Source organism: Marmota monax, unplaced genomic scaffold (genome assembly GCF_021218885.2).
Source record: "Marmota monax isolate L192 unplaced genomic scaffold, Marmota_monax_Labrador192_F-V1.1 WCK01_AAM20220418_F8-fsc00376, whole genome shotgun sequence".
Taxonomy (NCBI): Eukaryota; Metazoa; Chordata; class Mammalia; order Rodentia; family Sciuridae; genus Marmota; species Marmota monax.
The window spans coordinates 328,391-400,479 of NW_026692651.1; the positions used below are offsets into that span (position 1 = coordinate 328,391).

A 72,089-nucleotide genomic window follows, 5' to 3' on the forward strand; every position below is an offset into this window, starting at 1 on the left:
TTTACCAGAAGTTGTTGAGAACTTTAGCCATGACTGAGACATCCCTACCTACTACACCCTGTGTGGCATTGGTTTCTCCACCCTCCCTGGAGGGAACTAGTCCTGCTTTGCTTATGGAAACAGTAAAAACCTTCTGTGATTCAGTTGCTCAGCATGAAGATATTCATACTCCTTAGGACCCACACTCACCACCCACTTTTGCCTCCTGGCCTATAACTTGATCCAAATCTAAGCAGCCCCCAGAGGTGAGGTACAGAGTGTGACCCCCAAGGAGGTACCCCACACTCTGAAGGAACTTCTTGGGTTTTCTAATTTATACAAGTAGGGGTCTGGGGAACATGTGTGGGAATGTATTATAAGAGTATGAGATAATGGTGGGAGGAACATAAACTTTGGTCAGGCTGACTCTATTGATATTGGCCCATTAAGCAGAGATTCTAGATTTAATATAATAGCTTGCATTGTTTAAAAGGGTACTATTAGTTTGTTTGGATAATCAGCTGATGTATGGGTCCAAAGATGGCCTACTATAAATGATCTGTAAGTGACTGACATCCTTGTATTGGTATCAGATCAATATTGGCATTGGAATCACCATTTTAGGTCGGGAGCCATTTTATCTAGAGGTTCCAAATTTCTGATTCTGAGGTAATGCTGCTTAACTTTCCATAAGAACATGTACCTATGTTGTGATGGACAAAAGGTGAGAGTTAAGCAGTCCAAGTGGAGAAATAAAGAATGTCCACATGCTTCTGCCATAGTCAATGCTTTATTTACTCAAATCACTCAATAAAATTTTACTCTATAGGTTCTTAATCAAAAAAACTACAACCCTTAATGCTAAGCACACCAATAGACATAATCAATTCAGAACAAACAGTTCTAGATTAATTCTAAGCACTGCATACACACTTAATCATGACAGGATCATGACAGATATTCCCTCTGCATGCTAAGCTCAGATGTCAGATCAAAAGTATCCAGCCTTAGGTTTTAAGTCCAGCAGATGCACACTCACTCAGACCATGGTGATCAGGTCAGGAACCAAGGCAGGCTTCTCTTGGGATGGAGCTGATAGTCGGTGGAGAAAATGAAGGAGAGGGTCATAGGGGAGAAGTTGTAGATCTCACTAGGTTCAAGATGTGGCAGCAGAGTCTGAGAGTGGCAAGGAAAATGCAGAGGGTCAGCAAATGGTCAAAAGTGTTGGGATGTCTGTCCAGGTCCTCATCACGCTCTCAGAGTGAGGGCATCAGCTGACTGAATATCTGTTCATTTGCTCCATTATTTATACCAAATTTTAGGGCTTCTGACTCCCCTTTAATACCACTGGGGCCTCTCAGTGACATCACTTACCCTGGGTTAGAACATCTGGTCGGTGGTCAGACCCTGAACTTTTCATCTTTCCCTCTTATTAACTGAGGACAGCCTGCCAGAGGCTTCACTCTGAGTTTGTCAGGGTGGGGGAAGTGACTTCTTGGTGGCTGAGGGCCAGACTGCAGGGCTCCATAAGTGTACCTGGTGAGACTGCAGGTTTCAAACTGGAGTTTTTAAAATGGAGTTGCTTAGACTCAGACCTGAGGCCATCCTCACAGCCTGCTAAAGGATCAACCCCACTCCATCTTAGGAGACAACTCCTACATAGCTTATGAAATTCTTATTCTGGGCTGTAAAGCTGCTCTGTGAATGCCAAAAGGCTGCTGCTCTCCTCAGAGGAACAACCTTGTTGGTGTGCTAGTGACAATAAATCTCTTGTGTGAGATTCTGGTGAGTGGCATGTTCTTTAGACTTTGTGTCAACTCTGCAAATATCCTTTCACCTTGTTTTTTTCTATTGATGAGGGAATTCAGAGTCTCAAAGAGATTGGAATGCTGGAGTGGATCTGTCATGTGCCACCTTCTCCTCCATACCTGGGCAGTCCAGAACATATGTGCTTCACCAAAAATATAAGAAGCACATTTATGAGGGGAGTACTAGCATCCCTGAAGGGCTCTGTCATTGCTCTTCTCTTCATGCCAGACCTTACTGTGGGAGCTGGGGTCAATCAATGGAAGACTTCAATGTGATGGGCATGATTTAATCTCATGTAGAAAGAGGCCAAGTGGCCTCCTTCGTGACAAAGTGCCCCTTTGGTGACAAAGATGGGGTGGTAATAGTTATCATAATGGGCAGCAAACGGTAAGAAATGAACACAATGGCCTGATACTTGTAGATCTCTGGTGTTGTATAATTAATCATGGTGTTTCTAGAAGCCAAATAAATGGGAAACCCACCAAATTCTTACTTGACTTATATTAACAGAAAATTTTCAGGGCAAATTGTACAAAAGTCTGCCCCAAATCATAACACCATAGAATCACAGCCCCTCAATCACTTCCCAATTTTGAGACAATTTACAGATCCAGAACCGATTGAATGAAGGTGAGGCCAGGTCCCCCTGAGGGAGGACCTGGGTACAATATCAAAAATCTTTATTATTAATCTTTCTTCCATCCTTCCCCAAAGGAACCTAAGGCCTTTTACCAGGGTAACTGTACATTGGGGAAAAGGCAATGATCAGACTTTTGTGGACAACTAGACACAGGCTCTGAACTGATATTAATTCTGGGAGGTCCAAAATGTCATTATACCCTTCCAGTAAATATAGGGGCTTATGGAGGTCAGGTGATCAGTGAAGTTTTGGCCAAGGTCCAACTCACAGTGGGTCCAGTGGGCCCCCCAATATATCCTGTAGTTATTTCTAAGTCTCAAAACATATCATCAGGATAGATAGACTTAACACTTTGCGAATCTCACACATTGGTTCTCTAATCTGTGGAGTGAGGGCTATTATGATGGGAAAGTCTAAAGGTAAGCCTCTGGAATTGCCTATACCTGGGAAAATAGTGAATCAACAGCAGTAGTGCATCCCTGGAGGGATTGTAGAGATTTATGCCAACATCAAGGACTTGAAGGATGCAAGGGTGGTGATTCCCATGACAGCCCCATTTAACTCTTCTATCTGATCTGAGCAGAAGACAGATGGTTCTTGGAGAATGGAAGTTTATTATCATAAGATTATTCAGGTGGTGACTCCTGGTACTTGGTTTGTGGCTATTGATTTGGCAAATGGTTTTTTTTCCCATCCTGGTGCATAAGTACCACCTGAAACAATTTGCTGTCAGCTGACAAGGCCAGCAGTGTACATTCATTGTCCTTCCTCAGAGGTACAAAAACTTTTCAGGTCTGTGTCACAGCTTAGTTTGTAGAGATCTTGATCATCTGTCTCTTCCACAAGGTATTACACTTGTCCATTATATCAATGACACTAACTCCAGTCTTTTTCAAAATTTTCCAAGATATTGTAAGAATGGGAACACTCCCAATTACATTCTATGAATCCAGTATAACCCTGATACCAAAACCAGACAAACACATCAAGGAAAGAAAACTATAGAACAATGTCCCTGATGAACACAGATGCAACATTCCTTAACATTTTTTTAGCAAATCACATTTAAAAATGCATTAAGAAGGTAATACAGCAGGATCTCCTGGATTTTATCCCAGGGATGCATGGTTGGTTTAACAAATGTAAATTAGTAAATGCAATAAACAACATAAATACAATAAACAGATTTAAGAACAGGAATCACATGAGCATCTCAATACATGTGGAATAATATCTTTGATAAAATTCAGCACACCTTCATGTTAAAAATATTGGATAAAATAGGGATTAAAAATAACTTATTTCAACATTATAAAGGGTGTATATGAATAACTCAAAGCCAACTTCATACTAAATGGAGGAAAAACTGAAAACATTTTCTCTAAAATCAGGAACAAAACATGGATATATACTCTCACCACAGGCAAGAAAAAGAAAATTAATTGGATACAGATAGGAAAAGAACTAGTCAAACTATCTCTATTTGGTGATAACATGATTCTAAATTTATAAGACTCCCAAAATTCCACCAGAAGTTTTCTAGAGCTGATAAATAACTTTAGAAAAATACTAAGATAAAAGTTCAAAATCAATAGCCTTCCTACATTCCAATCATAAATCTGCTGAGAAAAAAATCAATAAAACTATCCTATTCACAACAACCTCAAAAAAATTTAAAAAAATGACAATCTAACCAAGAGAATGTAATTCTCTACAATGAAAACTATAGAACACTGAAGAAAAAAATTAAAGAAACAAGTTGAAGAAATTTAGAAGATGGAAAGACCTCCCAGTTCTTGGATAGGAAGACTTAATATTGTCAAAAGTATCACATAACCCAGAGAACTGTACATATTCAGTGTGATCCCAATCAAAATGCCAATGATGTTGTTCACAGAACTAGGAAAAACACAATCCTAAAATTGATTTGAAAAATAACAGACCAAGAATAGGCAAAACAATCCCAGGGAAGAAGAGCAAAGCTGGAGGCATCACAATAACATGTCTCAAATCATACTCCATATAAATATGTCAAAATATTCTCTACTGTCATGTACAACTAGAAAGAACAAATCTAAAAAAATATGTATCAACTACTCAGGACTAAATTTAACCTAAGAGGTGAACAATCTGTGCACTTAAGACTACAAACTATTGATGAGTAAAATTAAGAAAGAAAAAAAAATAAATGGACTCAGGCCTCTGGACAAGGTAGGATTAGCTGGGGTAGGCACTGATGGCAATGGCCCATTCAGGCTGGAGTTGCAGCTCCCCTGGTCTGTCTGGGGCCATTAAGCCAGGCAGAGAAAAGATGTGGAAAGAGCAAAGGACAGTGGAGGAGATCAGATCCTAGAAGAAGTGAAACATATTAGATTGGACTTTCCTGCCTTCATACCCACTGTGAGGATTCCCAGTGTAAGGGGAATCTCTGAGCAACTGTGAGAAGAGAGAAATGTCCCCTCAAGGTTTGTGACTGAGGGTGTGGGTTATATTCAACATGAATAAATCAAATAAAAAGCAAAGGAGAGTAAAATGATATTGACTAGCCATAAACTTCAGGTCAGTTGGTGGAACTCTTGTAGCTACAGTTGAGAGAAATCAGGGTACTACTGACAAGAATAAAAGTTAGTCCACTATCATATGCACAAACTTGTCTATCAAATATTGGCATAAGTGCATCCCAAGAACAACACAGAATTTTTTGCAAAGAAATTTACAAAATGACAGAAAAAAATATATTCTTATAAAGGCAACAGGAGGACAAAATGCCAAATGTCTTGTAGGTGACAAGGAGGTAGATAAGAATTTATTTGTGCAAATGACATACATTCATAATTTTTAACAACTGTTGGAGACAAAAACATTTACCAGTATGTACAATTTTCATTGAACCATTTTGACTTCATTAACCTCAGCTTTTTGTCCTGATCACAATTATGTTCTCCTTTTCAATGATTTTTCCCATTTCATATTAAAAGTATATTGTGTGTGATGAGCATGTGTGTCCAGTGGCAAAATGATTAAAATAGGGTTGCAGACCTTTGGAAGCACATTATGATGTTCATCATGTAATAAAGTGTCCCTTAGCATTCCTCATTGGTTGATCAATAGCACTAAGTGATCATTGTTAATGGGGGGGGGGAAGAAATTTAGAAAGTAATTAATTCCCATATCTTACAATCCAAGCAATCTTTTGCATTTTTTACATGCAATCAATTTACCATACTTAAATTTCCTTATTTTAATCAGTATAAAGAGAAGAACCAAAGGGGAAACCCCCAGCTTCCCAACATACAGAGAAAAGTACTTGCAGCAGTCTTTCTTCAAATCATTGGCATTAAAAATATGCTAACTTCTCCTCATACTCCTTTTCATGACCCTCCTGCTAACAGAGATTTGTTTTACTTATGAATCATCTTATGGTTTTTCAGAGGGAATTTTCAATAAACCTTTTCACCCTTAAAGGAGAATGTAGTTCTGAACACTCTAAAATTATTGAAATCAAACTACAGAACATAAAGCTTATTCCTTATTTAAAAAAAAGTAGGTTCATAAAGTAATCATATTTTGTAGATCTATAGGATGTGACGCTGTATGAAACCTAGGATGTGATTCATATATGTATTTTATCATCACCATAATCTGAAGTTTCCTATGGGAATGATCCATGAAAAAAGTAAGTCAAATTTAGAGAATAATTTTTCAAAAGGTAATTAAACAACAGAATCAAAGAAAGATATCAATTAAGTTATATAATTCAAACTACTTTACTAGAGAATTTGATAAGTTCTTTTGGAGAAACTAAAATAGTACACTGTTTAGTAGGAAAAAAATAGAAACAAAAATGTCTCTATAATTCTAGGTGAGCTTCCATATCCTGAAAACATATTTATTTTTCTATCTTGTATTTGACACAAATGTCTAGGGCTGGTCAGAAAGGACCCCCTACAGGGCCTGAAAGTCAGTACAGAAGTGAAAAGCTGCAAGGTTTTTAATATGGATTTGTCTCTTCACCCATCACCTTCTGAATTTGTTATATGTATTTACATGCTTACATATTATATTATTGTATTTTTCTGTCATGGTAATCAAAATACTAAAAAATATTAATATTTTTCTTCTTTCCAAAACTTCACCATCTGAAATAGCAGTGGCCATATTTGTATCATAAACAATGCTTTTTGAGTGATTACAGCTGTACAGAGACTTTACCTTGCAAGTGCATGGGCCCCTGGGCTTGCATGGCCTTCGAACAACATACACTGTGTGTGCTGCAGCAGTGGAAAAGGGGCTGAGTCTGCTTGGGAGCTATTCCTTTGTAAATTAGTAGCATAAAGGAAGTCAGTCCAGGGGAATGGTCAGTCAGTAAAGCCACCAGGCTTTAACTATTGTTCAGGAAGTAATGCACTTGATCCTAAAAGGGTATAAAGTTGAAGATACAAAGTCCCAAATCAAAAAATTTACACCAGTGATTTGGCTGATGAATACCTACTGACTTAGTGAAAGGTAGTACAACAAGCTGATTTCTAACACTACACAAGAGTGGAAAAAAATTGAGATTGGAAAGCAGTTTCCAGAGAATTTTTTGCATTTGACTGTTCTTTAAAGCCCAGTACATAGTAATGGGTGAATTTAAATCATTATGTCACAGTAGAAAAGGGGCTCTCTCAACAATTCCTAGGGTAGATTGTGAACAAGGAGTGAGATTCAGGTTTGTGACATAGAGGGATGTGGGATGGAGCTAGACCCAGATTGCAGGTAGAGGGAGTAGGACCCCTTGAACATCACCCACACTATGAAATTAACAGCAGCCTACCTGTGTTTGGCCACCCCCCCTGACCATGGGAGACACAAACATTTCCAGGGTAGCTAAGGCAGGTTCAGCATGAGGTCACATCTCTAAGTGTGAGTGTGGTTAACCTGTCAAGTTGCTGAGGAGGACCCAGATTTGCAGAGGGCAGAGGAAATGACAATGTAGGTGATGTGAGAATGAACTTGTCTGAGCTACTGCAGAAGTGCTACAACTATGAGCAAAACCTTTCTTTTAAGATATACAGGCAGTATCTTTTTGTACACTTGTGATGCCATTGAAAAGAAAGGAATAAAATAAAGTGTCAAGAAGAGGAAAGCAAATTATTGTATAGACAAAGGAATCTTCGACTTTGTGCTGCTGAACACAGAGTAAAATCATTTATGTAAAATGATATTGACTAGTCATAAACTTCAGGTCAGTTTATCAAACTCTTGTAGCTACAGTTGAGAGAAATCAGTGCCGTCACATACTGCTGACAAGAGCAACAGTTAGTCCAATATCATATGCACAAACTTGTCCATCAAATATTGGCAAAAGTGAATCCCAAGATCAACTGACCTAGATGCTGCCTGAACTGTGTACCTTCCATGTATTATGTGTGAAAATGTCTGACATTTTATATGTGGTCATAGTCTGTTGGTTGATCATTCTTTCACACTTCTGAAATTGGGAAAAATGTTATGTATGGACTTTGTCCTGAAGATCAAACTTCTTTTTTAAAAATCAAGAATAGGCTAACTTTAAATGAGAGACATTAGAAGCCACTGGAAAACACCCCTTTTACTAAGATTATTAATGAAAATAGAACCATACAAGGCAAAACCTATGACATTCATGAAGCACTACTAAGGCAGATGGTGTTGCACTAAATGCCTCCATCAAAGAAGCAGAAAGTCTAAGTGGAGACCCTTACCACAACAATATAAAAAGACACCCACATGTATAAAAAGCAGTTGGAAAAGAAATGATAAAACATTGAATCAGAAATAAGAAATCAACACTAAATACCAATAAAAAATCAATGATACAAAAGGCTGTTTGTGAAAATAGAAACAAAAGTAACAAATCTTTAGTTATACTAACATTTAAAATGCTCCAAATGAATAAAATATCAGAAAATTAAAAGGAGACCTTTTCACTAATGCTACAGAAATGCTAAGGCCTACTAGCAACTCTTATCAACAAACACATATCAACATATTGGAAAATCTACAAGAAAGCATTAAATTTGGGACAAATATAACATACCAGAACTGAATTATGAGAAAATATAAGACCTGCACATCAATATAACCAATAAACTTGAATCAGGAAGATCAGTTTTCGGTAAAGAAAACTCCAGCAGCTCATGGATTCACTACTGTTCTATCAAACATTTAAAGAGAAGTTTCACCATGTCTTCTGAAAACATTCCAGGGAACTGAAATGAACTTGAACTCCTCAAGTAACGTTCCACAAAACCTTTATTTTCCTACATCCAGACAACTACACAACAATTCAGTCTCAGGAATAAGCAGGTAAACGACGCTGTGAGGAGAGTAATGCAAAGACAGTTGTTCTCAGGGAAATGATAAAGCTGCCTTTAAGCATCATCCTAATTTCTCTGAGTGAAATTCAAGATTCGGTCAAATGTTCTTCATATCTGGGTGACACAAGTTAAATTGCCTACTCTAATGTCACTGTGTTTGACTCTGAGATTTTTTATTATTTGATTTTTTTCATTTACCTATTATTCCATGAATCCTTTATGCAATGTGTAATTTAATCAATGTATCTTTTAATGAGTAAATATAATTTAATATATTTGTTGAAATCATTTGTGGAGGCATGCATTAAAGATTCAAAAAATACAATGCAGTACCTGTATCAAGTACTATCACAGAGGAAAATTTTAGCAATCAAATCTGAAAAAAACTTACACTCCCATAATGTGCTATTATTCAGAGAAATGTCAAGCAAATTTCTAAGCACTGTGGTACATAACTGTATCTATCAATTTAACTACTTTGAATATATGCAATAATTAAATCCTAAAGAAGTTATAACCAATCTATTTGGCACATGAGAAGAGTAATTCCTTGTCCATGAATAAACAGGGCCATGTTTACCACACCCTGTGTCCCGACAGTCAAATCCACCAACCAGGAAGAGCACCCAATGCTCCCTTGGCAGTGGCAGCTGACAGTCTTTTATTATGTCCATGAGTGATTCAGTATGGGGGACAAAGTCTGGAGCATGAGTTGCAGGTCAGCCCTGATGGTTTACCTCCCACACATCTTACTTCTGTGACATCTATGCTAATGTGCCCGGCCTCAAAATTATGACATGGTGGATCATTATTTTTTGACCTAAATTTCTGACTTGGGTAAACTCCTAAATTTCCCTCAGTTTACTGTACTTCTTAAAGTACATCTGTCTATACTTGTTCCCTAAAACTTTATGGCAGTGTATGCGCTCTCTGATTATTATTATTATTATTATTATTATTATTATTATTATTATTATCATCATCATCATCATCATCACCATCATTATCATCATTATTATTTTCATTCTTCTTTTTTTTAACCAAAGATTGAACTTAAGTTCTCATCCCCAGTCCCTTTTTTGTGTGTTTTACTTAGACCGGAGACTTGCTAAGTGGCTTCAGGCTTTTCTTCATTGCTAATTCTGTCTTGATACCTCTGATCATCCTGCCTTAGCCTCCTTAGGCATTGTGATTGCAGGCTTTCACCACCACACCTGTCTTGTAGCAGTCTTTCATCACCTCCCACAAGATATTTCTCTCCAAGTATTCTAGTGCCCTCACTGGCATATACTTTGATAATTAGCAATAATAACTGACATATTCTTAAGAACAAGTTTATCTAGAATTACTTATATAATACAATGAGAAAAAATATTTATTTAATATCACATTCAAGATTTTAAATTACAAATTCTGAAAAACAATTTTTTTCACCATTACACTAATATGAAAATATGGAGAAAAATATAAATGTACTTATTACCTAAGAAAATACAAAATAATAAACATATATGATTAATTGATGAATACACTTATTAAAGTTTTTAGGCAAGGGAATTCTTATGGTAGGAGCAGATGAGCACCCCAACATTGACTGCATCAGGAAGCTTTGAATTGCTTAAGAGGATCCAACAATCCCCACACTGTGTCCCATGGCTTCTGGTTCTGACTACTCCAATGTTCCCTGCTAGAACAGAAAGACATTCAATGAACCTCAGATAAAGTCTGTACACTCCACCTTTACATGAATTTCCTCTACAACTATAGCTTACTGAATCCTAGTGAGTAGTATTGGACATTTTACATAGATGAGAGGGCTAGTTAAATTAATTTTAAATTTAATGTAAAAAGTTGAAAAGAAATTAAATTATACACAACAGTTCTTTTTTTGTATAGATGGTAATTATTTTATTTGTCCAAATTAATTAGTTTTACATGGTAGCAAAAGGCATTTTGACTCATTGTACATAATTGGAACACAACTTCTCATCCTCTGGCTGTACATGAGGCAGAGTCATGTGTGGTGCAATCACACGTGTATATAGAATAATAATGTCCTCATTCCACTGTCTTCCCACCCCACAATCTCCTACCCTAACTCCCCTCTGTCCAATTTAAAGTTTCTCCATTCTTCCCTAGACCTCCCACCATTACAGATCAGCATCTGTGTATCAGAGAAAACATTGGGCCTTTGGTTTTTATGAATTGGCTTATTTCCATCAGCATGATTTTCTGCACCTTCATCCATTTACCTGCAAATGCTGTAATTTCATTTTTCTTTAATGCTGAGTAATATTCCAATTATATATATCACATTTATTTATACATTCTGTTGAAGGGCACCTAGGTTGGTTCCATAGTTTAGCTATTGTGAATTGAGCTGCCATAAATATTGATGTGGCTGTGTCACAATTGTTTGCCTACATTATCCTTAGGATACAAACCAAAGAGTGGGATAGCTGGGTCAAGTGGTGGTTTGTAGGAGTTCTGCATTTGAGATTGGGTCTCTGATTAACTTCATTTTTTTTAATATTTATTTTTTAGTTTTCAGCGGACACAACATCTTTGTTTGTATGTGGTGCTAAGGATCGAACCCAGGCCTCACGCATGCCAGGCAAGCACGCTACCGCTTGAGCCACATCCCCAGCCCCCTCTGATTAACTTCATGACTGTGGCATGCTTGGTGGATAGGAATTTTCTGTGCAAAGGTGCAGAATGCCTGGCTGCTGGAAAATTTCCATGTTAAAGACAAAGGATGCCTGGCCACTCTAGTAATGCTCTTCACCAGGGTTTCCATCTTGATCTTAGGCACATAGCTCCTGGGAATAGAAGAATTTGCTGGCTAGATAACTACAATGTTTCATCAAGCTCCTGTGCTCCTGGAGCTGCCCACCTAATAGTAACTTCAGACAATGGACTTTCTGGAGAGCTGCACAAAGCTCCTGACATCACAAATTGTAACTGTGAAATGTAACTGCAGAATAAGCGACCTCAGTGATACTCCAAACAATAATGTGGTTATGGTACTAAGGACCTAATGTAACCTATTAATATAGATAAATGTGGCAGCTTACACAAAGAACCACTCTGTCATTCTAAATTTTCTGCAGAATCTCGATAGTGATTTCCAGAGTGTTTGCACCAATTTGCAGTCCCACCTGCAATGTATGAGTGTACCTTTTCACCCACCTCCTCGACAATGCTTATTTGTATTCTTGATAATTTCCATTCTGATAGGAGTTTTAATTTACATTTCTCTAATTGCTACAGATGTTGAACATTTTTCACATATTTGTTGATCAATTGTATTTCCTCTTCTGTGCAGTGTCTGTTCAGTTATTTAGCCCATTTGTTGATTGGATTATTTGTTTTTTTATCTTCTCATTTTTTTGAGTTAAGTTTTTTGAGTTCTTTATATATCCTGGAGATTAACGCTGTACCTGAGTTGCATGTTGTAAAGATTTTCTCTCATTATGTAAGATGTTTCTTCATGTTATTGTTTGTTTCTTTTCTGAGAAAAAGCTTTTTAGTTTGACTCCATTCCAAAAGTCGGCCCAAATTTTTATCATGTCAGCTTAGGCCTGGACTTCCTTAACAAGACTCCTAAAGCTCAAGAAGGAAAATCAAGAATCAACAAGTGGCATGGATTCAAACTAAGAAGCAAACACCTGTTCTATTGAAAGGTGTCCCTCTTGATGAAAGATGTTGGATATTTAACACCTGTTTTAATATGTTTTATATCATAATATCTGGTAGCAATAGATAAAAAAGGAAACATTGGTATAAGAATATGTGATATCTCACATCTTGTGTCAAATAACACAAAACCCTGCAGGTGCATGAGAATGGTATAAAATTTCTGCAGAATTTAGCAAAAACATTTTCTTTGTGTATTAGTCATGAACAAAGAAATAGATTTTTATAGTAATATAAATTATGTGAAAGATATGTATTGGAAAGAGAGCTCTTCTGAAATATTAACTCTACCCTTTAAGGAAACAATATTTAAGAGTACTTGTTAGATCCTTTATTGTGATTGTGTTTTTTCAGTGCTTTATAGAATCAAAACTTCAGAAGACAAAAGACTTAGAACAACACATAGTTAGAAATTTGATATGAGTTTAGCAACCACCAAGAAAATGTAGTAACTTATTCTAGAGTGTGTTTCACGGTAATGTTTATGAATATTATGCCAGAACATTCAAACTTCTCTAAGTTTTATAAAGACTCTAGAATATTTATATTAATACCAGAGATATATTGCATTATAATAAAGCAGTTGTTTATATTAGTAGAGTTAAAATCTAAATTGGATCAGAGATTTGAAGGGATTGTTTAATAAACCAGGGCCAAGGAAGGTATAATTGTAATAGATACCAGCACCTAAAGAGATACTAAGCATTTCACACAGAGACATCAGGAAAGTGGCTGAGAGCATCTAAGGAATTTTTTTTTTCTTTTTGCAGTACTGGGGATTGAACTGAGGATCATTCAACCACTGAGGCATATCCCCAGCCCTATTTTGTATTTTAGTTAGGGACAGGGCTTCACTGAGTTTCTAAGTGCCTTGCTGTTGCTGAGACTGGCTTTGAACTCACAATTCTCCTGCCTCAGCCTCAGGAGCTGTTGGGATGATATGCATGCGCCACAGTGCCTGCTGTTTTTCATTTTTGTTCAGGTATTTTTGTCACAGCAATGCAAAGCTCACGGAAACAGGTTCTAAACATAATCATAGAGAGTGTAGAGTGTTTACCAGAGAAGTCAAATACGACAAAATATAAGGTAACAAAACAAATCAGTCAAATTATACTAGAGAATAAAAAATATGTCCACAAATAGATATGTTGATTAAAATATTTCTGGCATATGCAAATAATGGTTTTCTTTCATCTTTCAGAAATGATCAAATGATACATGCTATAAGGTGGACTAATTTCAATGATGTTACGCTCACTTCAGCCAGAATACACATCATATACTGAGTGACTTTATTTATATGAAATTTCACAAATATGTAAATTCAAAGATACAAAATACATTTAGTTTCCAGTGACTGCAAGTAGGGATTATCTGGACAATGTATGTAATGGGTTAGGTGGTCATTTTGAAGTAAAAATTATTTTGGAAAAGATGTAGCTGGAAATTGTACAATTATGCAGTGTGGTAACTCACACTGACATGAGAACGATAAACTGTTAAAAAGGTTAATTTTAAATCATGTGGATTTCATCTTAATGATAAGAAACTTCTGCTGCTGAACTGGAGGTAGTTTTAGATGTTTCCCTCTTAAAGGTTGGTGAATGAGTTAGAGCTGCCCACCACACTTAATGTTAACTAATCCATACAAACACCTACTGCTAACTCACACTGAGGTGAAGGAGGGCAGAGACAAAAACACACCCAGTGAGCACCATCATTCTCTCCTCAGTGTCATTGGTTTCTCAATAATGACTAAAGTCAATGCCCAGCAGAGGAGTTCCTATGTGTCATCCACTGTCCATACTGGCATATGGCCAGGTCCTCTCTCCTGGGCTCTGCAAGTTCCACTGCCTGGTGGTGGGCTCAGGCCTCCTGCTGGCCCTGCAGCCTGAGCTCTGGGCTCCCAGGGGCCCTGTTCCCACTGGCCTGGTGCGATGCTCACATAAGGCAGTAGTGACTGAGCTCCCCACATCCCACAAGGCACTGGGCTGACTGGACAGATCCACCCTGGCTGCAGACACAATGCATGGGAGAAGCCAAGGAGAGATTCGGTACTGCAACATCATGGAGAACAGGTGACACTCAGGAGTGAGTACTTGGCATTTAGAGTCCAAATGCATCTAAGATCATAATTATTCTGCTCTGCAAATTGCAATTTCATCCAAAGAGTCAGGTATCCCAGGAAAATTTTGTGAATTTTGAGAAGAACACAGGAAGCACAGAGAGTCCTTATAACTGCATTATGATGTTCGTGGTGATTGCGACCACTGCAATAGGAACACAGGGACCCTGGGGACATCTGCATGGTGTATGGAAGTAAAGTGTGTAATAGTTCTTTGTGTTGCTTCTTGTTGGGTTAAAATTCTTTTCTTCAGATTACTTTAACTATTAGTACACTTGGATAACGCCCAAAGTAGTCTGCACAGAAATTCCATAGAAGACTAATAAAAATATTCACATTAAAACAACAAGAATAAAATGCAAAACATGGTATAGGATAGATAGGTAGATAGGAATGATTTTATATATCTGATACACATGCACCTAAGTCAATAACTATGGGAAAAATATTTAATGTGGTAGGCAATATTCTTTGAAATATTTTGAACATTAATCTTATTTCTTTTGTTCACAGAACATGTTTTCAATTATATATTGTTTGTTTGTTTGGTGTCAGGGATTGAACCCATGGCTGCCTAATCATTGAGAAACATCCCAGCCCTTTTGAACATTTATTCTGAGACAGGGTCTTGACAAGTTGCTGAGGCTAGCTTTGAAGTTGAAATCTTCCTGTCTCAGCCTCCTGAGCTGCTGGGGTTATAGGCATGCACCACTATGCCCAAGTTTTCAATTGTATTCTTAAGTTTTTATACTAAATATATGTTATGTATGACTATGAGGATGTGTGTATCCAGTGGAATAAATATAAAAATAATGTTGTGCAACATTTGGAAGCATATTTTTATTTTCATTAAAAATGCCTCAGTATTTTAAATGCCTTATAAGAACACTAATCAATAATTCCTAATATGGAAAATATAATTTAGAAAATAATTTATTCTGTGTCTTCCAAACCAAGCAATATTTGCAGTTTTTATGTAATTCATTATTTGAAACACTATCAAGAGCAATTAAAAAGAGAAAATTCTCAGCTTTTACCAGTTACAGAGAAAGCACCTGGGCAGTCCCTCTTCATGTTCCTTGAGTTAAAACATGCTAGTTCTCCTCACAAACATTGTGCTGACTCCCACTTCTACCAATGCTTTCTTTTATTTATACCTTCATCTTATTGTCCTTATGAGAGAATCCTCTATAAGCATTTTTGCCCCTTAAATGAGAATGTAGAATTGAATCACACCAAAATATTAAGGCCAATCTATGCAATCTAAGCCATACTTTTATTTTTAAAAATCCAGGTTCATAAAGTCATCCTATCTTTAGAATCTAATGAAATTATCTGAGGCTCTCTGTAAAAATTAGGCGTTGCTTTGTACAATTATTTTATTGTATTTATACATGACTTTGGATTGGTGCTCCATAAATGGAAGTTTTTGAAGACTGATACATGAAAAAAGAAATTCAAATTCAGAAGAATTTTTGAAACCATACCTAAATCACACAAAGGAGGGCATCAAGTAATTAATGTAACTCAAACTGGTTTGTGGAGAATTTGCTAAGTTCTATTGGAGAAGGAAAGACAGTATTTGCCTTAGTGTAGAAAACAATAATAAAGAAAGAAAATGTCTCTGTAGTTTTATGCACCTTCTAGATTTGAACCCATCTTGACGTCCCATCTGTATATTACAGGATGTCCTGAGGTGATCAACAGGAGCTCCTGTAGCTCCTGGAATCCAGGTTAAAGTGTAAAAAGTCTGGCAGATTTCCTTATTAGTCTCATCATATATCACATTCAGAAGTTTTCATATTAATTTGAATTTTTATGTAGGTATCATTTTATTTTTTCCTTCACAGTACTGAAATAATGTTTTTTAAAAAACAATCTTTTACTAAAACTCAGTATCTGCAGCAGATTTTGCCATGTTATAAATCCTTAGTAAATATTTGTCAAGATTGCCTGCTTTGAAAAAAAATCTTTCTTTCTGCACAGAAGTGGGGATATGTTATTTCAAATGAACACACACTGTATTTCTTACAGAAGTGAAGAATGGGCACCACTGATTTAGAAAGTACTCACTTGTAAATTAGTGGAATAAAGAATCTTAGTTCATGTTAGCAGTTAGTCAATTGTGCTACATTGCATTTTTTATGAACTACTATGCACGAAGTCACTTACTTGCTACTAAGAGAATAAAAAGATGAATGATACAACGTTCAAAAATCAAGGAATTTATTCCAGTGATTTGGTTGACTAGTACATATAGATCTACTAAAAAGTAAAATAACACTAACAGAAATGTATAAGAAAAATTAGAGGCTAAGAAAGGGATTTGGAGAAAAAGTTGCATTTCAGCCTCTTTAAATAGCAGTATATAATAATGGGGAAAACTAAATCAATTATGTCTTGGTAGAAAAGAGGCTCGGTCACCAAGCTCCAGGATATGCTGTGAACAAGGAGGTCACTGAAGTTTGAGTTCAGTTTTGTGTCAGGGAGGAATGGGGGATGGGGCTAGCAAAAGATTGCAGGTAGATTAAGTAGGACCCCTTGAACTTCACCAACACTGTGAAATTAACAGTAATGTTCACATGTCTGGCCACCCACCAATGACCTTGGGGGACACACACATTTTCAGAGCAGCCCAGGTGGGCTCAGCAGGAAAGTCTCTTTTCCAAGGGTGAGTGTGGTTAACCTGGCAAGGTGCTGAGAAGGACTCAGGTTGCAGAGGGCTGAGGAGATAATGATTTTGGTGACAAAGGATTGAACCAGTCTGAGGTGTTGCAGGAGTGTTATAACTATGAGCAAAACATTCCTTTTAGGGTAAGCAGACAGTAACTTTCGGTACACTTATGATAACTTAAAGAAGATTGGTATATAAGGGGAAGTGTCAAAAAGAAAAGGAAAAATTATTATGTAGACAAAAGAATCTTCAACTTCATGGTGCTGAGCAATGAGTAAAAATATATTAAGGTAAAAAGTAGAAGTTTTGTAGAATGTCAGTCTCTAAAGACCTTACACTGATCTGCTGGAGAAAAAAAATAGCCCCTGGGGGAGCTGAAACAGGTCTGGTGAGCATGTATGAGTTTTTATGTCCATGATGATAAAGTCTCTGAAAGCATACCTACAAAAATATTTATAAAATATAATTTGAATTATTTAGTGTGTATACAAAGGCAAAAAAGTGGTGAACTTTCATTTATGGAAGACAATGAGTTAACTAAATTACAGAGCATTAAAGAACTCACTGTCACACAGGTCTCAAACAGGAAAGAAGGTGACCAATGCTTGCTAGTACTCTGCATGGGAGTCTCAGGAGGTCAGAGGAGGCCTGATGAGAAGCTGAGGAAAAGCTCTGAATGTCACACACAGATCCTAGGCTGCAGACCTCCACCCCTGCACTGGGAGTTGCACTATGCTTAAAAATGTTTAAAAATATCAGAGAAAAAGAGTGACCTTTCCTCTGTAGGGAAAGCTAATGCAGACTACAAGAAAACAATCTGGACATAAATATGTAAAATAATTGTATTAATTATTTTTTTGCTTCCTCTCACATCTATTTATCTTACTAGGCAACCAGATTTTCCATCAAATGGCCAATACCTCCATGGTAACTGAATTTCTCCTGTGCTCTCCTGATGGCTGGAATCTGAATTTTCTCTATTTCACAGTATTCCCAATGACCTACCTGGGTACCTTGTTAGGGAACCTTCTCATTGTCACTGTCACCACTGTGACCAGAACCTGCACACACCCATGTACTTCTTCCTCAGGAACCTGTCCATCTTGGACATGTGCTTTATTTCCATCACTGTCCCCAATGCCTTTGTCAACTCTCTCACTATCAACTGGGTCATTTCAGTGACTGGTTGTGCAACACAGATCTTCTTGATCATTTTTTGTGCATATGTAGAGATTTTGATTCTCTCTATCATGGCCTGGGACTGCTATGTGCCCATCTGCCAGCCACTCCAGTACCCCCTCATCATGAACCCTCAGTTTTGTGTCCACATGACCCTGGCTTCCCTACTCAGTGGTCTGCTGTATGCAGGTGTGCACACTGGGAACACATTCCGGCTGTCTTTCTGCCAGTCAAACGTGGTACACCAGTTCTTCTGTGACATCCCCTCTCTGCTGAGGCTCTCCTGCTCTGACACCACCAGAAACATGGTCCTTCTTCTTGTCTCTGCTGTGGTCATTTGTGGTGGCTGCTTCCTTTTTATTGCCGTGTCATACATTCGCATATTTTCTGCTGTGCTGAAATTTCCCACCAGACCCAGGGAAGGCCTTCTCCACCTGCACCCTCACATCCTCGTGGTGTCCATCTTCATCAGTTCTGGCTCAGGTGTCTACCTGAGGTCCTCAGCAACCTCTGACACCCTCCAGGACATGGTTCTCTCTGCCTTTTACACCATGATTCCTCCCTTCCTGAATCCTCTCATCTACAGTCTCAGGAATAAACAGGTAAAGGAAGCTGTGAGGAGAGTAATGCAAAGACAGTTATTATCAGGGAAATAATAAAGATAACGTTTCAGCATCATGCTAATTTCATTGATCTTGGTTCTTAATTAGATACAATACTCTTCATATTTATGATTTACAAGTTACATTGTCTACCTTTCTATTACATTATTAGAAGCTGAGTTATTTCATAAGGTATTTTTCTGTTTTACCATATCATTTCCATGGCCCTATTATAGAATGTGTAATTTCATCAATGCATCTTTTAATGATTAAATATAATTCAAAATATTTGCTGAGATCATTTGTGGTTATTTATTTTAAAGAATCATCCCATATGTCAATTACCTATATCAAATTCTGACACCAAAGAAAACTCTAGGAGATAATTTATTCTTATATAATTTGCTCTTATTCAGAACAGTGTACAACCTACTTGTAAACACTGTGATACAGAATTTGTCAATTTATTTACTTTTAAAATATATTAAAAAATCAAATCCTAAAGAAATTGTAGTCAAAATGTAAAGAATTTTTTTTTTGTATGTTCAAACAGCAACTCTTTACTCCCGACCTCTCACTGGCACTCTACACACACTTCTTGGGAATACACTCCCTCCACCGGGCTCCGTGTGCCAATTCTCAAAATGTAAAGAATTTAACAGTAATATTTTTCTCCATCTGGATCAGGCAAGAAGAAGAGACTCCTTTCTGTGAAGTAAAAAGAGGGCAATGGTCAATGCACCCTGTGTCCCAACATTCACATCTTTCCACAGGGAAGAGCAGCCTGTGATTCTTTGGCCATGACAGGGGCCAGTCTTTGATTATGTTCATGAATTGATGTCAGCTTTCTGATGGTTTGTCTTCCACACATCTTACTCCTGTAGTGTTGTGCTAATGACTTAGTTCTAATAATCATGTAGAAATGGACCATAGTTGTCTGGCACATGTGTCTGGGCCATGCAAACTCTTACATTTCCCCTCACTTTTTTTGAATTTGTAATGTAAACTTCTATCTTTATTTGTGATAGTCATTTTGTTGTTTTGTTGCTGGTAGTGTTTTATTTATTTATTTTTTTAAATTTTAATTTGTTATATATGACAGCAGAATTCATTATAATTTATACTGCACATATAGAGCACAATGTTTACTTTTTTTTAAATAAATGACAGCCAAACGGATTTTCTTTCTTATTACACATTTTTTATATCTCTTTGTATATAAAGTATGTTCATGCCAATTCATGTTTTCATACATGTACTTTGGATACTGATGTCCCTCACATTCTTCCAACCTTGCTAACATCCTGCTCCTTCCCTTCCCCTCCCATCTCTCTGTCCTATCCTTGCTAATCCCCTGCCCCCTCCCTTCCCCTCACATCCTCTTTCCTATCTAGAGTACATCTATTCCTCCCATGCTCCTCTTCCCTACCCACTATGAGTCAGTCTCCTTATGCCAGAGAAAACATCGGCATTTGTTTTTTGGGATTGGCTAACTTCACTTAGCATTATCTTCTCCAATGCCATCCATTTACCTGCAAATGCCATGATTTTATTCTCATTTACTGCTGAGTTATATTCCATTGTGTGTACATGCCACTTTTTTTATACCTTCATCTACTGAAGGGCATCTAGCCTGGTTCCACAGTTTTGCTATTGTGAATTGTGCTGCTATAAACATTGATGTGGCTGTTTTGCTGGAGTAGGCTATTTTTAAGTCCTTTGGGTATAGACTGAAAAGAAGGATAGCTGGGTCAAATGGTGGTTCCATTCCAAGTTTTCCAAGGAATCCCCATACTGCTTTCCATATTGGCTGCACCAATTTTCAGTCCCACCATCCATGTATGAGTGTGCCTTTGTCCCTTTTTCCTCACATCCTCGCCAACTCTTATTGTTGTTTGTCCTCATAATAGCTGGCATTCTTAAAGGAGCGAGATGAAATCTTAGAGTAGTTTTTATTTGCTTTTCTATAATTGCTAGCAGTGATGAACATTTTTTTCATAAATGTGTTCATTGATTGTATATCCTCTTCTGAGAAGTGTCTGTTCAGGTCCTTGGCCTAAATATTGATTGTTTTATTTCAATTTTGGTGTTTAGCTTTTTGAGTTCTTTATATGCCCTAGAGATTAGAGCTCTATCTGATGTATGAGGGGTAAAAATTTGCTCCCAAGTTGTAGGCTCTCTATTCACCTCACAGATTGTTTCTTTTACTGAGAAGAAACTCTTCAGTTTGAATCCATCCCATTTATTGATTCTTAGTTTTAATTCTTGCACTATAGGAATTTATTAAGGAAGTTGGGGCCTAATCCCACGTGATGAATATTAGGGCCTACTTTTTCTTCTATTAGGCTCAGGGTCTCTGGTTTAATTCCTAGGTCCTTGATCCATTTTGAGTTGAAGTTTTGTGCATGGTGAGAGATAGAAGTTTAGTTTCATTTTGTTGTGTATGAATTTCCAGTTTTCCCAGCACCATTTTTTGAAGAGGCTATCTTGTCTTCAATGCATGGTTTTGGCACCTTTGTCTAACATAATTGTAATTTTGTGGGTTAGTCTCTATGTCCTCTATTTTGTACCATTGTTCTACCCGTCTGTTTTGGTGCCAATACCATGCTGGTTTTGTTACTATTGTTTAAGTTCTGGTTTAGTGATGCCACCTGCTTCACTCTTCCTGCTAAGGATTGCTTTAGCTATTCTGGGTCCCTTATTTTTCCAGATGAATTTCATGATTGATTTTTCAATTTTTATGAGGAATACCATTGGGATTTTTATTGGAATTTCATTAAATCTGTATAGTGCTTTTGGTAGTATGGTTATTTTGATATTAATTCTGCCTATCCAAGAGCAAGTTAGATCTTTCCATATTCTAAGATCTTCATTGATTTCTCTCTTTAGGGTTCTGTAGTTTTCATTGTACAGTTCTTTCACCTTTTTCATTAAGTTGACTCCCAAGTATCTTTTTTTTTTTGAGGTTATCATGTATGGGGTAGTTTTTTCTCATTTCCTTCTCAGAGGATTTGTCATGGATATACAGAAATTCCTTTGATTTATGGGTGTTGATTTTATATTCTACTACTTTTCTGAATTCTTTTACTAGTTCTAGAAATTTTCTGGTGGAGCTTTTTGGATCTTCTAGGTATAGAATCATATTGTCAACCAATAGTGCCAATTTGAGTTTTTGTTTTCCCATGTATCTCTTTAATTTCTTTCATCTGTCTAATTGTTCTGGCCAGTGCTTCAAGAACAATATTAAATAGAATTGGTGAAAGAGGGCAGCCCTGTCTTGTTCCAGTTTTTAGAGGGAATGCCTTAAATTTCCTCCATTTAGAATGAGGTTGGCCTGGGGCTGAGCGTTGATAGCCTTTATGATGTTGAGATATGATCCTGTTATCCCTAGTTTTCCTGGTGTTTTGAAAATGAAGGAGGTGAATTATGTCAAATGCTTTTTCTGCATCTATTGAGATGATCGTATGATTTTTGTCTTTAAGTCTATTGATGTGATGAATTACATTTATTGATTTTCATATGTTGAACCAACCTTACATCGCTGGGATGAATCCCACTTGATTTTGGTGCACTATCTTTTTGATATGATTTGTATTTGATTTGCCAGAATTTTATTGAGAAATTTTGCATCTATGTTCATTAGAGATATTGGTCTGAAGTTTTCTTTCTTTGGTGTGTCTCTGCTCTGCCTGTTTTTGGAATCAGGATGATATTGACCTCATAGAATACGTTTGGGACTGCTCTCTCTTTATCTATTTACTGAAATAAATTGAAGACTATTGGTGTTACTTCTTCTTTAAAGTCTTATAGAATTTGGCTTTGTATCCATCCAGTCCTGAGCTTTTCTTGGTTGGTAGTAGACTTCTGATGGTGTCTTCCATTTCATCACTTGATATTGGTCTGTTCAAATTGTATATTTCATCCTACTTCATCCTGGGAAAATTGTATGACTTAAGAATTTGTCAATGCCTTCAATATCCTCTACTTTAATGGAGTGTATGTTTTCAAAATAATTTCTAATTATCCTCTGTATATTTGTAGTATCTGTTGTGATAGTACCTTTTTTTATCACATATGCTGATAATTTGATTTTTCTCTCTTCTTCTCCTCATTAGCATGACTAAGTATCTGTCATTTTTTAAAAATTTTTCAAAGAACCAACTTTTTCTTTTGTCAGTTTTTTCAGTTGTTTCTTTTGCTTCAATTTCACCTCTAATTTTGATTATTTCTTGTCTTCTACTGCTTTTGGTGTTGATTTGTTCTTCTTTTTCTAGAGCTTTCAGATGTAGTGTGAGGTGATTCATTTGTTGACTTTTTCTTCTTTTAAGTAATGAACTCCATGCAATGAACTTTCCTCTTAGTACCACTTTCATAGTTTCCCAGAGATTTCAATATGTTGTGTCTATGTTCTCATTTGCCTCTAGGAATTTTTCAATTTCCTCCTTGATATCTTCTACAACCCATTGTTCATTTAGTAACATATTGTTCAGTCTCCAGGTGTTGGAGCAATTTTTATTTAAAATTTTATCTTTGATTTCAAATTTCATTTCATTGTGATCTGATAAAATGCAGGGTAGTATCTCTACTCTTTTGTGTTTGCTAAGAGTTACTCTGTGGCAATTTATATGGTCTATTTTAGAGAAGGATCCATGTGCTGCTGAAAAGAAGGTTTAGCCACTTGATGCTGGTTGTTATATTCTATACATGTCAGTTAAGTCAAAGTTATTAATTGTATTATTGAGATCTATAGTTGTTTTTTTATTCAATTTTTGTTTGGAAGATCTATCCAGGTTTGAGAGAGGTGTGTTAAAGTCATCCAAGATTATTCTGTTTTGGTCAATTTGACTCTTAAATTTGAGAAAAATTTGATGAACATAGCTGCTCCATTGTTTGGGGAATATATATTTATGATTGTTATGGCTTGTTGGTATGGTTCCCTTGAGCAGTATATAATTTCCATCTTTTTCCCTTTTGATTAACTTTGGCTTCAAGTCTACTTTACTGACATGAGGATAGAAACCCCTGCTTACTTCCACAGTCCATGTGAGTGGTATGATTTTTCCCAATCTTTCATTATCAGTCTGTGTATGTATTTCACTAACAGATGAGTCTCCTGGAGGCAGCATATTTCTGATTTTTTTAATCCAGTCTGCTAGCTTATTGTTTTTGATAGATGAGTTTAAGCCATTAATATTCAGGGTTATTATTGAGACATGTTTTGCATGTCCAGCCATATTTATTTACTTTTGTTATTTAACTTGACGTGATTTTCTTCTTTGATTAGTTTTTTTTTTTTTTTAGGGCAGTACCTCACTCTGCTGATTTCATTGTTGTTGTTTTTTTTCCTCTTCATGGAATATGTTTCAAGGATGTAATGTAGTGCCAGTTGTCTAGCTATAAATTCTTCTAACTTTTGTTTATCATGAAATGTTTTTATTTCTTCATCAAATCTAAAGGTTAAACTTTTTAAAAGAGAGAGAGAGAGAGAGAGAGAGAGAGAGAGAAATTTTTAATATTTATTTTTTAGTTTTCGGTGGACACAACATCTCTGTTTGTATGTGGTGCTGAGGATCGAACCCGGGCCGCACCCATGCCAGACAAGCGCGCTACCGCTTGAGCCACATCCCCAGACCCTAAAGCTTAATTTTGCTGGATAAAAGATTCTTGGCTGGCATCCATTTTCTTTAGGAGCATTATATATGTTTTTCCAGGTTTTTTTTTTTTTTTTTTAGCTTTTAGAGTCTGTGCTTAAAAATCTGCTGTTATTCTAATTGGTTTTTCCCTATTTGTAATGTGATTCTTTTTTCTCATGGCTTTTAAAATTCTCTCCTTATTCTGCATGTTGGGCATTTTTATTATAATGTGCCTTGGTGTGGCTCTTTTGTGATTTTGTACATTTGGTGTTCTGTAGGTTTCTTGAATTTGGATTTCCTATTCATTCTTCATGTTTGGAAAGTTTCCTGACATTAGTTCATTAAATAGATTGTTTATTCCTTTGTTATGAACTCTATGATTTCTTCTATCCCAATAACTCTTAAATTTGGTCTTTTTATGATATCCCATATTTCTTAAATGTTCTGCTTGTGGTTCCTTACCAATATTACTGTGTGTTCTTTCAACATTATATATATATGTATATATATATATATATATATATATATATATATATATATATATTGTCCTATTTCAAAGGCTGAATAGGACCCCTTGAACTACACCCTCACTGTGCAATATCAGCACCCTACCTGTGTCTGGCCTCCCAACATCTACCCCAGGAGACACACACACATTTTCAGAGGAGCTCAGGCAGGCTTAGCAGGGAAGTCATTTTACTAAGGTTGAGTGTGTTTAACCTGTCAAGGTGCTAAAGAAGACCCAGGATGACAGAGGCCTGAGGATATTATGATGGAAGTGACCTGGGATTGAAGTGGTCTGAGCTGTTATGCAAGTATTCAACTATAAAAAATTCTTCCTTTCAGTGTATTCAGTCAGTATTTTTTTGCATGATTATGAAATTGTGAAGAAAAAATATAGGGCTGTGGTTGTGACTCTGTGGCAGTGTGCTTGCCTTGCATATGTGAGGCACTGGGTTCAATCTCAGCAACACATAAAAATGAATAAACAAAATGAAGATATTAAAATTAAAAAGAAAGAAAAAAACAAAATAGAAGATGTCAAAAAGACTAAGGCAATTTAATTTTTAGACAAAGGAATCTTTAACTTCAGGGTGCTTGTTGGGAGTCACCCCAGCTCCAAAGACTAACTTCACCATCCCTTAAGAAGAACCATCCAATTGTGAGCCCTGCTGGCTCACATGATCCTGCTATCTAATGGTGATTGCTGCTGGCTTACATGACCCTTACCCACCAATCAGACTAGCCCTGCTGGTTCACATGATCCTTATCCACAAATCAGACTGGCCCTGCTGGCTCACATGATCCATACCCACCAATTAGACTAGCCCTGCTGGCTCTCATGATCCTTACCCACCAATCAGACTAGCCCTGCTGACACACATGATCCTTACCCACAATCAGAAAGCACCCCATGTCAATTGTCAAACCCTTCAACCATGAATCTTTCATAACTGTCAAACCACTCCTGGCTCTATAAATATGGAGAGCTATTCCTCAATAAATGGGCATTTTCTCCAACAATGAGCCTTGTTCTTTCTTTCAGTGCTGAACATGAAATATAAACACCACAGGGTAAAAATAGAAGTTTAGGAGAATGTCAGCTGTGGGTATGAAGACCTTACTCTGATCTGTTGAAGAAGGAAAAAGAGCCCCAGTGAGAACAGGAACAGGTTCCTGTTTGATGGTGTGTGACCATGAGACAGCACCACTCATGTCCTGGGGAGCAGCAGGGAGAGTAGCCAGGTGTAGTCAGGTCACCTCAGTTTACTGTAACACCAGATCTGTGAGCTTTGAATGGGAAAGTGTTGTGGAGAACTTTCCTCATGAGAAATTTTTTTTTGATGTTCATGAGAATAAATACTCTAACATTATGAATCACTTCGAACCTAAAATTTTTTTGAATTATGATTTGAATTATTAATGTGGGAAAAATGAGAAAATAATTTGGACAATTACATTAATGAAATAAAATGAATGTGACAAAAATGGAGAACAAAATGAATGTATGGTGACACACAAGGTCATGGGGAAGAGGAGGTGGGCCACCCTGGAAGTGCTCTGCATTGAGTCTCAGGAGGTCAGGGAGGCCTGATGGGGAGCTGAGGACAAGCCCTGCAGATCACACCCAGACTCTGGGCTGCAGACCTCCACACCTGCACTGGGAAGTGCACTCTGCTCAGAAATGATTAAAGATATCATAAAACCAAGAGTGTCCTTCCTCTGCAGGGAAAACTACTAAAAAGTACAAGAAAACACATTGAGCATGAATGGGTAAACTAACTGTATTATTTTTCAAATATGTTTCAGTTGTCTATAAATATTTATATTTTATTTATTTTTTTATTCATATGCAGGGCTAAGAATCCATCCCAGTGGCTCACACATACTATTAAAGTGCTCTACCACTGAGAAACAGACCCAGGCTCAACCACTTGTATTAATCAAATTTTTGCTTCCTCTCTCTCATCTGTTTATCTTCTCAGACAACCAGAATATCCACTCTATGTCCAATTTCACCATGGTTATTGAATTTCTCCCACTGGACTCACCTGATATCTGTAATCTGAGTTTTCTTTTTTTTTTCACAGTATTCCCACTGACCTGCCATGTTAGGGAAACTATTTTCATCACTGTCCCCAATGTCTGTGTCAACTCTCTCAGGAGCATCAGGGCAATTTCAGTGGCTGGCTGTTCAACACAGATTTACCTGGTCATTTTCTGTACATGTGTTGAACTTCTGTTTTTCAACATCATGGCCTGGGACCACTATGTGGCCATCTGCCAGTCCTCCATTACCCTCTCATCATGAACCCTCAGTTTTGTGTCCACATGACCCTAGCTTTTCTGCTCAATTGTATGCTGTATGAAGGTATGCACACTGGGAATCTATTCTGGCTGTCCTTCTGTCAGTGAAACGTGGTCCTTCAGTTCTTCTGTGAAGGCCCCTCTCTGCTGAGACTCTCCTGTTCGGATACCACCAGCAACATGGTCCTTCTTCTTGTCTCTATTGCAATAGTTGGTGGTGGCTGCTTTGCTATAAGAATCATGTCATACATTTGCATATTTTATGCTGGGCTGAAATTTCCACCAGAGCCCCAGGGAAGGCCTACTCCACCTGCACCCCTCACATTCTCATGGTGTCCCTCTTCCTCAGTTCCATCACAGGTGTGTACCTGAGGTCCTCAGCAACCTCTGACACCCTCCAGGACCTGGTTATCTCTGCCTTTTACACAATCATTCCTCCCTTCCTGAATCCTCTCATCTACAGTCTCAGGAACAAAGAGGTAAAGGAAGCTGTAAGGAGACTTATGCCAAGACAGTTATTCTCAGGGAAATCCTAAAGATGTGCTTCAGCATCATCCTTATTTTACTGATTATAGTTCATAATTGGATAAAGCTCTTCATATCTGGGCTTTCCATTTTACACGAATATCCTAGTATCAACTTATTAAGACCAAGTATAGAAAAATTTACCATAGTAGTTATGTGATTTATACTTTTATATCTATCCTTCATAAAATGACACTAGGTTCAGCTATAGAAAAAGATAAGGCAGTAATATATTTAAAAGTTACACAATATGTCAGTGAACATGCTGAGTTAAGTAAATAGCTTTACACATTTTGACAATAATATATTTTCTCACAGTCACATATAAAATGATTAAAAATCAGAGTAAAATTTGTTTTGTCTCTGTGCTCCTCTTCATGTGAAAGGGTGCAAAAGTATAAGTTCAAATGAAAACTCTTGAGTGAGCAGCCAGGAGATCACTTTAGGCTCAACATCATTGTCCAGTGACCACTGAGCAGGACTGTGGTGCATGGTGAACATGAGTCTGAGCATACACAGGAGTGTGCCTGGAGCAGACAGGCTGCTTTTGGCTGCAGGGATCATTATTGCTCCAGCCTGTCCTCTAGAAAACCTTGTTTTCACACTGTGCTTGCTAAAACTCAGGGCTCAATGTATCCCTCAATTAAAGCAGCCCACAGGACAACTGGATTTGCTCCAGCGCTGAGTACAGGGTTCTCACTTCCATAAAAGCCATCTGCATAGGAGAGCCAGGCCCCCACCTCACATGCCCACCTTGACCTGTGCACTATGGATGAGATTGATGAGTGTCATGTGATCAGAAGTCTGCAGCTAGCTCTATCCTGGAAAATGGGGCTCACTTCTTTGGCTTGTGAGGTTTGGGAGGAAAAATAATTACAATAGTAAATGACAGACCAAGGCCAAGATCAAGCAGGAGTCCACTGTAGGCTATAGTGCTCCTTTCCCTCCATGGCCTACAAGTCAGTCAGTACTGTGACCACTGGACTCCTAGAGGGCTCCAAGAAGCCGATGCCCATTTGTTATGGTTTGAATGTGGTGTCCCATGAGAGCTAAGTTGTGAGACAATGTAAGAAGTTTCCAAGAGGCACTGATTGGGTTGTAAGGGTCTTAACCCAATCAGTGATTTAATCCTCTGATGAGGATTAACTGAGTGGTAACAGAAGTGGTGGGGTGTGGCTGGGGGAGGAGATGGGAATTAGAGCATGGATTTGGTGTCTATATTTGTATGTGGAGAGTGGAGTCTCTCTCTGCCTCCTGATCACTGTGATGTGAGCTTCTTCCCCCCACCACACTCTCACACCATGTTTAGCCTCACTTGGGCCCTGAAGATTGACCCTGGCCTTATATAGACTAAAAGCTCTGAACTGTGAGCCCTCACATAAAGTATAATTGTGTGTGGTTGAGTCCTTTAATCACAGCCAAAAAGAAAAAAGGAAGAAAGAAAGAAAGGAAGGAAGAAAGAAAGAAAAATCTGACTAAAACACTATTCTTTATTATTGATAACTTTCTTTCCTGATTCCCTAATCATTCCTTTTCATAGATATAAAAAACAGAGGTGTGCTTTTTATCTTGCATCCCTCACCTGGGAGAACACAGATAGACATGAAGAGAAGGTGACCACCCATGTCTCCCTTTCTCCATGAAACTTAAACTTTCTCCATTAAGCTGTCTCTAGACAGTTGACTTGATTTTATTTCATAACACTTTTTATATTCTTGTACTCATGCCCCAGATATTCAGAAAGGTTATACTAGAAGTGGTAATATAAATTTTTAAATAAATAAAACAAAAAACAAAGACCAGTCCACCATAAGATCATTTTTGTTTTTACAAGCTACATTGTTCTGAACACCAGTGCCAGGTCCTGCTCTCCACATATCAGGTGGGATATTCATAAGGCATGGAGGTTGCTGGCCTTGGCCCAGGTTCTGCTGAAGATCATGAGTGAGACAGGGGGTCGATGCTCTCTGGTCACTCTCTGACTGTCCTTCAGGGGGCTTACCACTGTGGCGCATCATAATCAGTGTTCCTTCCATGTGCTGGGTCCTGGGCCTCAGACAGTGTGGTCTGTACATCTACAATTATAATAGGTAAAACATACCTTAGTTACATTTTATACTTTTTAAGATATCCATTAATCTATCCACCAGTTGCCAAGTCAAATACTGACTTCTATTCCTGGACATTTTCCATTCTTTCATAGTCCATGGGAGCTCAAGTTAAATAATCCTGTAGACATAGTAATTAATGTTGTCTCCATTGCAGTGAAGTCCTTAACATTTCACTCTTTTACTAGCCTGTGAACACCCTGGGTACATCCAGTGACATGCCTGCTCATTTAGTTCTCCAATTTTAGAGACATTTTGGCCTAAAGACAATGTGACCATCATTCTTGGTGCCTGTAGAGACATGATCTTTGTACTTTGTCTATTTGGCTGGTTTAACACACATTTTTTTTCTTTAAAATAGGTACAAGGTATGGGATTATTAGCTAGGACAATGAAGAAAATGCCAGAACAAGAAAAGAAGACCTCAATACAATATCCCTGACAAGAACATAGGCAAACCTTCTCAATAAAATCTAGCCAAAAAATTCCACAGGACACCAAAACCAGAATAGACCATATTCATATGGTATCAATCCCAGCATGCAATAAAGCACTTACAGAAAATCCCCAACAAATCCTACAGTGGGTTAACAGAAAAAAGGACAATTCATCCATCAATAGGTCGATTTTGAAAATGCTGGTGTATACATATAATGGAACTTAATTCATCCATTCAAAAAATAAAATAGTGATAAATGCTACAATGTGGACTTTCTTTGAAAACATCAGGATGATTCAAATCATGAAAAATAGCACATATTTAATAATTCTAGTCATACAAAATAATCAGAACATATATATTTAAACATGGTGATTACACTTAGTGGTTTCCAAAGTAAAGATAAACAGGGACTATGTGCAATGGATTAGCTGGTTCATTTAAAAAATTACAAATACTTGGGAACAGGAGGTAGTTGAAAGTCATACAGTTTTGTCATGTGGTAAATAATATGGAATTGGTAACCACAAAATGTTACAAATTTAACTTCATGACACATGAATTTCATCTCAATGATAAGAAATTTTGCTGCTGAACTGCAGACAGCCTTAGATGTTTCCCACTTACAGGTTGAGGAGTGAGTGGGAGTTGCCCATCACCCTCAGTGTTAACTGATCACCATAAACACCCCTAACTCACACTGAGGTGAAGGAGGGCAGAGATGAAAACACACAGTGAGCACCACCAGTTTTTCCTCAGTGTTACTGGATTCTCAATGTGAATAAGCATGATGTCCAGCACAGAAGTTCCACTTTGCCATACACTGTCCACGTGGGAAAATTAGCACACATTTCCTTATTTTAAGCACTACCAAGAGAACTACCAAATGGGAAAACTCCCAGCTTCCCCACTTGCAGAGGAAAGTACTTGTGGCAGCCCTTCTTCAAATAATTGCCATTAAAAATATGATAACTCTTCCTCATACTTGTTTTTCTGAACTTCATGCTACCTGATCCTGGTTTTATTTTGATTCCAAACTTTTGTTTTTATAGTAAATTCTACATATGCATTTGCACTCCTTCAAGGACAATGTAGTTCTGAACATTCTAAAATTATTGAGGTCAAACAATAGAAGCTAAAGCTTATTTCTTACTTTAAAAAAATCCAGGTTCCTAATGTAATAATATTTTGTAAATCTGCAGGAACACTCTGAGGATCCATGCAAGTTAGGTGGTGATTCATATATTTTATCACATCCAAAATCTAAAGTTTCATGAGACTGATCCATGAAAAAAATCAAGTCAAATTTGGAGAAGTGTTCAAGTTGTAGTTAAAGCAATATGCAAAAATGACACAAATTAAGCTCATGTGATTTAAACTACTTACTGGAGAATTTACTAAATTCTTCTTATGAAACTAAAACAGTACATTGTTTAGTAGGAAAAATAGAACAGAAATGAAGAAAATATATCTGTAGTTCTATGCCAGCTTCCAGATCTTGAACACATGTTTATTTTTCCATCTTATATTTGACAAAAGTTTGTAGGGGTAGTCAGCAAGGACCCCTGGAGTGCCTGGAAGACAGAATTGAAGAGTGAGAAGCTGCATGATTTTCCATATGGATTTGTCTCATGACCCATCACCTTCTAAATTTGTCAAATTGTATTATTTTATAATTTCTATCATGGTAAACAGATTACTCAAAAATACCAATATATTTCTTCTTTCCAAAATGTCACCAACTGAAACAACTGAGGCCCTATTGGTGTCATCAGTAATGTTTGTTGACAGATTACTGCTGTAAAGAGATCTTAACTTTCAAGTGCACAGGGCAGTGGGCTTGCATGACCTCCCACCAGACTGCACTGTGTGTGCTAAGGAAGTGTGGAAAGGGCAGAGCCTGTTTGGGAGAGACTTCTTTGTAAACCAGTATTATACAGAAAGCCAGTTCACGTGAGTGGTCAGTCAACAAAGCTACCAGGTTTATTAACCACTGTGCAGGAAGTCATGCATTTGCACCTAAAAAAATACAAAGATGAATGATACAAGGTCCCAAATTAATAAATTTCCACAGACTGATCTCCAATGCTACACAAAAGTAGGGAAAAAATTAAGATTATTCAGCAGTTTCCAGAGAAAAGATTGCATTTGAACCTCCTCTAAAGACCAGTACAAAGTAAATGGGTAAAATTAAACCATTATGTCACAGTAGAAAAGGGCTCTATCAACATGTTCCAGGATATTCTGTGAACAAGAACATCACTCAGGCTTGAGCTTTAGGTTTGTGTCATGGAGAAATGGGGGTATATGACAAGAAACAGATTGCAGGTAGACTGAGTAGGACCTCTTGAACTTCACCGACACTGTGCAATTAGCTGCACCCTACCTGTGTCTGGCCACCCACCATCTCTCTGGGAGACACAAAAATTTCCAGAGGAGCCCAGGAAGGCTCAGCAGGAAGGTCATTTTACTAAGGGTGAGTGTGTTTAACCTATCAAATGCTGAGGAGGACCCAGGATGACAGAGGCCTGAGGAGATTATGATGGAAGTGACCTTGGATTGAAGTGGTCTAAGCTCTTACAGAAATGTTGAACTATGAGCAAAATATTTCTTTCAGTGTATTTGTTCAGTATCTTTTTGTATAATCATGATATTGTGAAGAAAAAATATAGGACTGGGTTTGTGATTCAGTGACAGAGTGCTTGCCTCGCACATGTGAGGCATTGGGTTCAATCTCAGCAAAACATAAAAAGGAATAAACAAAATAATAATATTGAAAGTAAAAGGAAAGTAAGAAATATAATAGAAGATGTCAACAAGACTAAGGCAAATTAATTTTTAGACAGAGTAATCTTTAACTTCATGGTGCTGAACATGAAATAAAAACACAACAGGGTAAAAATAGAAGTTTAGGAGAATGTCATCTGGAGGCTATGAGGACCTTACTCTGATCTGTTGAAGAAGAAAAGAGAGTCCCTGTGGGAATAGGAACAGGTGCCTCTCTGATGGTGTGTGACCATGAGACAGCACCATTCATGTTCTGGGGAGGGAGCAGGGAGAGAAGGGGACTGCAGAGAAGCCAGGTGCAGTCAGGTCACCTCAGTTTACTGTAACACCAGAGCTGAGATCTCAGAATGGGAAAGTTTGGTGGATAACTTTCCTCATGAGAAATTTTTTTTTCATGTTCATGAGAATAAATACTACAACATTCTGAATTATTTCCTACCTATTTTTTTTTATTTTGATTTGAATTATTAATGTAGAAAAAATGAGAAAATACTTTGGATGGTAACATTAATGAAATAAAATGAAGGTGACTAAAATGGAGAACAAAAGGAATGCATGGTGACCCACATGGTCATGAAGAAGAGGAGGTAGGCCACCCTAGAAGTGCTCTGCATGGAGTAAAGAGAGCCCCTGTGTTCTGCAACTGGCAAGGCCAAAGGGCAGGAATTACCAGTCCTTTTGGAAATATTGTTTTACACTCAAGAGTCCTAACTGCTTCATGAGGAATTACAGATGGAGTTGTTTTCTCAGCTGGTTTTATATTTCCTCTACACCATCCATTTTTTCGACAGCCCTACTAAGTCCTTTTAGAATAAGAAAGTTTATGTTCTACAGTGGATATTGATGCATGTAACTTGCTTTTGATTTTTATGGGGGCTCACAATGAAGATTTTACCTTCAGTTTTAGGTGAGATTTTTGGCTAAAACTTTAGGATAAAGCTGGAATTTATTAGACTATCAGACACTTGGAGATGGGCTAAATTCATTTTGCATTGTGAAATGGACATGAGTTTTGGAGATCTGTGGTTGAAACATTATGAATGGGATGTGAGGTGTCTAAAAATGTTCCTGAATTGAGGCAGGAATTTTCTTTTTTCTTTCTTTCTTTCTTTCTTTCTTCCTTTCTTTCTTTCTTTCTTTCTTTCTTGTCCTTTTGCATTCCTGAGTGTTTTTATCAGTGATATAAAATCTTGTTTTCACACAAGAATTTTTTTGAATCAAATGGGGTATAATATCTCATTTTTCCAAGTGTACAGGTTGCAGAATCACATTGATTATATAGACATGTATATACATTCAGCAATACTAGTGTCTATTTTATTCTGCTGCCCTTTCTATCAGGCAGGAATTTTCAAAGGTAGAATGATTGGATTATGAGAGCTGCAACCTAATCAATCCACCTTAATTTGAACAAATTGACTGGGTGTTAGCTTTAGGCATTTGGACATTGGTTGATTAGGTGGACCACTGGGATTAATCCCTGATAGCTTTCCTCTAACCCTAACCCTAACCCTAACCCTCTTTCCCCTTCCCTGTCTTTGCCTACCTGGAGCCATATTCTGAGCATCTTTCGTCTGCTGTGGTGGTCCTCAGTGTGCCCCCACCATGGGCACAAAATCATGAAATTGGACGAAGATAGACTAAATCTCTGAATCCCTGAGACATAATATGCTTTCCCAAATCTGGGAAAGATTTTTTTATTGTGGGTGTGTTGTTTTTAAAACCACATATTTTGGTCACAGCCATGCAAATCTGACACAGTTATTCATCATAATCACATAAAGTGCAGAGTGTACACCAGAGATGACCAAATGGCCAAAATTATGATAAACAATAAATCAGTCACATTATATTACCAGACTGAGGCGAAATAAGTCCACAGATGGACGTGCTGATTTAAAGATCTGTGGAATATACATGTAACAGAATGACGTTCATCCTAAGGAATGAACATATGATGCCTGTACAAGGTGGACTGATTTTGAAAAAGTTAGGTAAGTCAAGTCAGAACATATATTGAATGATTTTATTTATATGAAATTTCTCAAATATATAATTTCAAAAGTACAGAATATACTTAGAGTTTTCTAGTGTCTGAAAGACCATGTGTAACAGATTAGATGGTTCATTTGAAGTAATAAAAGTATCTGGGAACAAGTTGTAGTTGGATGTTCTACAACTTGGTAATGTAGTAAATATCACTACATTTATAAGCATGAACTGTCACAAAGGTAAACTTTGTGTCATGTGAATTTCATGTCAATGAGAAGAAATTTTTCTGCTGAACTGCAGATAGTGAGATGTTTCCAACTTACAAGTGAGAGTTGCTCAATTGCCTTAAAGTTGCCTGTTCCATACAAGCACCCTTAATTCATAATGAGGAGAGGAGGGCAGAGGTGAAAACACACAGGGAGAACCATCAGTCTTTTCAGTGTTAATCACTTCTCAGTAATGACTGACAGCAATGTGCACCAGAGCAGTTCCACTGTCCATGCTGGCACATGGCCAGGTCCTCTCTCCTGGGCTCTGCAGGTGCTGTTGCCTGGTGGTATGCGCAGGCCTCCTACTGTCTCTGCAGGCTGAGCTCTGTGCTCCTGGGGGCCCCGCTCCCACTGGCCAGGCCCCAGATTCACATAAAGCAGAGGTGACTGAGCTCCCCACATCCCACATGGCACTAGGCTGACTGGACAGATTCACCCTGGCTGCAGACACCATTTATGGGAGAAGCAAGGGGAGACACGGTTCTGTTCCATGTTGACAACAAGTGACACTCAGGAGTGAGTAATAAGCAGTTAGAGTTTAAATGCATCTGAACTTCACTTTTATTCTGTTCAGCAAATTATAATGTCATCCAAAGTGTCAGCTAGTCCAGGAAAAGGTTTCTTAATTCTGAGAAGAACACAGCAAGCGTGAAGAGTCCTTAAAACTGCACTATGGTTTTGGGTGATTGCCACTGCTGCAATAGGAACACAGGGACCTTGGGGACATCTGAACTGTATATGCTAATATAGTGTGTGAAAACTTTTCATCTGATTCTGCATGGTTTAAAATTCTTTTCTTCAGATTACTATTACTTATAGTATACTTGCAAAGTTCACAAAATTTCAGAGAAAAACAAACACATTCACATTAAGATAACAAGAACAAAATGCAAAATATGGTATAAGATACGTAGATAGATAGGAATGCTTTTATACAACTGATAAACATGCACATATGTCAATAACTGTGGGAAATAAGATATTTAATGTAGAATACAATTTTCACTGGAATATTTAAACATTAATTTCACCCCTTTCTTTTGTTCACAAATACATTTTTTCACTTATTCAGTTTGTTACATTTGTTTTTTTGGGTTTCAGGGATTGAACCCAGGGGTGCTTAACCACTGAGCCACATCCCAGCACTTTTGATTATTTATTCTGAGACACAGTCTTGACAAGTTGGGAGGCTAGCTTTGAGTTTACTGTCCTCCTCTCTCAGCCTCCTGAGCTGCTGGATTACAAGCATGTGTCACTGTCCCCAAATTTTCAATTGTATTCTTAACATTTTTTACTGAGTATATATTCAGTATGACTATAAGGATGTGTGTGTCTAGTGGTATCAACATAAATATTAAGTTGTGCAAAATTTTGGAAGCATATTTTAATTTTCAGATTATATGCACCTCAGCATTCCTCAATGGTTTATCAAAGACATTAATAAATTTCCTAATATGGAAATGTAATTTAGAAATAATTAATTCTTGGATCTTTCAAACCAAATAATTTTTAGCAGTTTTGAAATGATCTATTTACCATATATTTAATTATTTGAAACAGTATCAAGAGAAATGCAAAAAATAAAAACTCCTGGCTTTTCACTTCCAGAGAAAGCACCTGGGCAGTCCCTCTTCATGTTCCTGGAGTTAAAACATGCTAGTTCTCCTCACACACATTGTCCTGATTCTCACTTCTACCAACCCTTTCTGTTGTTTATACCTTCATCTTATTGTCTTTAAGAGGGAATTTTCTATAGGTATTTTTTGCCCCTTAAATAAGAAAGTCATACTGAACCATACTAAAATTTTAAGGTGAGTCTATGCAATTTGAAGCCATATTTTTATTTTAAAAATCCAGGTTCAAAAAGTCACCATATCTTTAGAATCCACTGAAATTGTCTCAGGCTCTATGTAAAAAATAAGCGGTGCTTTGTACATTTATTTTACTGTATTTATACATGACTTTGCATCAGTTCTCCATAATTGGAAGTTTCCTGATATTGACTGGCATATGAAAAAAGAAAGTTGAAATGAGAAGAATTTATCAAACTATACCTAAATCACACAAGGAAAAGAGGACATGAAGTAAGTTTCTATAATTCAAAATAGTTGTGGAGAATTTTCTAAGTTCTATTGGAGAAAGAAAAGCAGTAGGTGGTTTAGTGTTAAAAACAATAATAAAGAAAGAGCACTAGGGACATATCATGGTTGATGGAGTGCTGGCCTAGCATGCACCAGACTCTGGGTTCAACACTCAGCACCATACACACACAAAAAAAAAAAATAAAACTTTTTTAAAAAGAAAGAAAATGTCTCCATAGTTCTGTGCAACTTCTAGATTTAAACCCATGTTTATGTCCCATCTGTATGTGACAGGATGTTCTGGGATGATCAACCAAAACTCCTGAAGATCCCAGAATCCAGGATAAAAGGTGAAAAACCTGGCAGATTTCCATAAAGAAACCTGATTAGTCTCATCATACATACTTTCAATATTTTTCATGTTTCTTTGAATTTTTACATATGTACCATTTTATTTTTCCTTCACAGTACTCAAATTATGTTTTAAAGATGATAATTTACTTCTTTTAGTAAAACCCAGTATCCGGAGCAGATTTTGCAATGTTATGAATCATTAGTAAATATTTGTGGAAAGATTACCTAATTTGAAAATATTTTTATTTATGCCCACAGGCAAGGGTGAGTTATGGCAAAAGAAGGTACACTGTATTTCTTATAGATGTGAAGAGAGGGCTTCACCAATTTAGGAGTTACTCATTTGTAAATAAGTCAAATAAAAACTTATTTCATGTTAGTAGTTAGTCGATTATGATACATTGCATTTTTTACTAACTACTACACATGAAGTCATGCACTTCCTACTAACAGAATAAAAACATGAAGGAATACATGGTCAAAAATCAAGGAATTTGCAAGAGCAAATAAATACATATTGATTTCCTGAAAGGTAGAATAACATGTTGATTTCTTTTTTTTAACTATTTATTTTTTAGTTGGACACAATATCATCTTTCTTTCTTTCCTTCTTTCTTTCTTTCTTTCTTTCTTTCTTTCTTTCTTTCTTTCTTTCTTTCTTTCTTTCTTTCTTTAATGTGGTGGTAAGGATTGAACCCAGGGACTCACACATGCTAGACGAGTGCTCTTCTGCTGAGCCACAACCTCAGCCCTAACATGTCAATTTCTAACACTAGAGAGAAATAGAAGAATAATTAGAAGCTACAAAGTGGGTTTCTGAGGAAAAGTTACATTTGAGCCTCCTTTAAAGCTCAGTACATAGTAATGAGGAAAATGGAATCATTATGTCACAGTAGAAAAGGGCCTCTGTCAGCAAGTTCTAGGGCATGCTGTGAAAAAGGGGGTCACTGAGGCATGAGATTTAGATTTGTGTCAGGGAGAAATGTGGAATAGGAGAAGAAAGAGATTGCAGTTAGACTGAGTAGGGGTCTTGAAATTGTGAAATTAACACCAACCTACCTGTGTCTGGGCACACACCCCTGACCCTGGGGGACACAAATTTTAAGTAAGGTCCAGACAAACTCATGAGGAAGATTGCTCTTCTAAGGGTGAGTGTGGTTAACCTTGCAAGGTGCTGAGGTGGATCCAGATTTTCAGAGGGCTGAAGAAATGACAATTTTGGTGATTTGGGATTGAACCAGTCTGAGCTGCTTCAGAAGTGCTATAAATATGAGCAAAATCTTCCTTTTAGGGTATACAGTCAGTATCACTTTGTATAATCATGACATTTGGAGGAAAGGATTAAAATGGAAGGTGTCAACAAGAAAATGACAAATTATTGTATAGACAAAAGAATCTTCAACTTCATGGTGCTGAACACAGAGTAAAAACACATTGAGGTAAAAAAAAAAATAAAAGTTTAGGAGAATGTCACTGGGGTGGAATCTGGAGCTTTAAACACCTCACACTGATGTGTTGGAGAGAAAAAGAGAGCCCCAGTGGGAACAGGACCAGATCCCTGTCTGAGATTGTGTGGCCTGCATGCAGTACCACCCCACCCTGGGGAGCACCAGGGAGAGTGCGGGACTTCAGGAGAGTCCAGGTGCAGTCACATCCCCTCAGTTTACCACAGCACTGGACCTGCAGCCCTGGAATAGGAAAGTTTGAATACTTGAAATGCTTTTTTCATGAATAAATTTTTTTCATGTTCATGGAGATAAATACTCCTATATAATGAAGTGTTTCCTTTGAAAAATATTAGAAAATTGGGCTGGGGATGCAGCTCAAGTGGTAGCACGCTCGCCTGGCATGTGCAGGGTGCCTGGTTTGATCCTCAGCACCACATACAAATAAAATAAAGATGTTGTGTCCACCAAAATGAAAAAAAATAAATATCAAAAAAATTCTCTCTTTAAAAAAATTAGTAAGTTGTAAATCTTGAGAGACAACAAAACAAATATTAGAAAATTAATGACAATAAGAATTATTAATTACACTTTTAATAAATTGTATTCATGGAAGAGAATAAAGGTAACTATATTATAGATCATTAAAAAAAGAAAAACATTGTCACATGCTCTGCATGGAGTCTCAGTAGGTCAGGGGAGGCCTGATGAGGAGCTGAGGACAAACCCTGCAGGTCAGGCCCAGACCCTGGGCTGCAGACCTCCACACATGCACTGGGAGGTGAACTCTGCTCAAAAATAAGTAAAGATATCAGAAAAACAAGAGTGACCTTCCTCTGAAGGGAAAAAACTGCAAAATACAAGAAAACATGGTATATATGAATATATAAAGTAATTGCATTAATTCTGTTTTTTTTTTTTTCACTTTATCTCTTTATCTTCCCAGACAACCAGAATTTCCAGCAAATGGCTAATGCCACCATGGTAACTGAATTTCTCCTCCTGGGCTCTCCTGATGGCTGGGATATGAGTTTCCTCTATTTCACAGTATTCCCAATGACCTACCTGGGTACCTTGTTAGGGAACCTTCTCATTGTCACTGTCACCACTGCTGACAAGCACCTGGACACACCCATGTACTTCTTCATCAGGAACCTGTCCATCTTGGACATGTGCTACATTTCCATCACTTTCCCCAATGCCTGCGTCAACTCTCTCACTGGCAATCGGGCCATTTCAGTGGCTTGCTGTGCAACACAGGTTTTCCTGGTCATTTTCTGTGCATGTGTTGAACTTCTGTTTCTCACCATCATGGCCTGGGACAGCTATGTGGCCATCTGCCAGCCCCTCCAGTACCCGCTCATCATGAACCCTCAGATTTCTGTCCGCATGACCCTGGCCACCCTGGTCAGTGGTCTGCTGTATGCAGGTGTGCACACTGGAAACACATTCTGGCTGTCCTTCTGTCACTCAAACGTGGTTCACCAGTTCTTCTGTGATGTCCCCTCTCTGCTGAGGCTGTCCTGCTCTGACACCACCGGCAACATGGTCCTTTTTTTTGTCTCTGCTGTGGCAATTGGTGGTGGCTGCTTTACTCTTATTGCCATGTCATATTTTCGCATATTTTCTGATGTGCTGAAATTTCCCACCAGAGCCCCAGGGAAGGCCTTCTCCACCTGCACCCCTCACATCCTCATGGTGTCTGTCTTCTTTAGTTCTGGTGCAGGTGTATACCTGAGGTCCTCAGAAACCTCTGACACCATCCAGGACATGGTTCTCTCTGCCTTTTATACCATGGTTCCTCCCTTCCTGAATCCTCTCATCTACAGTCTCAGGAACCAGCAGGTAAAGGATGCTGTGAGGAGAGTAATGGGAACACTGTTGTTCTCAGGGAAATGATAAAGATGCATTTCAGCCTTCCTTGTGTGACGATCTTAATTAGAGATCATGCTTTTCATAGCTGGGCTTCAGAAGTCATACTGCTTACTCTAAAGTCACCTTATTTGGTCCTGGGTACCTCAACTTATGAAATAATTTTTATTTTAATTTATGCCATCATTTCAATTTATTCTTCATAAAATGTATAATGTTAACAAATGCATCTTCAATGAATGAGTATAATTCAAGTTTTTTGCTATAAACATTTGAGATTATATTTGTTTATGATTCATCAAATACTTTATAGTACTTCTATCAAGTAAACTCACAGATGCAAACCTTACAAATTAATCATGAAAACATCCTGAAATCATTTGATTATATTTAGTGATCTCATTTTAGTGATGTGTGAAATAAATATGGAAGGTCTCTGGTACATAATTGTGTCAATATAAATACATTGAAAATACACAAAAATCAAATCCTAAAGAAGTTATAACCAAAAGTGTAGAGGGAATCATAGTAACATTTCTTTCCTTCTGGAACTTAGAAAACGAGGAAAGTCCTTGTCCATGAAGTAAACAGAGGGCCATGGTTACCAACCCCTGTGTTCTGACAGTCAAATCCATGCCCTGGGAAGCCAAATTCCCTTCCTAGGCCATGGTGGCTGCCAGTTTTTTTTATGTCCATGATTGACTCAGAGATGGGGACCAAACCTTGGGGCTAAGTTGCATGAGCATTCAGATGGTTGCCTCCCCCTTGTAACTTAATTCTGTAATATTTAAGACATCTATCATGTCTGATAAAAATGAAATGACAGACACTAATTATCTGATCTAAGTGTCTCCCCTATGTCAACTGTCAACTTTGTATAAGTGTAATGTAAGCCTGTATCTGTACTTGTCTTCTAATGCCTTTTTGCAGTCTTTTATCCTCTCACACAGGTTATTTCTTTTGAAATATTTTAGTGGCCTAACTGGAATGTGTTTTGCTAGTTATTAATTGCAACTGACATATACTAACTGTCAACATATCTAGAAATTTTAATATAACAAAATAAGAAAAAAAAAGAGTTCATACATATTGCAGGCAATGCATCAAACTCCAAATTCTGAGAACACTAACACTAACTTCACTAATAAGAAAATAGTGGACAAAAATATAAATATATGTATTACCTAAGAAAATACAAAAGTCTAAATATATGTGATTATTGAATAAAAGCATCTCTTAAAATTTGCAGGCAAGGGAATACTTGTAGCAGGAACCAATGAGCACCCCAGACAATTAGCAGGAAGACTTGCCTTGCTGTCATGTGATCCAACCAGAACACAGGCTCCATCCACTGTGTCCATGAAGACTGGGTATCACTGCTCCAGTGATCCCTGCTAGAGCTGAAGGGCCTTCAGAGCACCAAAGATGAATTCTGCGACCTCCACCTTTACATGCATTTCCTCTACAACTAGAACCTACTGAATCCTAATGAGTGGCATTCAAATTCTTACATGAGTTGAAGTGAAAAGTAAATTAAGTTTAACTTTAATGTATAAAGTTAGAAAAAATTAAATAGCATACACCAGTCCTATTGAGAGACATCCATCTTGGTGAAAGTCATTGGATGTTTAACTTGGGTTCTAAGATGTTTTATACCAAAAAAGCTGGTTGCAAAGGAGATGCAAATAACTAAATATTGGTACAAAGACTATATGGAATTCCATATCTGATGTCAAATTATGCAAACCCCTGAAGATAACTTCCCCAAGGGGGAAAAAAGAGAACATCAGTTAAAAATATATAATAGCAGCAGCTAATTATTAAGATATTTCTTTCACATATAAAATAAGGGATTGTTTTAATCTATTTTCTGTTGTTCTTCTCTGGGATTACCAAATTATTTAGAATACATTAAAGAAGATAAAAATATGAAATATTGTTTTGTGCTGAAATTCAGTCTAATGTTCTGAAAAGAGGCCATGACATGAAACATGAATTCCAATTTCAGTATCTGCACATCATATTTCAACCTAGTCATGTGAATTTTAACTGAATAAAACATTTGTGTGTACATATCTAAATCTGTATCAGAGTTGTCTCAGATATATTAAACAGCTTATAACTTATTGCTTCATTTAATATCTACATTAAATCCGATATGAAAATAATCAATGTTAATGAAAAGATTTTCAGTTTTCAATTAATTTCTTTAAAAATCATTTCTCTCTCATATACATGGTCATTGAATCAAAAAAAAAAAAAACATAGCATTTCCCGGTGCACCTCCTTTAAAATTCATTTATTTCACTGCCAATAGCCTTGCATCACAATGCATTAAATAAATATGGGAGCTTACTGATTCATTATCAATTTCCTACTTCTTTTTTTTTAGAGAGGGAGACAGAGATAAATTTTTAATATTTATTTTTTTATTTTTCAGTGGACACAACATCTTTATATTATTTTTATGTGGTGCTGAGGATTAAACCCAGGGCCTCACTCATGCTAGGCAAGTGCTCTACCACTGAGCAGAGCCCCAGCCCCAGGCCCTTGATTCTGCTTTCTCAATAAGTACTTACAGGACCCCTCGGTTTGTTAGTGTATCTGGTGATTCAAAGCTGGAGTGTGGAATATGCCCAGGGATTGAAGTGACCAATTCAGATATGCACTGGTGTTGGCTGAATCATCTGGGCAGATCCATAATTACATTAAGATCAATTCAAAGTTTTAGATGTTCTTCTAATTTTTGTAGTTTTATGGATGCAAACTTCTTTTTTTTCAATTTTTATTCTTGGTTGTTCAAAACATTACATAGTTCTTGATATATCATATTTCACACCTTGATTCAAGTGGGTTATGAACTCCCATTTTTACCCCGTATACAGATTGCAGAATCACATCAGTTACACATCCATTGATTTACATATTGCCATACTAGTGGAGGGGAGGGGGGATAGTAGAGGATAGGAAAGGCAGCAGAATACAACAGACACTAGTATGGCAATATGGATGCAAACTTCTGTTGAAATAGTTGTTCAACATTTCAAAAATCAGAGATACACACCAACAGCAGAGAAGTTGAATCAGAATCTGTGGTGCATCTGCACCTGGTCCAGCAGCCAATCATGCTCAAGTCAAAGACAGAAAGTTTCCTTTCTAATGTATGAACCAAAGTGGATTTCCTATGAGGAAAATTGCTTTTACTTTGATTTCAAGATACTGGTCCCAATGCAATGGCATGAAAGGCCACAGACTTCTGTAGGACATAACATTCCCAGTAAGACAGGATGTTCTTCCATCTTAGGAATCCTGTGTCATGTCCAGATTTGCTCTGTCAAACTAACATGTGTCCAGCTCAGTCTACTCATCAGAGTGAACATTTTATGGTGTTTGGGGCATCAGTAGCACTTTTCCCCAATTTAGCAAGCCTTATTTAAACTTGGAATTGTATAGGTTCTAGGATAAAAGATGGGGTGCAGAACTTCCTTTCAGAAGTCAAATTGTTGATTTTTAAACGGGAAGTGAGCTTTTCTCCTCCCTTAGTCACATCTCTTATGATGACAGTGGAAAATGCAAGGACAGTATCAGTCCTGGATGTTTTAAGTGTTGATTTGAATGTAAGAAGCAATCCCTGGGAACTGCCCTGCCTAGTCTAAGAGCAGAAAGCAACATTTGCTCAGTGGCTTGGACCACATACCAGTCCCTGTGAAAATGCAAATAATTTATTTTTGGTAAAATACCTCTTTAGAATTGTGTAATTGCACAGTGTGAGCCGCACTTCTCAAAACTGGTGTTTTACTAGATGGAGAGATTTCAAGTAGAAAGATCAGCAAACTGAACTACAGAGAAGCATAAAACCACAACTAATGAGTTTACTGTGAGTTTCCCAGATGGAAGATTTGAATTTTGTACTATGATATCCAGAGTCTCTCTCTAAGCCCCATTTTTGTGAAAATCTGGAGAAGTAGCTAAAATCTCCAGAAGGCCCGTGTGTTATTTCAGCAGTCACCCTCCATTCTGGCTTTTACTTACTGGGCCTTACAGAATTGTGGTCACTTCCACTTGGGGTATTTTCATCTAAAATGCTGTTCATTGTTTGAATGGAGTCAAGTAAAAAAATAAATAAATCACTACCACTTCTTACTTACAAATGGATTTTGGTGGCACTCAAATAGAAATAAGGACAAGCACAACATTGGCTTGAAAGTTTTAAGCAAATTCTGAGTCAAATCAAACCACATGTGTCTTTTTCAGGGAGAAAGTAGGAATATTAAGGACAAGATGACAAGAGTGACAGGAAAGAAGAGCTCCAGTTGGTAAAAACACCATAATGCATCCAAAGTCTTAAACAGGAGGGCAGCAAAGCAGAGAGCTCAGACATGAGAAAGAGCACTCAGCCAAGGAACCGTGATCGGCAACTTCAGCTCAACAGGGGCTGCCTGGTGTCCCAGGACCTGGGAAGGCTTCCCTCTGCATGGCAGGGAACACTGGCTCTGCATTGTCCTTTACAGAGGCCAGATTGAGTTCTCCTGCTTGGGCAGCCTGTAGTCTTTTCCAGGATGACTGCTTAGGTTTACGTCTGAAGGAGGAGTCCACAGGGCACACTTTCAGGATCTCACTGACATGCTAGCTAACCACAGTTGATGAAGGCCCTTTTCAAATGGACCCAAAGTCCATGTTTCTCTGCATCCTCTTATAAAGCTGTAGTCTCTTACCTGTGGGGAGCATGAGTCATTGTCAAGAGGTTAAAAACCATCATATCTGAGCTCCTTACTGACTAACAGTCATTCACTTGATTCTCTTCTTCTTGGTGCTAACTATGAGCAAGCAAAAAAAGAATGAGTACCATCTTGAACAGTTTTGTGGGAATCTCCCTGGGAGAATCCCCTGTTTCACTTTCCATGTCACTTCAGGAAACTCAGGGCCAACCTCATGCCACAGCAGAAGTACTATATACCTTGTGTCTCCATGTACCTGGGCGGAAGCCTCACGGGGAAGCAGGAGGCTGTGTCAACGAGCCCACCTTCACTCACATACTGCAGCCAACACACCCTGACCTCGGAAACACTGCTCTGTCTTGGGTTGGCTCCTGCTGTCCTTGTGTCAGTATCCACCCATCAGTACCAACTCACAATCATGAGCCCTGACTGAGGGAACAAGTCTCCATGGAACCATGAAACCCCAGAGTCCCAGCTTTTCAGCACATTCCTCACCTGAGCCAGGAGGCAAACCTTAACTCCCAGTGAATCTTAAGATGGGTTCTATTAGAAAGAGACATTGAAGTCCTGCTAAAGCTGCACAGGAACTCTTAAGTGTTGCCAGTCATCTGGGAAAGACTACAGTCTTCTACCAGGGTGACTGTGCACCAAGAAAAATAAAATAATGAGATCTTTTTGGGCTCTCTGACATGGGCAGTTTTTTTTTTCTCCAGTTTAATTTAGTACAGGCTACTGGAAGCAAACTTCTTTCACCTGGTAAGACCAAGAACACACGCTTAGTGTCCTCATCAGGTACATATCAACATTTCAGTCATACATCATGATTTTTAGCAGAGACTTTGACAACCTGCACCATCTCCAGTACTAGCAATGGGTCGATTGTGCAATACTGATTGGACAAACCAAGCAAGAAGCAGGAACTGCTCTTGGCTGGCTGGCAATAATTTGTGTGTCAGAAACTGAATAAAAACATCAATAAAAGCTCAGGGGTCTCACACATCAGGAAAACAGCTGGGATATCATAGTCTGGGTCATGAGATCTGCCCTCTTATGTGAAATATAAGTCATTCTATCTGGTCTCTTCAACAACTGAAAGGAGTCACGCTGGGTAGAAAAAATGCTCTGAATTTTCAAGACATCCTACTACTAGCATGGATGTGCTACTTCAGCCCATTGACCAGGTGGCCATGAAGCCTCTAACTCTCAGTGGGAAAGAGTAGAAGAGATGGCTATGTGAAAAGTCCAAACTGGATGCAAACTTCTCAGTCACTTGAGCCCTAGGCTTCAGCAGAACCAGACATATCTGAAGTGACAGTGGCTTCCAGTGACAGTGCTCAGAGCATTTGGTTGGTCCCTACAGGTGAAGCACAATACAGACACTTCAGATTTTGTAGCAGATTCTTGCCATATTCTGTGAATACATTTCTTCATTTTAATTGGTATATATTAATTAATTTAAAATGGAGCTTTGTAGAGACACAAAGCACTACAGGAAACCAGCATGAAGAAATGCGTGCTGAGCAGCAGAAGAGGAGTCCTGGAATGAGGAAAGGAATCTTAAGTTCATGCACCTGCCACAGGCCATGGGAGAAGAACTACAACCTATGTTCAGACCAGTAATGTGCAAAGTGAAGGTATCTGTGGGAAGTTATGAAACAGGCATGAAATCATCTTCTTGAAACTTCTACTCAGCAAGGAAGACTTCAGGACAAGAAGGTGAGATAGAGTAAGAGCATGCGTCCAATAGAATAGGAAGAAGAAAAATTGTCATTGTCATTGTCTGTTACATAGAATTAACATGCACATGTGCAAACATACACACAGAAATAATAATTGCAAAATTGATAGCACATTTGAAATAAAATTTTATTTTATTTACTCTGGCTTTGGGTGGTGTGATATCTTTTAACCACTATTGTCAGTCACATGTATCCCTGGTGCGGAAAGAAATTTAAATATAGATGGAGAACTTCATCATCTTTAGATCTGCATCATAAGTAAACATAATGTTTGAATTGCTTAAGTTTAGGAAGATAAATTTAATATATAGCATCTGCTTTTTATCTCCAATATTTTACAAGGAGAAATTTTTCAAAATTATAGTTGTATACAAGAGTAACTCTATTGATCAATATAGACTTTAGATATTTTAAAGAATTTGAAGAAAGAACTAAAGTTGAGGAAAATATGCTTCCTCCTTACTAATCATTTCCTCTGTAGTGTCAACTTCTGGTGGCACCCATTGGCACCATCAGTGTGGCATATCCTGGCCAGCAGCTGGCCTCATGATGAGTGGTCCAAGACATCTCCTTTCTATCTTCTGTCTCTAAAAATCTGAAAAATTTCCCCCGAATAATCTATAATAAATTGCATTTATAACATATTGCATACTGTTAATTCATTTTGAAGCAATCCATTTCATGACACCAATGTAATACTTTGATTTTGCATGCAGCTCAACACTGATTTTGATGTAGACTATCATGTTAATTTGAAGTCTACTCATGAACAATCAGATGAAAAAATAGACACTTTATCTTTTGATTTGTTATACTAACATCTTTTCCCATGTTGCAAAAATTTCTCTTAAATGACTGGAATTTCATTTTACTTTTTATAAATCATTTTTAATATTAATGCACACTATAATTGAACTAGGTATACAATGTCTAGCATATAAAGATTGCAGTGAATACGTTGATCTAAGAAAATGAAATAGATAAATGCTTTTAACTTCAAATCTAATTTTGACTCATTTTGATTTTTATTTTTTAGTTGAGATGTAGTGTCTGTATGTGTTAGACAGAACACCATGTTAATGTGATCCCCTGTCAAACGTGTGATGATCAAAGCTGAGCAACCTCCTTAGACCTTAGCCTTCCTGTGTGCTAGGCATGTCATCCTCCTCTTCTCCAGTCCTTCTGACACCTCACCCCACCTACTCTCTCCAGTAGCTTCCCACTGCCCTACAGCAGAGCCAGTTCCCAGTCCCCTCCTCTCACTAGCTGGGTGGCCACCCTGACACTTCTTTCTGTCCTCCCTTCCCAGGCCTTCCATGTCTTTAGTGACACCATCCCATTCTCTTCTTCCCTCAGATCTGCTTTTCAGCTTTCACAAATGAGTTAGAGTGTGTGGTGTCTGCTTTCTGTGTCCACTTTATCCCACACAATGACTCCCCTTCCACCAATCTGTGTCCAGCTTCAAGCGAAAGCATTTCATCATTTTTCACCCTGAGTAACATTCCTTGTGGCCATATTCCACACGTGTCTCCATTAACCCACTCAAGGATATCCAGATGAAGGCCATTCTTCAGCTGCAAGGTTGAGATGATGTTTTTTGCTAGCATTTCTCATACTAAAACTGAATAATATAATCAAAACAATGTAATATGTTCATAAAAAGATGCCTCAGCATTTAAGTTTTTCTAATTCATTTTCATTATAAGGAATACATAATAATTTTACCATTAATGAGATTCATTGTGAAATGAATAGTATGGTGAATATGAGGCTTATGTACAGTAGGACCATTCTACAGTTTCATGTCCTATGGAACTGCGGAACAGGAATATAATAACAGCAAACTTGGAGATTGTGAAAAAGATAAATTTTTAGATATGATTATATCCCTAAAATTTATGTTTTGCAGAAACCAAAAATATTTAAAAATTATAGGCTAGTTGGAAGGACGTCTTCTATAGCTAAGCGTTCCTGGAAATTCTGTTTAAACTGAGGTGTGTTGTCATATGAAGGCATGTGGGGACTGCAAGGAGGACAGGAGTTGATAGTCATCTATTTGTGAATTAAGTTTTATTAAGAGGGATGAGAAGAAACTCTTTGTATTAAGGTTTTGTTAAGGTCAGGGGAAGGTGTTTGCTGTCTGAGCCTGTCCTACAGCACACATCTGGGAAATGGCATGGAGACACACATGACTTGAAAACAAATTAAGCAAAGTTAATCAGGAAATGGTTAATGATCATGTGTGGAATAGGAGATAAAAGGAAGTACCTTTCTTCTATAGGGATAGTGTAAACACTCTGGGTTTGCGTTGATTGTCAGACAGAAGAATATGCACATTTGCTAGTGTCACAGTAGTGAAAATAATGTCTTCATATATTTCTACATTAATCAGTCATAACTTTTGTGGTGAACTTGAATGTGCTAACACATAGATATTTTCCATCTTTAGACAGCCATTTGTTTTAATTCTCTTTTTTACTAGACACAAATTTTAAGCAATTAAAGAATTATATCTGTCAATTAATTCATTGTGGTGTTTATTTTGTTAAGCAGACTATGTTAACATCACATAATACACATTCTGCATCACTGTCATTTTATAAATAATGATGAGCATGTGTATCCTGAATTCAAATGATTTAGAATTGGTTTGCATAGAAAATTTGAAGAAAAGCAGAAGACCTATCCCTGAATATTCTCAAACTTGCATCAACCAAGGCCCTTCCAACCCACTGACAGGCATGAGGAGCTGCCCCTCCCAACGGGAATGCACACACCCTGATGGTGAACACAAGAGGGCACAAGCACTTGGCATTGGTCTCCACATTCTTTTTTCTTTTAAAGTACTATTTTTTATTTATTTTTGTTTGTTTGTTTTTAGTTTTATTGATTTTATTTTTTAAATACACAAAAGTGGAATGCATTACACTTATAGAGTACAATTTTTCCTATTTTTGTATATAGAGTATGTTCACGCCAATTCATGCCTTTATACATGTACTTTGTTTTGGGGTATTTTGCATTACAATTCTTAATACACATATACACCACAATTTTTCATATCTCTGTTTATATATAAAGTATTTTGCCACCCAATTTGAGTCTTCATACATGTATTTTGGATAATGAGGTCCATCATTTTCCACTACCCTTGCTAATCCCTTGCCCCATCCATTTTACTCCCACCTCTCTTTCCTATCTAGAGTTCATCTATTCCTCCAATGCTCTCCCTCCCTACCCCACCATGAGTCAGCCTCCTTATATCAGAGAAAACTTTAGGTATTTTTTTGGGGGGGAGATTGGCTAACTTCACTTAGAATTATCTTATCCAACACCATCCATTTTCCTGCAAATGCTATGATTATATTCTGTTTTAATGCTGAGTAAAATTCCACTGTGTATATATGCCACATTTTTTTTTATCCATTCATCCACTAAAGGGCATCTAGTTTGGCACAGTTTAGCTATTGTGAATTGTGCTGCTATAAACATCAATGTGGCTCCACCAGAAACCTATTAGAACTAGTAAATAAATTCAGAAACGTAGCAGGGTATAAAATCACCAACATAAATCAAAGGCATTTCTGTATATCAGTGACAAATTCTCTGAGAAGGAAATGAGAAAAACTACCACATTCACAATAACCTAAAAAAATAATAAGATACTTGGGAATCAACTTAACAAAAGAAGTGAAATATTTATACCATGAAAACTACAGAACCCTAAGGAGAAAACTCAAAGAAGATCTTAGAAGATGGAAATATCTACCTTGATCTTGGATAGGGAGAATTAAAATTATCAAAATAACCCTACTACCAAAAGCACTATACCGCTTTAATGCAAATCTGATGAAAATTTCAATGGCATTCCTCATAGAAATAGAAAAAAAGCAATAAGGAAATTCATCTGGAACAATAAGAGGCCCAGAATAGCTAAAGCAATCCTTGGGAGGAAGAGTGAAACATGTGGCATTGCTATAACAGACCTTAAACTATACTATAGAGCAATAGTAACCAAAACACCATGCTATTGGCACCAAAACAAACTGGTAGACCAATGGTACAGAATAGAGGACACAGAGACTAACCCAAAAAATTACAATCATTTTATATTAGACAAATGTGCCAAAAACATGCACTGGAAAAAGAAATCATCTTTAACAAATGGTGGTGGGAAAAATGGAAATCCATATGCAACAAAATGAAATTAAACCTTTATCTCTCATCATGCACAAAATTTCACTCAAAAATGGATCAAGGACGTAGGAATTAATAGGAGAAAAAGTAGATCCTAATCACCATCATTTGAGACTAGACCCCAACTTCCTTACTAAGACACCTTTAGCACAAGAATTAAAACCAAGAATGAATAAATGGGATGGAATCAAACTAAAAAAGTTTCTTCTCAGCAAAAGAAACAATCTGTGAGGTGAACAGAGAGCTTATATCCTGGGACCAAATTTTTACCCCTCACACATCAGATAGAGCACTAATCTCTAGGATATATAAGGAACTCAAACAGCTAAGCACCAATAAAACAAATAACCCAATCCATGAATGGGCCAAGGACCTGAACAGACACTTCTCAGAAGATGATATACAAATATATGAAAAATGGCCTAGACCTTCTTGACTGTCCACATCTCCACTAAGCAAGTTTCTAAGCAGTGACTTGAGACTGTGCAGGTTACTTGATTTTATAGGTGTCACCACTTATCTTTGGCCTCTCATTTTACCCAGAGGACCAAGGGACCAGCTCATGCCCCAGTGTTTAGAAAAGAGCAAGCACAGTGTCTCTATAAATCTTATGTCAATAATGCAAGTACTGGGAAGGGGCCCCCAGCAAATGCTGTTGGTCACTCCTCAACTGTCACTGATGGAGAACCTACTGCTGTACAGACACTGTGGCTGACGCCACCATCACACTGAATAGTTTTATGCAGATTCTACTCTGGAAGCTCTGTGTGATTTTAACTAATGTCTTCCCTTATAATCTTCCTGAGCAGAAAATTAAAACTAAATAAAAATAGGAGCCCCTGGAGCACTCCTGTGAGAAAGCATGGTCCCAACAAGCAGAGGATGGAGATGCCCTGTGCTTTGTGCCACACACCTACAGGATGTCTTGCCCTCTACAGGACTGGTCTTCAGCAGGCTGGCTTCCTGTGCGCGAGTGATCAGGGCTCTATTTTCACATATGGCCCAATCATTAACTATATATTTCACTTGACATTTATGTTTATATTTTCAAATAGTGAAATAAATATGAAAAAATCAAACATTTCAAATGACAGCATTTTATACACTTAAAGAATGTGCAATTGTATTAAATATTATGTTTGCAAAAATACAAAGGACTAATGGAAAATTATAAGACTAATGGAAAATAAATGAAAAAAAACGTGCAACCAAAGAGTAGAGATAAAAATTTATAGAAGAATACTACAAAAATATTCAGGCAATGACATTTTGTAAACTATATTTGTACTGGAAAAAATAAAACAACAAATGTATATAGGAGAAACAGCAACTGAAAATGATGACTGATAGCCAGAAGTATCCCACATCCTAAGTCCATGGCTCCATTCCAGCAGTGATAGAACTTCATCAAATGCTTTTCCTTCAAAATACAGGCACTAGATGTGTTTTTGCACATGACAGTAAATTTAAAGCTTTCTTCACACATTAAATGTGACTATACAACCTTTATAACCAAATGAGACCAGATGACATCCAATATATAAAATTATACAGGGAAGAAACTCATGAGCATCAGTAGAACATTCTACCATATACAGACAAATGACTCATATACAGACAAACACACACACACACACAACACAACACAACACAGCATATTGGAGATTAATCTGCAAAAATAAGAGGTGGTTGAATACAGAGCCCAATACAACGTGTGCCGTGGATTTTAAGAAAGTGCCTGCCCTCTACATGCCCAGTGTCCCAGGACTGGAATGGCATTCTCTCTTTATCCTGAGGATGACATCACCAGGAATTACTAATGGCAAATACTGAGAGGGGTACAATCTCAATTGAACTTTCAGCTCCTTTAAACATATATGTATGAATTCCAGAAAAAAAAAATTTAGGCATTGCATCCAGAAGATGTTGCAGGAAGTTGTGGGAACAACAAGGAATCAGAATCAAAGCTCAGACTACAGTCTCAGGTTAACTTCTTTATATTCACTTGCTTTACCTGCTACACACTACAATGACCCTTCTTTAATATTCAATAATGCATAAGTAAAACTCTTGTGTGGAATTTAAATTTTTTTAATGAAAGATGATGGGTTTGTCTTGTGCATATCAAATATCATCTATTTTGCTGTTACTTTTCATTCATTTCCATATCATAATTTAAAACAAATAATGTTCTCTTTTGAATGTCTTTTGAGTATTTCCTTTAAGGTTTTATGTGCTAGAGAATGGTCCCCAATTTAACAGTATGGGTGGTGTTTACCCAAAAGCATTAAAGTCAGCATACTGTACTGATATATGCATACCCATGTTCATAGCAGCACAATTCACAATAGCCAAACTATGCAAACAGCCCAGATGTCAGTCCTTGGATGAATGGATACAGAGTATGTGGTAATATACATTTTTTTACTCAGCCATAAAGAAGCATGAAATTCTGTCATCTATTGGAAAATGAATGGAGATTGAGAAAATTAGATTGAGCAAAATAAGCCAAACTCATAAAGTCCAGGGTCATATATATTATCTCAGATGTGGAAGCTAAAAAGGACAAAAATATGTGTGGGTTAGACCTCAGGAAATCACAGGGAGATAGTAGAGTATAGGAAAGTGTCCAGTGGAGAGAGGAGGACAGGGGAAGTGGAAAAGTGGGGCTCAATGGGGGTGAATTACATGTCATATCTGCACAAGTATGAATATATAAAATGAGTCTCATTATTTACTACTCTAATGCACCAACAAAAAATATGTAACAAGAACAGTCCTGAGGTGGTGAGGCCTGGAATGATTCCACATGGGAGCAGCACCATCTGAGAGACTAGTGGGGCTCTGATAGGACTAAATCCATTCCTGTCAGACCTGGTTGTTGTAAAGTGTGACCAAGGACTTCCTCCCTGTCCTAGGCCTCCTGGCTCACACGGTGCTCCTTCTTCACATGGCCAGTTCTCTTTTTGATTCTCCATTGTTTTTGCATATTCAGTGGAGGTACCATGATGTTTTCACTTCCCAGCAATCAAAATGGTCAGACAACTCTTCTTCTTTCTTTAGACATTACACAAAATTAGGTATTATTTTATGGCAACACAAACACCAGGAAAATTCTCCTTTAGTTAAAATTATAGGAAGTCAGCATGATCGTGGGCTAGGCAGTAACAAACCATCAATCCCCATGGATATATTGAAAATCTATACATTGGCTAAGATAGACACTTAAGAACTATAGACACATTTCAATGACCCATAAGAACCCTCTGGATGTCCAAACATCAAAAACTCACATCCAGTTAGTAGGGAAATTTGTAGAGTCTTTTCATATTCTTTTTTTTTCTTTTAAATCTTTATCACATTTATACATCATGACATACAAGAGGATGTTGTCATATTTTCAGTTTTCTCCCTTGGGATGGAGGGAAAGGACAGAATTTGATGCAGTCTGTTCTATCTGTGGGACATCATAGGAGCTATTTCTGTATCACTTGACTCATATTTCACAGACAATAGCAGCAAAATTGTTTTCCAAAGTTGGAAATTGCCAATTTCTGTGGCAGGCACCATGGGAATGAAAGATCAAAAAATAGAGACCTGCAGATATGGGGTCAAGTTATTTTAGGCCAAAGAACATAAAAGAACGTTCAGTCACTAAGAAAAAGAGTAGATAAGAATCACAGGAAAGTGAAGACATGACCCTGGAGGATTGTGGAAAGACACATGGCAGGGTGAGAAAAGATGTCTCTCAGTGAGCCTTCAGATCAATGATGTTTCTAGCACACAAAGAACCAGCCTTCAATGGCAGAATATAGTTGATGCCTTATAAAAATCCCCCTTGTCAATAAAAGATCATACAATGCACAAAGAAACAGGGAAGTGTCTAGTTAAAGGAACAATACGAATCTACAAATACTAAAGACACCAACTCCAGATTTACTAGACAAAGATTTAATATCCATTGCTTTAAATACATTCAAAAAGCTAAAGGAAAATACTAAGAAAGAGTGAAAGCAAAACAGAAAAATTATACCTGGAAAAAGTGAAATTACCAACAATTACATAGAAATTGTAAAGTAAAAGAAATGGAAAAATCATGAAGCCACAAGTCAGAAATGAATTGAAAAATGTACTTAAATGTCCAATATCAAATTCAAACTCACCAAAAGAAGAATCAAGAAACTGTAAGACATTTAAATTGAAATTATCAAATCTAACAAAAAGAAAATGAAAAAAATAAATATTCTTAGAAACTTACAAGATGATGTCAGATTGTAGAGAAAGATTTGAGATTTTCTGAAAAAACCTACAAAAACTATACATACTTAAATAAATATATATGTAAATATATCTGCAAATCAAGATGCTCAATGTACTCCCAGTAAAATAAATCCAAAGAGATGAAGACCAAGAGTCATTACTATCAAAGCGTCTAAAGCAAAGGCAAAGAAAATATTAAAAGACACAAGAGAAAAGCAACCCATCACATAAAACTAATCCTCTAGAATATTACTGGTCAGTCACTCAGTAGAATCTTTGCATGCTAGAGAACAGTGGTTTGATATAATTAGAATTGGGAAAGAAAAACTAACAGCTGAGAATTTTATATATGGCAAAACTACTCTTTAAAATAAGAGAGAAATAATGATATTCCAGAAACAATAAAAAGGAAGCAAGTTAATTAGCCCTATACATGTCCCCAAAAATGGTTAAATTAAAATAAAAATGACACTAGAGAGTGATATGTAGTCATATAAAAGTAAAGTTCTCTGATAAAGGAATATATAAAACTATTAATACTGTTATTTCAGTTGACTTCTCCACATTTAATTTTTCTTACAGTTTAGAATAAAAAACATCCAAATGATTTTAGGTTTGTTATTTGGTAGATAACATATTAATATGTTATTTGTGACATTGTTAATGTAGTAAGGTAAAATAGAAGAAAGTAGAAATTTTGTGCATGATCAAAATTAAGTTAGTGACTTTTAAAACAGAGTGTTATGAACCAAGATAAACTTAGGTTGACAGATATCATTCCCAAGTTAACCAGACATGCATACACTCACACACAACATGTATATATATATTACTTAATACAAAGGAGAAGTGAATCAGAACATATCACTACAGATAATAATCAAACAGAAAGGACATCAATAAAGAAATGAATAAAAATGAAAAGAGCTCCAAGACACATAGAAAACAACAAGTGACAAGAAGTCCTCTGGCATTAACATCATTAAATGTAACTGGATTCAATTTTCCAATGAAAATGCACAATCAGCAAATTTAATTTTTTTTTTTTTTTGGTCCGGAGGATTGAACACGGGGGGACTCAACCATTGAGCCACATCCCCAGCCCTATTTTGTATTTGATTTAGATACAGGGTCTCAGTGAGTTGCTTAGTACCTCACTTTTGCTGAAGCTAGTTTTGGTCTTGAAATCCTCCTGTCTCTATCTATCAAACAGCTGGAATTACAGGTGAGTGTCAATGCACTTGGTGAGCAAATTGGATCTTAAAAATCATACAACCATTTTCTGTCTCTTGGAGTATCAATTCAGATTTTTGTACACACAAAGGCTAAAATAAAGAAATCCATCCCATTTAAAAAGCAACTGAAAGAGACCAGAGTGCTATAATAATATCAGAATGCAAATTAATTCAAAGTCAAAAACTTTTAAAAATACAATGGCCATTGCATAATGATAAAAGGTCATGCACACATGGGGTTAACAATCATGAGCACATATTCACCACATATCAGAGCTTCATTATAATTTGAGAAAAATGGCAGAAAGGAAAGAAAGAGACAGCTCTGAATTAATAGTCATATACTACAATACCCAACTGAATTTAACTAGTAGCTACAACAGAGAACAGATAGGAATATAGAAAACTAAAATAGTACCACATACCACCTGGACCTAACAGACCTCTTTATAGCACTCCACCCAGTGATAGGGAAGGGATAAACTTGAAATATGCATTGCAACTACATAGCAAAGACAGAGGAAAAATTATAAATACACAAATGTGTGTAAATTAACATTGTCTCATGAGAAAACAGGCAGTTAAAGAAGAAATTGCAATCACTATCAGAAAATGTATGTATAAAAATGAAAATAAAAGCAAAACACACCAAAACTAAAAGGAAAATGAAATTTGTATTTGAACATACCCAGATTTGAAAAAGAAACACTTCACAGCAGTCACTTAACTTTACACATTGAAGACGCAGCACAAGCAAAACAAATTTAGAGAAAAAAAAATAAATAAGAAAGAATGGAGTAATAGGAATTGAAAAAAAAAAAGAAAAACTAAATAGAAAATCACAAAGAAAAACCAATGCAACTTATACTTCATTCTTCAAATGCTTAAAAGAATGACACCAAGCTCAGCAAAACAGCAAGACTTATTTCAAAATAAAATGAATATTAAAGACCTGGGGATGGAGCTCAGAGATAAAGTGCCTGGGTTCAAAACCAGTACCACAAAAAGAACTTTTACAAAACTCTTATACAATAAAAGACAGAAAGTATATCCTGATTCATTTTTCTGAGACTGGCATTAATTTATGCCAAGCCAAAGGAAAAAAGATATTAAACACAAAACAGATATCCCTGGTGAGTATTTTTAAAATCATACTCCTTGGTATTGATCCAAAAGAAGTAAAATCAGCATACTACAGTGAAACAGGCTCATCAATGTTTACAGCAGAGCAATTCTCTCTGGCCAGTCATAGTCTAGCCCAGAAGCCTGTCAGTAGATGATGGGTTAAGAAAATGTGGTACAAAAACACAATGGGGTTTGAGTAACCATAACCCTAACACTAACCCTCATGTGTGGAGAGCAAAATTAAGAAAAAAGGGAGAAATCCCATCAACAAAGTAGGTAAATCAGTGGAATAGAGAAAGGGGGCTGAAGGAAAGGGAAGAAGGATGGAAAAGAGAGGAATGGTGAAATGAATTGATCAAATTATCCTATCTACATATATGAGTATTTCACAGTGATTCTACATTTTTGGGTATCTATGGAGATCAATTTAAAAGACACATAAATAGAAGGAACATCAGAAGAGCAGAGGGAGGGGAACTAGTGAGGGAGGAGAGGAAGGAAAGAGGAGACACTGGGTCCTGGATTAGAGTAAATTATGTTCCATGCTTGTATGACTGTGTCATAATAAACCCCAACATATGAATAACTAGATTGTACGAATAAAACATTAAAATGTACTATCTAACAGAGTTTAACAGCACACTGAAAGTGTTACATAGCATAAATAACTGGCACTTATCCCAAAAAGCAAGAGAGTTTCAATGCCCACACACAAACGTAATCTATCATGTCACAATACACGATAGCAGGAATAAGGGAGAAAAATCACTGATGATCCTCTCCACTGGTGGAGAAGAGGCACTCTGTAAAACTCAGTATAGTTTCATGATAGGTTATTAAACTGGAAATTGAAGGAGATGGGAATCCACTTAGGAAAACAATAGGAACAGGAAAAGAATTTGAATAGCAGGAATAATAAGAAGGATTCTACCTCTGAACAGTCAGAGTCTTACAGTAAATCTCAAAGCAAAGACAATGACCAGTGATTAATTTCTGAAAGTTTCTTTCTAAGAGAAGAACAAGAAAAATTTCCTACTTTCACTTAATGAAGAACTGTATGTCACAGCCAGAATAATGAATTAAATAAAAGTAAATAAAAGACATCTAACAAAATAACTGACAAAATTATCTTAATTTACCAATAGCATGATCTTATCTATTTAAAAAATCCTGAAGTTTTCCCAATAAACTGCTATAATTAATAAATTAGTGCAGCTAAGATGCAGAATACAAAACCATAGAAAAAAGACAGTGATTCCTATAATATAACCATGAGCAATTGGAAGAGACAAAGAAAACAATTCCATTGGTAGTAGCAACAAAAAGAATAAACACTGTTGTCTTTTGTTCTGATTTCCTTCCAATGTGGATTTGAGGTCTCTCCCTTGACAGTGGCCAGAGGCCAAGGTGGGCACTCCATGGAAGAGCCCTGACTGGGGAACATCAGGTTCAAGTGTGTAAGACAGAAGGCACAAGAGAAAGTGAAAGCCCAGCACATGACACAGAAGAAATGTATTGCTCTCCTATTCTCACGTCCCAGAGGTGTCAAAGGTAACAACTGATAGTTGGAGGTGACAAGGAGAAAGAGTTAAGTTTGGGGAGAGAAACCATGGGACTCTTCTTTCATCAAGGTCCACAGGGGTTATCTATAGGCTTTCCCAGGGAACTGGCTAATGTAAAGAAAACTCAGCAAAAGGTGCTTGTATACCTCACTGTGGAGCTGGCCAGCAGCTGTGGGGGTGTTGGTTTTGCACTCAGTGAGATAGGTAACCAGCTGCCTCATCTCCACAGTGACATGAGAAAGGCTCGCTTCACTCAGGCCAAAGGCGGTACGTACAGCTAGGCTTCAAACCCCTTAGATGAGGTCTGTAAATGGACCCCAAGGAATTCTATTAATCAAGGCACAACAATAAAACATTCAGGAATTAACTTGGACAAAAAGTTGACAGGTTCGTGTACAGAAAATTACAAACACGGCAGAAAGAAGTCATAGTAGGCTCAGATAACTGGAAAGGAATTCCACACATAGGTAGTTGAAGACTTGAGCATTCAGAAAACCTGATAGAAATGTTCAAGTGACCTAAAAACATGCCTGTAGGTGAGATACAGAGAGGAATCATGCAGAGTTCGAATAATAATAAATGTTGGAGAGGAAGTGGGTAAAGGAACACTTTTAAACTGTTGGTGGGACTGTAAATTAGTACAACAACTATCAGAGTCAGTATGGAGGTTCTATGAAAGACTGGGCATGGAGCCACCATGTGACCCAACTATACCACTCCCCAGTATTTATAAAGAATTAAAGTCTTCAGACTACAGGGATACATGCAGACCAATATTTATAGCAGCACAATTCAAAAAAGCTTCCAACTATGGAACCAGCCTTGGTGTCCATCAATGAATGATCAGATAAAGAAAATGTGTTGTATGTATACAATGAGGTTTTAGTCAGCCAGGAAGAACAATGAAATTGTGTCATTTGCAGGAAAGTGAATGAAACTTGAGATCATTATGTTAAGTAAAATAAATCAAACTCAGAAGGTCAAATGTATAAGGGAAAATACAAAAAAGAAAGAAAAGATGGGGAGTCTCCTAAAAATAGAAATGAGATCAGTAAAGTTTGAGGGGGAGGGAGGAGGGGAGGAAAAAAGGAAGTACTGAGGAAAGATATTGGCCAATTATATTGTTATAAATACTCATATGTATCAATGAGTCCCACTAATACCAAGACTATAATGCACAAAAAATTTCACACACAAAAGAAGAATAAATAATATACTATAAAGTCAAAACACAATCCTAATATATATAAGTATATTTAAAACACCTTATAAACAAATGGATTGATATCTTATTTTAAAATATAAAATATTTTTTGGTCTTATTTGAGAGAAGACATATTTCATAAGGAAATAGGTAAAGAGGACATGAGGGCTTCACAAGTCCAAAGTTAATGAACATCAAAAATAATAACCAAAGAATGTTACACATGTAGAAATATGTAAAAGAACACATTTTGTGTTAATAGAAAGTGAAATGCATGACATAATTCTTTTTTTTTTTCTTTCAGGGACTGGGGATACAGCTCAGTAGATTAAGCGTTTGCCTCACATGCACAAGGCCCTTGGTTCAATCCCCAGCACCACTAAAAACAAACAAACAAACAAACAAACCAAAACCTCTTATAAAAAAATGCAGTTATAATACACACAAGTTCTGAAATATTAGTATGAAGATTAAGAGTGATATATGGACAACCAGATTTCTACATGCAGAATACCACTGAAAACTCCTAGCACTTCCTTGATGTACCAACTCAACTGTATTAACGACTTTAACATAAAGCTGGATTCTGCACTATAGCACAGGGAATCCCACTCTCACAGCTCTACCTCCCTGTACTGGAAGTACTAGGAAGAAGTATCAGAAAAGAAAAAGGGATCAAAGTCATCCCAATCAAAAAGGAAGTTACAAAATGATTTCTATTTGTGGATAACATAATTTATATATAGAACTTATCAAAGGCATTACAAAAATTTAGAATTAATAAATAAATTCAGGAAAGTGCATGATACAAAATCAACATACCATGGTGAAATGAGATGGACATCATTACCCTAGGTACATGTATGAAGGCATGAATGGTGTGACTCTACTTTGTGTACCACCAAAGAAATGAAGAATTGTGCTCAATTTGTATACTATGAACTGAAATGCATTCTACTGTTATGTATAACAAACTAAAACAAATTAATTAATTAATTTTAAAAAACTAGAAAAAATCAACATACAAAACTCAGTAGTACTTCTCTGCAGAAATAATTACCTAGGAGAAAAGGAAATCAAGAGAATAATCACACTTATGATTGGATAAAAATAACTGTAGAAATCAATTAAGCAAGTAAGTGAAAGATTTTTACACTCAAAACAAAGCATTGGTGAAAAAAAGTAAAGAAGGCATAAATAAATGGATATATACCATATGTTCATGGTTATTCTATGGAAATTATATGGTTAAAATATCCATGCTACCAAAATAAGTGTAGATTTGATGGAGTCTTTATTAAATCTCAGAAACATTCTTCACAAAATAAATGGAAAATAATTTTATGGAGCCACAAAAATTTGAAATGTTCATAGGAATGCTGAGGAAGAAAAACAAAGTTGGAGGCATTACACTTTCTAATTTAAGATATTTTTACAAAGCCATAGCAATCTACAGTATAACACTGGCACAAAACTAGGAACCTAAATAAATGGAACAGAGTAGAGAGCTAAGAAATCATCCAAATATATGTGGTCACGTAGAAAGAATTTCAACAAGGGCACCAAGAAGACACATTGAGAAAGAGGAGTCTCCTCCAGAAAAAGATGAGAAAAAAAGGAATATCCACAAGTGAAAGGATGAAACTGGCCTTTTTCTTACATCACATGTATAACCATCTTGAAATGGATAAGTGACACAAAAGGAAGGCCTGAAACTACAAAACTTCTAGAGAGGTGCTTAAGGGAAAATGTTTTCAATACTGGTCTCCATGGTGAGATTTTTGGATTCCAGTAATGGAAAGTTGCAGACAGCCTGCACTCAGAGCAAGCACTTCTAACCCCTTCTGGGCACAGTTAGAGGGCCACAAAGGACAGAGGCACAATAATGAGCAAAACATAGAGATAAGCAATGGCTGGACTAATGAGGGAAAGGTTTGGAATCTGGCAAATGAAGTTTTTGAAGAATAGTCATGAGTGTCATTAAGCTAAGGAGATAGCAGATAACCTCTGGGAGCTCATCTTCAGAGTTCGGCCTCTTGAGCATCCCTCCCACATGAACCTTGGTGCACCTAACAGGCAACACACAGAGGCATCTGATGTAAGCTTCAGGTGTCTGATGCAGGCAGTATCTTTAGGGAAATTAGGTGGCCAAAAGGACTGGGAAAATTAGTGCCCTAAAGCTTGTTGCAAGAGCAATGTACCAAGAAAGAAGAGAGAGTACTGAAGATGTTGGGCTAATTGTGCTGCCAGAGGAAGAATTCGGCTCCTGGCATGAAGAGGCAGCACTTCCCATGCTTCTGTGAGAGAATTCTGCTTACCTTAACATGCTTTTTTTTTTCAAATAATGTGATATTAAAACTTTGATAGTTTAATCTTTTAGAAAGATGATTTTGATTGGCAAATTTTCCCTTTGACAAATTAAACTAGACACATGACTTATTAGATAATTCTAGAAAACATTTCAGGAGTTTACAGCAATCTTCGTGAAACTCTATTGAAGAACTAAAGAGAAAGTAGCCCTCCCATAATTCATTCTGAGAGGGCAATAATTGCCCTGAAACTACAAGGAAGGATATAACAAGAAAAGAAAACTAAAGAGCCATATCCCCAAGGAACTAGTAATACAAAAGTCCTGGAAAAAATCAAATTGAATTGGACAGCACATTAAAATAAAAAGTCATACTCCTGAGCAGGTGGGATTTATAAATGGGATGCAAGAGTGGTTCAACTTACATCAATCAAGCAATGTAATACATCAAATTAACGAAATGAAATACAAAATACCTGATCATTGGGGAGACTGAAATCAGTGTATCTAACATCAGGAATAAGGCAAGGTCCACTGTCTCAGTATGACTATTCAACAGAACACTAGGATGTTACATTCTATCCAGAGGACAGGGATATGAGGAAGAAGCAGGAGTCATTCAGACACATTAGCACGTTTACCACTTCACATAGTTATCATTAATTTTTTATGTCTGTGATGAGAAAATTTAGGATCTGCCCTCTGCAACCATCAAGAATACAATGCCCTGGAGTGCAGTCTTCATGCTGGGCAATAGCTGACCAGAACTTATTGACCCCAGCCAACCTCACTCCATTTCTGTTCCACATAATTTTGTGGGCTCAAAATTCCCAGAGTTCACATTCTAAGAGCCTTATTATGATTATCATTTTGAATGTAGTACACATCAACCTCCTATATACTTGAAACGTATATATATATATATATATATATATATATATATATTACATATATATGTATATCGTCATACAGAGTAAATGTAGGCAAATTTTGTTGTTTTATTATATCTCTATAATATGGAAATTATATTATTAGTGAATATTCTTTTTAATAGCACTCTTTGCTTTTCTTTATTTCTGCTTATTGAACTCAGGGAATTAAACTGAACTATGTTCATAGCAATTTTAATTTTTTAACTTGAGGCATGATCTTGCTACATTGCCCAGGCTGGCTTAGAACTTGAGATTCTCCTACCTTGGGATCCTTGTGATAAATCCAGCCTAATTCCATGTTAAGTTTGGGAGCCATCTCATCACAAAGTCATGAAAAGTTAATTTCTGTTTCACTATAAATTACTGCAATTTCTAAACTTATGTGGGATTCCTGCCCATGCCTTGAACTCACCCATGCCTTGCTCTCCCTGACCAGAAAATAACCCTCTCTGAATCCACCATGGTGCCTCATAAATTCTAATGTGGGGATCTAAACTTATTCCCTACCTTGAAATGTTAAGCCATGTAGATCATTAACTTACTATCTTCCTTTGTATTATGCTTGTCAAAATACTGTTATCTGTAAGTTCTCATGACACATCCTTTGCAACTTTTTGTGCTATAAAACTGTGTTCCTAGAGAGCTGGGGTACTACTCTCTAGCCTGGGGTTTTGGGAGAGATCGTCCTAGCCAGTTCCTGTGAACACAAAGATAAGCTTGCTTTAATTTGATTCACAATTCGAGTTGGTGGTCTTTTCTTTGCATCGTGGTTTAACACTGAGTCACTGGGATTACAGGTGTGCACCACCATACCAGGCCTCATCCACACCCTCAAAGAGAGACAAACCATTAACTCCTCACAGTTGATATGTTCCCTAATGGCACTGAAAATGCTGAATTAGGACATACTGTCTCTTTGCTCTCATAAGAAATGCAGTTAGGTCCCACAACCCTGATAAAAACTGATCACAGCCTTTTCACCAGCCACATAACCCTGTTCTGGAGTAAGATCAGGGATAAGGGAGAGAGCTATTGTTCATTGCACCCTGTGGGTTCATTCATCAGCTCTGAGATCATCACCATCAATACTGTGATGGAAGACACTCAAAGCTCCTCACACACGTGTATACTCCTAGTAAGACATATCAGAATCTAACGGTTCTCAGGGACACTGGACAGCACCTAATACCACACCTGGGTGGCATTTTGAACAGCAAAGCACCAAGAGCAGAATAATGACAGCAGTAAGACAGGACTTTGACAGAGAAGAGGACATTAGTGTATGAACTGAGAGCCCAAACAAGAAGGCAGAGTCCTGCTCCATCCTTCCTAAACCAGGAGTGTGCACTGGAGGTAACTCAGATAGTGCACTGTTCTTGCATTTGAGGAGTGGTTCTTAAGGGCTGCAAGTACAGAGTCTGTGGTCACATTTGTGGGAAAATCACAACGAGCAAGCTCACAAACACTGAATCTGAGGAGAAGAAAATTCACCTGTATATGGTCTGATTTAAAGAAGTCTGATAAATAAAATTATGAATATATAACAAGAAATTGTCTCAAATGGACTGACAGGATAAATTGGGGAAATTACATACACCACAAGTGTGCCATTAAAAATTCACCATTAATTTCAAAAGAAAAAAATCATTGAGATTGATATAAAAAAAAGAATTTATAAAGCACATTATTTTACATATAAAGTACCCTAAAGCTCACCAAAAAATTTGTTAGAACTAACAGCTAATTTAAAGAAGTTGGAGGATACAAAAACAACACTCAAATTTTATCATTTGTACTAACAATGACTAATCAAAAAAGGAAACCAAGAAAGTGATTCCATTCAATTTTGTATCAAAAAATATACATTTAATAAAAAGTTTAAAGATTCTTACATGAAATTATAATAAAAACAATGTCAAAATAAAAAAAAATATGTATAAGTACAAAGAATGATGTTTTATGTCCAGGATAAGAAGTCTTAATGTTATTAAAATATAAATGTAGTTCCTTAAATATTCTACAGCTTTATTGCAATCATTGTCAAAAATTTTAGCCCTCTTTTCCTTTCAGAAAAAAAAAAAAGTATTGTAAAACTCATGTAGAATGAAGCTGTCCGGAAAAGCTAAATTAGTCTTGAAAAGAACTGAGCAAAATTAAATGCCTCACACTCTGGTTTCCAAGACAGGACCTTGTCAGAGAGGAGGACACTAGTGTATAAACTGAGTGTATAATTGAGGTTCTGGAGTTGGCTGAATTGTTTAGACCTAAAGTTACTTGCTCTCCTACTGGTACTATGGAGACTACTGATAATTCATGGTGTGAACAGTTTAATGAGATTTGTGAAGTAAATGAATTTGATGCTCCCAATTTGCCACTTGTAAAAATCAAGGAATGGGGCTGGGGATGTGGCTCAAGTGGTAGCGCACTCGCCTGGCATGCACTGGGCACTGGGTTTGATCTCCAGCACCACAGAAAAATAAAGATGTTGTATCCACAAAAACTGAAAAATAAATATTAAAAAATTCTCTCTCTCTCTCTCTCTCTCTCTCTCTCTCTCTCTCTCTCTCTCTTTAAAAAAATCAAGGTGTTCAGTGACTATATGTGCTATCTTTGAACAGTTCTGAAAACCTAAGAAATATGATGATATAGATTGGTTGGTTCTGGCTTCACTGGGAAAATTAAGAAGGAGAATCATCATCTCAAAAATTCAGTTTCTTAGCTGCACTCATGTGTAACTGATCTGAAAGCTGCTAAGTTATTTCTCAAGGAGACTCTTCTGTCTTGTTGTCATAGGGCTGAGGTTGCTGAAAACCAAACACAAATCCTAATCCTGCAATTGGCTGAATTAAGCAGAAGTTTAACTCTCAGCCTTGGAAGGTGTCTGCAGTTAATGAGGGCACTGCTTGGAAAAGAATGGGATCCTGCAAATTGGGATGGAGATGTATGGGAGGAGGCTGAAGGGGCTGGGGTTACTCATCTCCCATATTCTGATGGGCTTACTTTTCCAGAAGTTGTTGAGCCCCCATTTTAGCCATGACTGAGACATTCCTACCCGTACCCTGTGTTGAATTGGCTTCTCCACCCTCCTGGAGGGAACTAATCCTGCTTTGCTTATAGAAACAGTAAAAACCTTCTGTGATTCAGTTGCTCAGTATGAAGATGTTCATACTCCTTAAGACCCACCCTCACCACCCACTTTTGCCTCCTGGCCTACAACTAGATCTAAATCTAAGCAGACCCTAGAGGTGAGGTACAGAGTGTGACCCCCAAGGAGGTACCCCACATTCTGAAGGAATTTCTTGGGTTTTCTAATTCATACAAGTAGAGGTCTGGGGAACATGTGTGGGAATGGATTATAAGAGTGTGGGATAATGGTGGGAGGAACATAAACTTACGTCAGGCTGAGTTTATTGATATTGGCCCATTAAGGTGATATTCTAGATTTAATGTAATAGCTTGCAGTGTTAAAAAGGGTACTAATAGTTTGTTTGGATGATCAGCTGATGTATGGGTCCAAAGATGACCTACCTACTATAAATGATCATGAAATGACTGACATCCTTGTATTGGTGTCAGATCAATATTGGCATCGGATTTACAATTTTAGGTCAGGAGCCATTTTATCTAGAGGCTCCAAAGTTCTGATTCTGAGGCAATACTGCTTAACATGTACCTATGTTGTGATGGACAAAAGGTGAGAGTTAAGCAGTCCAAGGGGAGAAATAAAGAATGTCCAGATGCTTCTGCCCTAGTCAATGCTTTATTCACTCAAATCACTCAATACAATTTTAATCTATAGGCTCCTAATCAAGAAAATGATAACCCTTAATGCTAGGCTCTGCAATAGACATAATCAATTCATAGCAAACAATTCTAGATTAATTCTAAGCACTTCAAACACACTTAATCTTGACAGGATCATGACAGACATTCCATCTGCATGCTAAGCTCAGATGTCAGATCAAAAGTCTGAAGCCTTAGGCTTTAAGTCCAGCAGATGCACACTCACTCAGACAGTAGTGATTAGGTCAGGAATCAAGGCAGGATTCTCCTGGGTTGAGCTTAGTGCCAGTGGGAGGAGAGGGAGAAGTGGGTCATAGGAGACAACTTGCAGCTCTCACAAGGGTCAAGATGTGGCAGCAGAGTCTGAGAATGGTGAAGAAAATGCAGAGGATCAGCAAATATTGAAAAGTGTTGGGATATCAGTCCAGGTCCTCATCACACTCTCAGAGTGAGGGCATTGGCTGACTGAATATCTGTTCATTTGCTCCATTATTTATACCAAATTTTATGGCTTTTGACTCCCCTTTAATGCCATTGGGGCCTCTCAGTGACATCACTTACCCTGGGGTTAAAACATCTGATCTGATGGTCAGACCCTGATCTTTTCACCTTTCCCTCTTATTGGGTACCTTTCCCTCTTATTGAGCAAGGACAGCCTGCCAGAAGCTTCACTCTGAGTTTGTCAGGGTCGGGGAAGTGACTTGTTTGTGTCTGAGGGCCACACTGGAGGGCTCCATAGGTGTGCCTGGTGAGACTGCAGGTTTCAAACTAGAGTTTTTAAAATGGAGATGCTTAAGCTCAGACCTCAGGCCATCCTCACAGCCTGCTAAAGGATCAACCATACTCCATCTTAGGACACAACTCCTTAATAGCTTATGAAATTCTTTTTGTGGGCTCTAAAGCTGCTCTGTGAGTGCCAACTGGCTGCTGCTCTCCTCAGAGGAAGAGCCTTGTCCATGTGCTATTGACAATAAATCTCTCCTGAGATTCTGGTGTGTGGCATGGTCTTTAGACTTTGTGTCAAATCTGCAAATGTCCTTTCAACATGGTTTAATATTGATGAGGGAATTCAGAGTCTCAAAACTATTGGAATGCTTGGGTAGATCTGTCATGTGCCACCTTCTCCTCCATACCTGGGCAGTCCAGAGCATGTGTGCTTAACCAAAATTATAAGAAACACATTTATGAGGGGAGCACCAGGCATCCATGAGGGGCTCTGTCCTTGCTCGGCTCTGCATGCCAGACCTTACTGTGGGAGCTGGGATCAATCAATGGAAGACTTCAATGTGATGGGCATGATTGAATCTTAGGGAAGAAGAGGCCAAGTGGTAGCCCTCAATCACCAAAGATGGGGTAGTCATAGTTAGCATGTGGACAGCAAAGGATAAGAAATGAACACAATGGCCTGACTCTTGTAGATCTCTGGTGTTGGCTAATTAATCATGGTATTTCAGGAAGCCAAATAAATGAGAAACCCACCAAATTCTTACTTGATTTATATTAACAGAAAATTTCCATGGCAAATTGTATAAAAGACTTCCCCAAATCATAACACCACAGAATCATGGCCCCTCAACCACTTCCAAATTTTGAGTCAATTTACAGATCCATAACCTGTTGAATGAAGGTGAGGCCAGGTCCCCTTGAGGGGGGACCTTGGTACAATATCAAAAATCTTTACTGTTAATCTTTCTCCCATCCTTCCACAAAGGAACCTAAGGCCTGTTGCCAGGGTAACTGTACATTTTGGAAAAGACAATGATCAGACTAGTGGGGACAACTAGACACAGGCTCTGAACTGATATTGATTCTGGGAGATCCAAAATGTCATTATATCCTTCCAGTAAATATTGGGGCTAATGGAGGTCAGGTGATCAGTGGAGTTTTGGCCAAGGTCCAACTCACAGTGGGTCCAGTGGGCCCCCCCAATATATCCTGTGGTTATTTCTAAGTCTCAAAACATATCATCAGGATAGATAGACTTAACACTTGGAAAAACTCCCATATTCCTTCTCTAACCTCTGGAGTGAGGGCCATTATGGTGGGAAAGTCTAAAGGGAAGCCTCTGGAATTGCCTATACCTGGGAAAATAGAGAATCAACAGCAATAGCACATCCCTGGAGGGATTGTAGAGATTAATGCCAACATCAAGGACTTGAAGGATGCAGGGGTGGTGATTTCCACTACAGCCTCATTTAACTCTCCTATCTAGTCTGAGTAGAAGACAGATGGGTCTTGGAGAATGGCAGTTGGTTATCATAAGCTTAATCAGGTGGTGAATCCTGGTACCTGGTAAGTGGCTATTGATTTGGGAAATGCTTTTTTCTCTATCCTGGTGCATAAGTACCACCAGAAACAATTTGCTCTCAGCTGACAAGACCAGCAGTGTACCTTCACTGTCCTTCCTCAGAGGTATGTCAACTCTCCAGCTCTGTGTCACAGCTTAGTTTGCAGAGACCTTGATCATCTTCCTCTTCCACAAGGTATTGCACTTGTCTATTATATCAATGACATTAGCTCCAGTCTTTTTCAAATTTTTCCAAGAAATTTAAAGAGTGGGAACACCCCCAATTACATTTTATGAAGCCAGTATAACCCTGATACCAAAACCAGACAACAACACACCAAGGAAAGAAAACTACAGATCAATGTCCCTGATGAACACAGATATAACAATCCTTAACATTTTTTTTTAGCAAATCACATTTAAAAATACATTAAGATGGTAATACACCATGATCCAGTGGATTTTATCCCAGGGATGCATGGTTGGATTAACAAATGCAAATCAGTAAATGCAATAAACAACAATAAATATATTCAAGACCAGGAATCACATGAGCATCTCAACACATGTGGAATAATATCTTTGATAAAATTCCCCACCCCTTCATGTTAAAAATCCTGGATAAAATAGGGATAAAAGGAACTTATCTCAACATTATAAAGGATATATGTGAATAACTCAAAGCCAACTTCATACTAAATGGAAAAAAAACTGAAAACATTTTTTTCTAAAATTAGGAAAAAAAAAACCATGGATATATACTCTCACCACAGGCAAGATAAGAAAAATAAAAGGATTCACATAGGAAAAGAACAAGTCAAACTATCTCTATTTGGTGATAACATGATTCTATATCTAGAAAACTCCAAAAATTCCACCAGAAGACTGCTAGAGCTGATAAATAACTTTAGCAAAATACTAAGATAAAATATCAAAATCAATAGACTTCCTATACTTCAACAATAAATCTGCTGAGAAAGAAATCAATAAAACTATTCTATTCACAACCAACCTCAAAAAAATTTTAAAAAATTGACAATATAACCAAGAGGATGAAATTCTCTACAATGAAAACTATAGAACACTGAAGAAAGAAATTGAAGAAACAAATTTAAGAAATTTAGAAGATGGAAATAGCTCCCAGTTCTTAGATAGAAAGACTTAATATTGTCAAAATTATCACATTACCCAGAGAACGGTACATACTCAGTGTGATCCCTATCAAAATGACAATGATGTTCTTCACAGAACTAGGAAAAACAGTCCTAAAATTCATTTGGAAGAATAACAGACCCAGAATAGCCAAAGCAATCTCAAGAAAGAAGAGCAAAGCTGGAGGCATCACAATAACATATCTCAAACAATACTACATATAAATATG

At 37.3% G+C, this 72,089-nt stretch overlaps 1 protein-coding gene and 1 pseudogene across 1 annotated transcript; both read left to right on the top strand.

The window, feature by feature from the left end:
- The first annotated feature begins 18,173 nt into the window (after positions 1-18,173).
- On the top strand, positions 18,174-19,099 carry LOC124093820 (olfactory receptor 14C36-like; annotated as a pseudogene).
- A 21,353-nt stretch (positions 19,100-40,452) lies between these two features.
- LOC124093821 (olfactory receptor 14C36-like) lies at positions 40,453-41,385 on the top strand. Its single transcript, XM_046446359.1, has one exon. It carries the CDS (start codon positions 40,453-40,455, stop codon positions 41,383-41,385), a length of 933 nt encoding a protein of 310 aa, XP_046302315.1.
- The last annotated feature ends 30,704 nt before the right edge of the window (positions 41,386-72,089 follow it).

Excerpts from the sequence above, each read along its gene's own strand:
- LOC124093821 (XM_046446359.1), top strand. The coding sequence starts at position 40,453 with ATGGCTAATGCCACCATGGTAACTGAATTTCTCCTCCTGGGCTCTCCT.